General features: G+C 37.0%; 2 protein-coding genes across 2 annotated transcripts; one reads left to right on the forward strand and one right to left on the reverse strand.

The window, feature by feature from the left end:
• Positions 1-621: 621 nt before the first annotated feature.
• Positions 622-40,230, reverse strand: LOC103015868 (serine/threonine-protein kinase MRCK alpha-like; the record flags this gene model as incomplete). The annotated part of the gene is made up of 7 exons (XM_057539592.1): positions 40,181-40,230; positions 18,296-18,379; positions 16,019-16,158; positions 7,054-7,135; positions 5,214-5,430; positions 4,022-4,084; positions 622-1,218 (listed from the first exon to the last, which is right to left on the reverse strand). Coding segments are annotated over exons 3-7 (1,081 nt in total), but the record flags the coding sequence as incomplete, so codon positions are not given.
• LOC130706895 (guanine nucleotide-binding protein G(s) subunit alpha-like) lies at positions 23,668-23,910 on the forward strand. Its single transcript, XM_057539593.1, has one exon. It carries the CDS (start codon positions 23,668-23,670, stop codon positions 23,893-23,895), a length of 228 nt encoding a protein of 75 aa, XP_057395576.1. The 3' UTR covers positions 23,896-23,910.
• Positions 40,231-65,085: the final 24,855 nt, after the last annotated feature.

The raw sequence follows: 65,085 nt of genomic DNA on the forward strand, positions 1-65,085 counted from the left end.
GCTTAATTATTGATCTCATATCATGATTATAATCTCAATAAAGATACAGACTATTTCACCATGTTTAATATTGTGCCCTTAACTTTTAGCATAGTAAGTTCATATTAAGTGCTCAATTACTATTCTCTAAGTGAATAAAAAATGCTATAGTAAATTTATAAAATGATGGCCTGCATCAATGAAATATCAAATAGGCTAAAAGTATTTAGGAACATTCTATGTAGACTTTACATAAGCTAAATCTAAAAGGCAAAAAGTAATCTACTTAGTAACTATTTCTTATGGTTAATTAATGCTTATGTGGTTTTCAGTGACCATGAAGATATCTACTTAGGAGCTTACAAAAAGCAACAACCTGGATTAAGAATATATTCAAGGTAAATTATCCTATGAATATAGTATAAATTAAAGGCTAAGTTATTTCACATGTATGACTTAGATATAACTTCTTTAGAGCTATTCTACTTAAAAAGACATAGACAACTTAGGAAAATTCTTCAGTGATGTAGTTTTCAAAAATAAAACCGTCATTAACAACATTTAGTCATACGATATAGAATTGTAATAACAAGGTTGGAAATGTACAGAGAGACAAGGAAATAAATTGTAAGATAGCCTTACAGCAATAACTTGGAGTTGCTGGCCACATCAGTTCAGCTGGCCTAGATCTGAGGCCCCTGCTGTCAGTGTAAATTCCAATGCTCTTAAAACATAACAGATACTCAATACTAGAGATCTCAATTGCACAGAGAGCATCCACTGGTTGATGTGCAATAAATGACAGTGTAGGGTCATGGGAGTGCAGCATCCTGTATGGAATTCTTTCTCTCCTCAAGGGGTATCTCAGGAATCCTGATTGGAATCCTACACAGAGCTGTTCGCTGAAGATGCCCATCCACTGGACATTGGTTGGGATTTGGAGCTCTTTAAATTTTCTGTGAGAAATTTTCTTGCTCTGAAACAGCTTGTAACAGAAGACTTGGCTTTTCCTAGCCACACAGAGGCATGTATGGGCCCCTTGGCACACTGTTCCAGAAGTCACGGTCTGGCACCCTTTGGTTTCTGCCAGCTTGTGAATATCAGTCTTTCGTCCATCCAAAGCTGACATGGGAAACAGCTGCACATGGTGACTTCGTCCTGAGATCACTGCAACCATCTGGCCATGGGGGATAAGCTCAATCTGGTGAATCTTCTTCATGTAGCCAATGCGAATAATTTCTACACAAATAAGCATATTTGTAAGTCATTTTAAAATTCATAATAACTTCTGTTTACTTATTTCAACTGTTCTCCAAATTTTACTCATAAGCAACTAAGAAATTTTTCCCAATAAAAATGATCTGATAAATCTTCTTAGTGTCATCAACTTGAGTAATTTCTCTACAAATAAAACAGCAAGTCACCTTCAAATAGCAATGTTTTCTTATTTTTTAATTTTCTTTATTGAGGTATATTTGACATATAACATTATACTAGCTTCAGGTGTACAACATAATGATTCAATATTTGTGTGTATTGAGAAATTGTCACCACAATAAATCTAGTTAACATCCAACACTGTAGATAATTACAATTTTTTCTTGTAATAAAAAATTTAAGATCTATTCTCTTAGCAACTTTCAAATACACAATATAGTATTATTAACTATGATCATGTTGCTGTACATGACATACCAAGGACTTATTTATTTTATGATTGGAAGTTTATACCTTTAAAACCCCTTCACCCATTTTGCCCATTACCCCCACCTCTGGCAACCACAGATTGTTTTCTGTATCTATGAACATGTTTGTTTAGATTCCACATATAAGTGAGATCATATGGTATTTGTCTTTCTCTGTCTGACTTCTTTCACTTAGAGTAACAACCTCGAAGTCCATTCATCTTGTCATAAATGGGAAGATTTCTTTCTTTTTTATGGCTGAATTATATATATATATATATATATATATATATATATAATATATATATATTTTATATATAATATATATAATATATATATGTATGTATGTATATATATATCACATCTTTACCCATTCATCCATTGGTAGACACTTAGGTTGTTTCCATATCTTGACTATTGCAAATAATGCTGCAAGGAACATGGAGGTGCGATATCTTTTCAAGTTAGTGTTTTTGTTTTATTCGAATAAATGTCCATAAGTGGAATTGCTGGATCACATGGTAGCTCTATTTTTAATTTCTGAGGAACTTCAATACTGTTTTCCATGTGGCCGCAACAATATACATTCCCATCAACAGTGAACAAGCGTTCTCTTTTCTCCACATCCTCACCAACACATTATTTCTTGGCTTTTTAATAATAGCTATCCTAACAGTTATGAGGTGATATTTTATTGTGGCTTTGATTTGCATTCCCCTAGTGATCTTGAGCACCTTTCATGTATCTGTTGGCTATCTGTATGTCTTCTTTGGGAAAATATCTATTCAGATCCTCTGTCCATCTTTTAATCAGATTGCTTAGGCTTTTTGCTATTGAGTTTTATGAGTTTTTATATATTTTGGATATTAACCCCTTATCAGCTATGATTTGCAAATATTTTTTCCCATTCGATAGGTTGCCTTTTCCTTTTGTTGATGGTTTCCTTTGCTGTGCAGAAGAATGTTTTCCTATTTTAAAATTCTTTCCGATTTTTACTCCAATGGATTTAAATCAGGTTCTAATAAAATCACAGACATAAACGCAAAGGGTAGGTTTGAGAAGGACCAAAAAGGGATAGGAAGAGGATAAGAGATCAAAAATTATATAGGTTAAAAAAAAAAGATAATTATTCCATAGATAACATAATTACCTTAAACATAAAATTAGCATAATAAAGCACTAAATTCAGTCCTGAGATTCCAGACAGCAAGGCGAACACCCTCAATGTCTGACAAGTGGAAATATACTGCTTCTTCTTTTTTTTTTTTTTTGGCCTTGCCATGCAGCTTGCAGGATCTAGATCTGAACAGGGATCAAATCCAGGGCCCCGGCAATGAAAGTGCCGAGTCCTAACCACTGGACCACCAGGGAATTCCCAATATACTGCTTCTTTAGGGAACAAAACTGTCCTTTTTTTTCTGGCACTAAATTGATTCCTTTATTACACAAACATTTGTTGATTGACTACTATGTGCCAGGCACTGTTTAAGTGCATAGGATACAGTGCTGAACAAAGAGAGACAAGTCCCTGCTCTTATGCTGGCACCTGGTGGACCTTTCATGGGTCTCCTCACCAGGACTGAGTCACCCACACAGCATGGGAAGCCTTCAATGGAGAATAGCTAATGCCCTTCAAATGCAGGTTCTCCTTTAACTAACTTATCATTAGAGTGCAAGACATTCAAGAGAACATCTATATTACAATGACTCCTCTTCATTTCATCTACTTCCCCATTTCTCCCTCAAACAACCATGAGAGCCAAACAAAAACAAACAAAACAAAAACAGAAACAGAGAACTCTGCGGTCTTATCTGAGAAGTATTCACTTTATGTTGTTACTCTTTGTGGTGTCAATGTACTAGTGGGGGAGGGGGATTCAAGCAGAAGTGTTTCCTTTCATGCACCAACTTGAAGACGGTAAACTAAGTTCTTACAGCGCACTTATTAGATAAAATCACTTGTGAAGATATTTGGACACACTACTATATATAAAATAGATAACCAAGAAGGACCTACTGTATAGCACAGGGAGCTCTACTCAATCTTCTGTAATAACCTATATGGGTAAAGAATCTGAAAAAGAATGAGTACATGTATATGTATAACTGAATCACTTTGCTGTACACCTGAAACTAACACAACATTGTAAATCAACTATACTCCAATAAAATTTTTTTTCAAAAGATATTTGGACTCTGGAAGATTATGGATCTCTGAAAGGAGAAAAGTCATCAGTTGACTTGAAAACACATCGAACCAGATGTGGAAAATTTCTTTTACAGAAAAGAAGAGAAGAACCTGATATTATTACTATTAGAGTTTAAAGTTATTCCAGAACAGTAAATACTCTCCTTACCATCTATGGTAACGTGGACAACAAATAACCCTTCTTCATTTCCCAGAGCGATTCTTTTGTGATCTATATTTGACACATAAATTAAAATATCAAGTATTTTTGGGGGCAAACATTAAGTGAAGCTAATAAGATAAACTGGACAAGTTTATCAATGTTGAAAAAGTGTAGAAATCAAATTAAGTATATATTTAGCAATACTACAGTGAAAAGAAACATAAAAATAAATAATTGGCACTATGATTTTTCTTTCACATTACAGAAATAAGCATAATAAAACATTACTTTTCTCAACAGAAAGATCATTTTACAAAGTAATCTTTATGAATGCTTAGAGAAAGTATAATATTCAAGTAATGATAAACTGTCAAATTTGCTATAAATAAGTGATGTTTCATGAATGAAAAAATTTTATAAAATAATTTGGTGACCTTGGCCTGAGCTAAAACAGCATGGGGAGGTATGTCACAACAGAGTGAGAACTAAAAAAGTGCAAAGATAGCACATTACGTGAAGGCTTTGAATACAAAGCACAGATATTACATATATAAGCTCATTTAATCCTCTCCATAACTGAAAAACTGGAATTATCTGCATTTAACACATGAAGTTTAGTAACTAGCTCCGTGACCCCCAGGAGGAAATAGCTAAGTGGCTCTATTGTCACCAGTATCTAATGCAGAAGAAATGCTGTTTAAGAGATGCAAGTATTCTTGTCTATTGATAAAACTTTCAGTATTGATCTTAGCATTTCATTCATTGATTCACTTGATTTTCACTTATTTATTGAGTATTGGGCGTTGGGATTTGAAAGACAGTCTCTGCCCTTAAGGCAGGTAGTTCACAGTTACACACAAGGTCACACCCCTTATGTGTTTGGGGCCAGATGTGTTTGGGAGCTCATAATTTTTCAGACTTGAAAAGGTAGATTGAAAAGACTTGAAAGGTAGATTAAAGAAACGCCCTTTTAGGCAGGACCTGGGAGCCATCATATAATCAAATATATTTTTGCAGAGAATCTGATGAGTAGCTGTGGGATAGAAGTGGGAAGACAACCCTCCACCCCCGGGTAAGCCTCATTCACTCAGGTTTTGCTGACAAATGAATTGTGGATAAAGTTAAGGTTTTCAGATTTCAACATTGGGACTGTGGTGAAAGGTAGGAACCTAGCGGGATAAATGTTGTAAATCCATACCTATGATTGCAGCTGTCTGGGTGGTTTTGATCAGGGGTAGATTGTTGTCATAAGCCTCTTTCAGAACATAGACTGAGCGGTCTCCGGAATGACTTTTTCTCAATATTTTGTGCAGTTCACTCAGCACGCTCACCCACTCACTCTTCTCATTCTCGCTATCTGCTAAGATTGGGATTGAATATCTATTACTAGGTGCTGAGAGCTGGGAAGCTGTGACCTAGAATGATTTAAGGAATATCTAGGTTATAAGAAAGCAAGCATTCTTTATGCCAGCCTGTCTAGCATTTTTCATAAAACTCACCATTGTTAAACGAAATGTTAAATAACATTACCCTCTTCCTGGTAGTAAAATAGATGACGTGAGTATCAGAAGCAGGCCCAAAGCAAAGTGTCAGAAGCACTTCTATTTTGATCCTCATAAAACCACCGGTGTTCTCTGACTACCTAAAGTCTTGTACTTCATCAAATGGAAATAGCTACCATTTATTGAATGCTGACTCTGTACCAGGAACTGCTCTAAGAAATTGACATGTGTTAATTGATTAAATCCTCACAGAAACCTCAGTGCCTAGTTACTGCTATTCTCTCCATTTTATCAGTGAGAGGACAGGAGCACAGCAGGGTAGAATGCAGGCAGTCTGATGCCAGAACCTCCACTCTGAGTCTCTCTATTGCTTTAATTCTAACACACAGCTTTGCATCTTTAGCTTATCTCTGAAACGGCAATGTGTTTTGCAATGGCAATCATCATAATCAATTGTGATATTACAGAATGTTCAGGAGTTTTTTGTTGTTAAGTTAGAAATATTCAAAAACACATGTTTTCCTTGTTGCTACATGCCTATAACTTACATTATACTAGTAAATGGCAAATCAGATTTAAATTTTAAGGTATATAATTAAGCTAGCAGAACTCTAATATATAAAACTTTCTTTTGTGAGCATGAAGTTAGCAGCAATGACATCATAAATTCCCACTGTAAGTCAGTTCCAAATGGCCAGGTCTTTGTAGTCTCTTGGTGGTTGGGTACAGTCTAAATAGATGTCTATCTTTGCACTAAGGAACTAAGAATACTCCTGTCTGGCCTTTGTTAAACCAAGATTCCTAGGTTGACTGTAACCACATGGGTTTCGAGGGGATAACAGTCCTTTGCTTTCTCTGTCACTTTATTTAATCCATTCCAGAATCACTTTTATTTTTTACATGAATTTTAAAGAGCAGAGTGTCTATTTTTTAGAGTTTGCAAAACAACATCTTTCCCCAATTTTTCCATTTTGTACTCTTGGCTTGAATCTGAATTATGACTTCAAAATATTGTCTCAGAGGAGACTTATTTTACCAAGTACCTCTAGTTTTAGAAGTTGCACATTCATGCTATTGTAGGTCCATGAATCGGCGACCTTCCTCTATGTCTGACCCAGAAGTATATGGTCTCTCTTCCTCTGTTACTGTTTTTTCCTTCTTCTTTCACACCCCCCACCCCAGTACCATTCTGCTTTGTAAGCTTCCCCTGTTTTCAGCTATGAATTAGATCTGTCCTGTTACCTTAGTGTGGAATGAATGGACACCCTCAGGAACATTTGTATCTTAAGTCTCAGATTTAACTGTAGAATGAAAGATGTGACACCTGCCAAAAGCTATTTATAGTATTTTTGAATAAGAATAAAGGGCTAGATTTCTTGTGGCAAGTGGGAGAGGGAGGGAAACTATCCCACAGCACTTCTAAAACCTCAACCTCCAGGTACCTTCAGTAACCCAAGGAGCCCTGACCTCTAGGAACAGGCAGAAAAGGGATGAAACAAAACATACAAGGGATCCAATGACAGTATGCAAGCTTACCTTAAACATACGAGGCATTTCCTTTCTCCTTGCAGGAATAAAATCAGAGGGCCAGACTGAACTAACAGAAAACGCTCCATCCCTGAAGGAAAAGCAAGACACTGGGAGTGAGTAGAATCACCGGAAAGCGAGTAAAACAATACATAAACATAATCCTCAATTTTAATTTCCCTGATTTTTAACATTCTTTTTTGTAGTAACTGACAGTGGTCAAAACATTGTATCAGCAGTACCCGGCCTGTCGCATATTATCAGAAAACGCAAGTTAACTCTGGGCTGTCCCTGACTCACCATTCACAGGGAACTAGGAAGGAGCACCTGTCTGACTCCAAAGCCACGGTCCCTAGAAGATGGGCCATGTGCCCTCAGATCAGCTCATTTGTATATTTTTTAAATGTTACCGAGATAGACTTGACATATAATAAACTGCACGTTTTTAAAGTGAACAATTAGGTAAGTTTTGATCTATGTATACACCTGTGAAACCATCACCACACTGTAGGTAATGAACATGTCCATCACCCCCAAAAGTTTCCTGGTACAGCTTTGTAACCCCTACCCCCCATCCTTAGCACTCTTCCCTCCTCCCCCACTGATCTGCTTCCTGTCACTCTAGATTAATTTGCATTTTCTAACATTTTATAGAAATGAAATATACAATATGTGGTCTTTTTGTCTGGCTTTTTCTCAGCATAACAATTTTGTGATGCATTCATGTTGCCACATGGATGAACACTTCATTTCTATGTATTGTTGAGTAATATTTCATTGTATGGATATGCCACAACATATGCGTTCACCCATTAATGGGCATTCGGGTTGTTTCAAGTTTGGGGCTATTTTAAATGAAGCTGTTATGAATGTTCATGTATGTCTTTATGGACATATGCTTTCTCTGGTAGAAATACCTAGGAGGAGAATGACTAGATCATATATTAGGTGTGTGTTTAGCTTTTTATGAAACTGCCAAACTCTTTTTAACAGTGGTTATATGATTTACAAAGCAATATATGAGAGATCTAGGTCCCCCACATCCTCCCAATACTTGAAATAATCTTTTTAATTTTAGTCTTTCTTATGATGTGAAGTGGTACCTCATGGTTATTTTATTTGAATTTACCTAATAATTAATGGTGTTGAGCATGTAAGTATCTGTTATGTGCTTATTTGACATATGTATCTTCTCTATTGAAGTATCTTTTCAAATCCCTTGCACATTTTTTTTAAATTGGGCTATTTTCTTATTATTGGGGTGGCCAAAAATTGCCTTTGGTTTTTAAATAAAAATAAAAGACACATTTTTCATTTTCACCAAGAACTTTATTGTACAATGCATTCGCCCTTTTTTTCCACTACCTTCTGCCATTTTTCAGGCAACTCCATAATTCCATCTTCCCAAAACTTTTTATCTTTTTGAGCAAAGAACTGTTCCAGGTGCCTTTTACAGTCTTCCAGGGAATTGAACTTTTTTCCATTAAGAGAATTTTGTAAAGACCGAAATAAATGGAAATCCGAAGGTGCAATGTGTGATGAATACGGAGGATGAATCAGAACTTCCCAGCCAAGCTGTAACAGTTTTTGCCTGGTCATCAAAGAAGCAGGCAGCCTTGCGTTATCCTGATGGAAGATTATGCATTTTCTGTTGACTAATTCTGGACGCTTTTCGTTGAGTGCTGCTTTCAGTTGGTCTAATTGGGAGCAGCACTTGGAATTAATCCTTTGGTTTTCCGAAGGAGCTCATAATAGAGGACGCCCTTCCAATCCCACCATATACACTTTGGTGTGGTTTGGTGGTGGTTCATTTCTCTTGCCCCACGATCTCTTCCATTCCACATTGTTGTACAGTATCCACTTGTCATTGCCCATCACAATTTGTTGCAAAAATGGAACTTTTTCATTACGTTTAAGTAGAGAATCACACACGGAAATATGGTCAAGAAGGTTTTTTTCACTTAACTTATGTGGCACCCAAACATCAAAGTCATTAACATAACCAGGCTGGTGCAAATGATTTTCAACACTTGATTTGGATATTTTGAGTATGTCGGTTATCTCCCACATAATCATAACGTTGATTGTTCTCAACTAATGTCTCGATTTAATCGCTATCAACTTCAACTGGTCTACCCGACCGTGGAACATCAGCCAGCAAGAAATCTCCAGCACGAAACTTCGCAAACCACTTTTGACGTGTTTGATCAGTCACAGAACCATCTCCATACACTGCACAAATCTTTTTTTGCATTTCAGTTGTGTTTTTACCTTTCTTGAAATAATAAAGCATAATGGGCCGAAAATGTTGCTTTTTTCCTTCCATCTTCAATATTAAAATGGCTACACAAAATTCCACCAATTTTGATAAGTTTTTTTTTAATGCACGCTGATATGACAGCTGTCACATACAATCTAACAAAACTGTTTCGAATGAAGTCAAAGACAACTTAGTGCTACTAGAGCCATCTTAGAGAAAAAAACAAATGAACCTTTTGGCCAACCCAATATTAAGTTTTAAGAATTTTTATATATTCTAGATATAAGTCCTTTACCAGATATTTGATTTGCCTCCAGTCTGCAGCTTTTATTACTTCTCTTGACAATGTATTTCAAGGAGCAGAAGTTTTAAATTTTGATGAAGTCCAATTTATCAATTTTTAAATTTTACCTGTTGTGCTTTATGTTGTATCTAAGAACTATTTGCCTTATCCAAGATCAGAAATATTTTCTCCCATGTTTACTTCTAGGTGCTTTATAGTTTTAGGTTTTACATTTAGTTCTATGGTCTATTTTGAGTTAAATTTTGTATATTGTAAAAAGTATAAATCAAAGTTGATTTTTTTACACATAGATATCTAAAATTCCAATTTCATTTGTTGCTAGATTTTGCAACTTGTTGAAAATATTGTATATATTAAAGTAACAGAAAATGCAGAAATATAGTTACAAATGTTTTATATATGAAAGTATATTTTATGTGCATGTTAAAAATATATATGTAAATATATTTTATATGTATATTAGAAATATATATATTTGTACATATATTTCTAGGTTTGTTTTTTTTTTTTTCAAAGTTGTTTTGGCTCTTCTAACTCTTTTGCATTTTCCTATGACTTTTAGAATCGGCTTGTCAATTTCTACAAAAAGAATTAAGAAGCCTACTGGGATTTTGATTAAGATTGTGTTAAAACTATAGATCAATTTTGAGAACAATCACATTTTTAAAATATTGAGTTCTGCAATGCATGAACACAGTCTCTCTCTCTCTATTTATTTAGATCTTTGTTAATTTCTTTCATCAATATTTTATAGTTTTCAGTGTACAAGTCTTGCACATCTTTTGTCAGATTTATTTCTAAGTATTTTTTTAATATTTATTTATTTTATTTGTTTTCCTTATTAATTTATTTTTTAATTATTTTTGGCTACGTCAGGTCTTAGTTGCAGCACATGGGATCGTCCTTGAGGCATGAGGGGTCTTTTTGTTACAGCACATGGTCTCTTCGTTGTGGTGCTTGGGCTTCTCTAGTTGTGGTGTGTGGGCTTCTCCCTAGTTGTGGCACAAGGGCTCCAGAGCACATGGGCTCTGTAGTTTGCAGCACGCAGGCTCTCTCATTGAGGTGCACAAGCTCAATAGTTGGGGCTCGCAGGCTTAGTTGCCCCAGGGCATGTGGGATCTTAGTTCCCCAACCAGAGATGGAACCCATGTCCCCTGCATTGGAAAGCGGGTTCTTTACCACTGGACCACCAGGGAAATCCCTATGTTTTGATGCTATGGCAAATGGCATTACTTATTTAATTTTGATTTCTGATTATTTGTTGCGAGTATAAAGAAATGCAATTTATTTTATATATTGATCAAGCATCCTGCAAACTTGCTGAATTCATTGATTAGTTCTAATAGCTTCTTTGTAGATTACATTGAATTTTCTCCATAGATATTCATTTTGTCTATGAATAATTTTGCTTCCTTCTTTCCAACACGGATGTATTTTATTTCTATTTCTTCCCTGGCCTGGATTTCCAATACAATGTTAAATAAGTGTGGTGAGATCAAACATCTTTGTCTTGTTCCTGATCTTAGGGAGAAAGCATTGAGTCTTTTGCCACTAATTATGATGTCAGCTGTGGGATTTTCATAGATGCCCTTTATCAGGAGGAAGATGCTCCCTTCTAAGTGTTCATCAAGAATATATGATTTTGTCAAAAGTGTTTACTGTATCTACTGACATGATCTTTTTCATTTTTTGATACGGTAAAATACATTGATTTTTTAATATAAACCAGCTTTCCTGAGATACACTACACTTGCTCAAGATGCAATATAATTTTTACATAATATTGGATTCGATTTGCTAACATTTTGTAGTTTTCCTCACATGTATGTGCTGATCAGTAATCTGCTGAATCCTCAAGCTAGATCCTCTGTAGATCCATGCAGAGCTAGTGCATGCTCTCAATCTCTCCCTCCCTCCCTCTCTCCCTCTCTCTCTCTCTCTCTCTCTCTCACTCTCTCCTCTCTAGCTCTGTACTTTGTCCTGTGAACTCTGGCTACTGGGTCTCTCTGGACTCTCAGCTTCATCTCTTCAGTTCAGGGAGTTCACCTGGGTCTGCCTGGGATTCCAATTTCTGTGTTATATACTGGAAGCTCTCACAAGGCAGTAACCTGGGGCAAGTATAGAGCTCACCTCATTTACTTCCCTTCATTGTCTGATATCCAGAACCTTAAATCAGTTCTTTTGTTATTTCACGGGGAAGGTTAAATATAAATATGGCCCCTGTTACTCCGTCTTGGTTGAAAGTAGAAGTCTGTTTGATTCAGCTCACTTGATAATTTTTGGCTTCTCCAACACTTAAAACAAACTCATTTCTTTCCCCCAATGCTACCATTCTCCATTATATCCCTACAGCTGTCAATGTGACCCTCAGTTTTTCAGTCTTGATGACTTAAAACCTCAGTACCATCTGGTATTGCAACTCTTTTCTTCATCTTCCTTTTTCTGCCACTCACCATGTCCCATGAGGTCACTTTAGTAATATTTCCTGCACCTGTCTCTTCTTTTGTAATTCCTGCAGCCACCGCTTTAATGCAGACACTCATTTGATCTGAAGGATGGACAATTGTAAGCTGGACTCCTTGGCTCCAGCACCACTTTAATTTTCCCTGTCCCCAAAATGAAACACACACACACACACACACACAAACACACACACTCCCAAACCAACTTATTAAAAATCTACATCAAGAGTAACTTTCTAAAGTCACCTTCAAGATTATCTAGTTTCCTGTATCAGTTATTTAAGGTAATACCAAATTTCTGACAAAGATGACATGAGCTGATGTGAAGAATACAAAACAAAGTTTGTGAGTAAGGAATCAAAATAAGACAGGATGAATGTAGAGACCCACAGAATCTGTGATAAGGAGAAAGTTCAGGCTGAGCAAGCACACAGCCATCACAGGGCAGGTTACACCTGGAAAAGAAGTGTAAGGGAATACTATGAATAAATGTCTCACTACCTGGAGCCACAGGAAGTGAAGGGACCACCCAGGGAGTGTGCAGAGAAGGAAGAAAAGAAGGCCAAGGACAGATGCTCAGAGACACTAAGAGAAAAGTGTAGAGGAGCCGAAAAGATGCAGAAGAATCAGGGGGAGCAGAGAGCATATTGCCTTTCCCCGAAGGATACACTTTCTATAAGTTCACCGATTCAATATTCTTTATTAAACACTTAAAGAGTGTCTGGAGTGACATTTGCAACAATGGCAGAGTAAGGATCTCTGAAGATTCTCTCCTTCATAAAAGAAATGAGAAAACTAGCAAAATTCATCAGAAACAACTTTTTTAGAACTCTATAAATTAACCAAGGTTTGTGGCAATCTGAGGAGGATTTATTTAAAATAAAAAAGTAAAAAAAAAGCCGAATCTTGGTAAGAAGTATGAGCTTTGTGGTAGCTTAACTCGCCCTAGTCCCATGCTCCATTTCCAGCTCCTCAGTAGCCTTGAAAAATGGCAGCCTGCATTCACAGTGCATCCTAGAAGCCACTGGACACCTGAGGGACCTGGAAAGAGGAGGAAGAAGGAGAAAGGAGCTGGAGTATTAGGCTTGATTCAGAGGTCTCCCAGGGAAAAGTCTATTCCCCAAGGGGAACTTATAAAAAACTATTTCATGCAAGCATTTTAACTGCATAGCTGCCTATGCAGTGCTTAACAGCTGGACAAAATAATAGATTAACCAAAACTCTTAAAAGGAAAAGTTAGAAAATGAGATATCCATAGGGGTTTTGAAAAGGTCTGACATATTGCTAAGAATCTAGAGCATCATGCACATGCATAGAACTGTGAACATGCCTAGGGTTATGCATATGCTCAGGAAAGACCAGAGAAGGACATAAGTTCTCACCTCTGGCTGACATTGGATGCATAGATAAATGTTTTTCATCAAATTTCAGAGGTTTTCTGCCATTATCTCTTCCAATATTCTTGAGGCTTTGCACAAGTATAACGTGTTGTCAACTGCCTGGCTGAGTGTTGAAGAAGTGACCCCACTTGCACACAGAGCTCTTCAGCAAAGTGTGGGAGATTCACTGGTTCCAGATGTTTAAAGAAATCTCTGCAAAATCATTAGCTAACTACTAAGCTAACAAAGTAGAGACATCAAATAACTACACATGACTAAGAATAAAGACTTTATAGATTAGTTTGAAAAATTCACTGAACAAACAAACAACAACTACAACAAACAACAATAACAAATCCTGGAGAAGAAGTAGAATTTGATAACTAGAGCTGACAATAGTATTATTTGAAATGTCCAGTTTAAAAAAATATATACTGTATGACTTGCAAGGAAGCATAAAAGTATGACCAATACACAGGAAAAAAGCAATCAATAGAAGCTATCTCTGAGGAAACCCAGATATTGGATTTACCAGACCAAGATTTAAATCAGCTATTTTAAATATGTTTGAAGACCTAAAGGAAATCATGCCTAAAGAACTAAATGAAAGTATGAGAATGATGTCTCACCAAGTAGGAAATATAAATAAGGAAATAGAAAATACAAAAAAGAACCAAACAGAAATTCAAAGGTTGATGAGGACAATAACTGAAACGAAGAATTCACCAGAAGGGGTCAACAACAGAACTGAGCTGGCAGAAAGCAGAATCACTGAACTTGAAGACAGGTCAATTAACATTATCCAGTCTGAAGAAAAGAAAGAAAAAAGAATGAAGAAAAATTAATAAAACCTCAGAGTTCCTTGGGACACCATGAAGAATACTAAACTATATATAATGGGAGTCCCAGAAGGAGAGGAGAAAGAAAAGGGGTCAGAAAGGATAATTGAATGAAAATCTCAAATCAATATATAACCTAACTTTCCATCTTGAGAAACTAGGAAAAGAAGAGCAAACTAAACTCAGAACAAGCAGAAGGAAGGAAATAATAAAGTTTAGAGTGGAAATTAATAAAACAGAGAATAGAAAAATAAGAGAAAATCAAGAAAACCAAAAGTTGGCTTTTTGAAAAGATCAACAAAACTTGATAAACTTTTAGCTAAACTGACCAAGAAAAAAATGAAAGAAACCTCAAATTACTAAAGTCAGAAGTAAAGTGGGAACATTACTTCTGACCTTTCAGAAAATAAAAGGGAATACTATGAACAAGTGTATGCTCCCAAAATTAGATAATCTAAAGAAAATGGAAACATTCCTAGAAAAACACAAGGTACTAAAGCTGACTCAAGAAGATGTAGAAAATCTCAATAGACTTATAACAAGTAAAGAGATTGAACTAGCAATCAAAAAATATCCCATAAAGGAACCCCCAGGACCAGATGACCACACTAGTGAATTCTACCAAACATATTTAATACCAATCCTTCACAAACTCTTTCAAAAATAAAAGAGAAGAGAGTACTTTCCAACATAATCTGAGGTCAGTATTATCCTAATACCAAAACCAGGCAAAAATATCACAAGGCAACAAAACTATAGACCAATATCCTGTGTTAATATAGATGCAAATATCTTCAAAAATTCTATTGAACCCAATCCAACATATTATAAAAAAGATTAGATACCATGACCAAGTGGGATTTATCCCAGGAATGTATGATTGGTTCTATATACAAGTAACAATTAATGTAATACATCATGAGAATTAAGGGGAAAACAATCATGTGATCTTCTCAATAGACACAAAAAAAGCATTTGTCAAAATCCAACACCCCTTACAGATAAAAACACTCAACAAACCAGGAAGAGAAGGCTGTTTTCTCAACCTGATAAAGGGCATCAGCCATGAAAAATAATGAAGTATTGATACATGCTACATGGGTGAGTCTTGAAACATTATGCTTAGTGAAAGAAGCCAGTTACAAAACTCCACATGTTGTATGATTCCATTTATATAAAATTCAGAATAGGCAAATCCATAGAGATAGAAACAGATTAATGGTTGCTGGGGCTGGGGGCAGGGGTGAATGTAGAGTGACTGCTAACTAATAAAGGTTTCTTTTTGGTGTGATGAAAATGTTCTAAAATTAGATTGTAGTGATGGTTTTACAACCTTGTGAATATACTAAAAACCACTGGGTTGCCCATTTTTAAATGGTGAATTTTATAATATACGAATTATATCTCAATATAAAGAGCATCTGGTTTTAAGGTTGTATTTCCTTTTCTGCTACACACACACATACACACACACACACATAAGAATATAAACTTCTGACTAAAAAAAATAAATAAATAAACTATTACAAATATTACACAATTATAATCCAGACCCAAGAGGTAATGATGCAAACTTTAGGCAGAAATCTTCTATTTTAAAGTTCACATGGCAATGGAGAAAATTAGAAACTTAACATAAGTTAAATGACAACACTATTTTTAAAAATTTCAGAAACCATTTTTATTCCCAGATTTTTTTGATAAAAAATACTCTCCCTTTCGAAGCTTACCTCATGTCAATCACTTGACTAACTACAACATTGGGTGTTGAGTCTTCTTCTTCATCCATATCATACAGGAAGAGTTTGAAGTCACACACTACAGCCAATGCCCTCTGCCATCCTTTTTTCATCCCTGCTTTCTTTGGAATCTTTAGTTTTTATTTTTCAAAAAACAAATAAAAGCAATCCAAGCTGAAACATCAAATACTACCCAATTATTACATATAAAATTAAAATAATAAAAATGAAAAAAAATGTGTTATAAATCTACCACTTGGTAAAGATTGGAACAGAACTATATAACATAATTCCTTTGAGGACTAAACAATTCTTAGGTTGTGAAAATAAGATCAATACCATTTCCATTAACACTAGTCACAGCGTTGCCTCTACCTAAGATTAAATTCAATTTTGGTAGCCTCAAATTCAACTCAGATTTTAAATATTTCTGAAGAAGATTCTTTCACTTTTAGTTTCATAATTTATTATTACTGACTGGAAGTCAAATTTACACCATTAGAAGGGATTTTAGCATTCGTTCATTGCAAAGTAAGGTCTAAACAGAAAACTTTGGGAAATTTGAAAATATCCTATCGGGGACACTTAAACTTTATTCTGAAATCATATTCTTCAGATGATTTTCAATTGCATATAATTAATATCATATAACATATCATAAATATTTCTGAAAAATATTGTGCACACATGGTGAAAAGTGATTAATAAACTCTTTAAGACTTCATCTGAAACCAAAATATTGACACTTACCCAGACATGGCCTTCATAGGCTGTTCCCATGCCTTTCTGTGAGTCTAGACAGAAGGCACCTTTCTTCTGATGAAAAGGCACGGGACAAGTTTTTGGAGCTTTTTCTACACAGGTTGTGTGACATGAGAACCCACATGCTTTTTGAGGGAAATAAAGAGATATGATTGTAGGGGATATGATGGTTTGACTCCCTCAACCCCCATTGCAATTCTCTCTACTACTGTAGAGATGAAATGCTAAAAACTACATTTCCCAGACTCCCTTGGAACTAAGTTTTGGACCTGATGTAAGCTCCACTAATAAGATAACTCTCTGTAAGACTTTGAGTTGAGTCAAGATGGGAGAGATGCCTGATGTAGCACATCCATTTTACTGGCTTGGATCTTGACAGAGGGAGTGTGAGGTCACAGCTGCAGTGGTGGTTTCTGAATTTGATGGAAGCTCTCTTAACTCTGCAGCAACAGGGTCTTTCCTGACTCTGGCAGAAGTTGCAGGTTCTGAGGGCTGCAGCAGTGGTGGCAGCTTCCAGATTCACCATCTTCTTGCGACAAAGGTGGGGCTGTCCCAGGCTCAGCAGAGACTGAGTAATGCTGGCAGCAGGAGATGCTCCTGGGAGCTCAGCTCAGAGCCTGCCTCTGCTGCCCTAGGAGAATTGTATGGGCACATAATTCCCCATTTAAAATCCTATTTTCTTTAATATGCTAGGACACATTTATGGTTAAGGCATCTCTGACTGTCACAATGCTGAGGGCAGGAAAGTTGTCCTGCTCAGCACTGTGTGTCCCTGAGTGGACACTCGACAGGACTGGCTGGGGAAACCAATGAGTACGGAGTCTGTTCCCTAGGATGACGTATGAGGTGCCTGTGTAGCACTGTGATCCACTGTTTGATATTTCCAAAAAATATATTTCTTTCTTTCAACGATATCTGCTGTAATAAATTCATTGAGTAAAATAAAAGGATTACAGCTCAAGGATAGTATTCCATTTTCCTGTCACATAAGCTGGTAGATGTCATCCTCATACTCTACTGAGTGTGTACAGGGGCTACCTGCTTTTTCTCAGATCTTCAATTTATTCCCCTCTTTTCAGCACCACATGTCACCTCTGCCTCCTAAAGGACTTGGTGTCCCTAATCCCTGAATCCTTCTAGGTTTCCAAAGTATTAATTATCTTGTGACTTTTTGGCAAGTCATTTCTAAGCACCTGACATTCATATTTCTCAGCTCTCCTAACCCCTCACTCAGGTTCTTCCATCTTTCAAAATTATGTTGACTTATTTGTCTACTCTCTCTCTTTAGTCTGTTTAACAAGTTTCATTAGAAAGCAAAAGTGTAGGCATTTTTGAATCTACTATGTTTAACCAGAAGTCTCCAAGAAAAAAGGAAGAAAAGAAAGAAGGGAGGAAAGGAGAAAGGGAGGGAGGGAAGGGGAGAGGGAGGGAGGGAGGGGTTAGAGACCAAAACGAACTTATTCTCATTTTTCAAGGACCTGCTAAGTTTATAACTAAATCAAGTACCTGAGTTGGAAAGAGGATTCTATTATGATATTCCTTTCTCTTTATCGTTGGGGTGTGAACTGGAAGGTGAGCAGAATCTGTGATCTGAATCAAAGAGACAAAAATAAATATAGGCAAGTTACCTGTCACCAAAATTATAAGAATTAAATTATTTCTCAAGTAAGACAAAAGAATAATACTTGTTAGACAAAAACACAATAAAACTAAAATTCTCACAAAGCTGAAAATATATTTTAAGTAATTTAAATCTATGCTTTCAATTTCTACAAACAAAATACATGTATATTTCATATACTTTATATCAATTTGGCTATTTTTAAATGTGTGTCATAGCATGTGCATGTAGACTACATTAAAAGGAGAATATTAATCATACACGTATTTAAAGATACTTTCATTAAGTAGATATACGATCAGAATCTTCAAAAGATTTCTTCAACTACTTGTCTTATAAATGTAGAAGGGATTTATGGCTGTAAATATGTAGAAATACATTAAAATCAATTATAGAGGGTTCAGCAAGATTTTGTGAATACTACTAATCTAAAAATGGGTGCAGGTAACTTAGATTACATTTCTTAAATTAGACTTCAAAAGCATATGAAATTGGGCTGTTTATATGATATAAAATTTTTCTTTCCGAGGAAATAGTAGAAAATACGTTTTGAAATGGAAAGAATTGGATGCTTACAGATGTTACTGGGGAATAAGGTTTGATTGTAAGTGAAGATGCTGCACAGCTGAGCAGAGCATATAAGTATATAGACTTGAATAATGACAAATACAATGGAGAAAAAATACAAGAAATTGATAGTAAATGCAGGAGATTCAGAACATTTGCCAAATTTTCAAAGTTATGAAGAAAAAAATGCCTCTTTGTGACACTTGATGAACCTACACAGACACATCGTAATCACACGAAGTCCATAGTTTACATTAGGGTTTACTCTTGGCCCTGTACATTCTATGGGTTTGGACAGATGTATAAGGACATATGTTTATCAGTATGGCACCATACAGAATCGTTTCACTCTCATAAAAATCTTCTCTACTCTGCCTGCTCATCACCTCACCCCCAACCCCTGGAAACTACATGATCTTTTTACAGCATGTAGTTTTGCCTTTTCTAAAATGTCATATAGTTGGAATCATACAGTATGTAGCCCTTTCAGATTGGCTACTATCACTTGGTAAGATGCACTTTAGATTCCTATGTCTTTTCATGGCTCCATAACTCATTTATTTTTATCACTAAATAATATTCTATTGTCTTGACGTATCACAGTTTATTTATCCAGTCACCTACTGAGGGACATCTTGGTTGCTTCCAAGTTTGGGCAATTATAAATAAAGTGGCTATATACATCCACGTACAAGATTTTGTGTAGAGGTAAGTTTTCATTTCATTCGGGTAAATACCAAGGTGCTAAGCTGCAGGATTGTTTGTTTTCTTATTGTAGAGTTTTAAGAGTTCTTTGTATGTTTTGGATAACAAATCTTTATCAGATTTGTCTTTTGCAAATATTTTCTCCCTGTCTGTGGCTAGTCTTCTTAGTCCCTTGACATTGTCTTTTGCAGAGCAGAGGTTTTTAATTTTAATAAAGTCCAGCTTATCAATAATTTAGTGGATCATGCTTTTGGTTTTATATTTAAGAACTCATTACCAATCTCAAGGTCAATGAGATTTTCTCCTATGTTGTAGTTTTGCATTTTATATTTAGGTTTATGATCAATTTCAAATTAATTTTTATAAAGAATGTAAGGTCTGTGTCTAGGTTTATATTTTTCCATGTGGATGTCTAGTTGTTCCAGCACCATTTGTTGAAGAGACTCTCTTTGGTCCACTGTATGCTTCTGGGCTCTTTATTATATTCCATTGATCTACTTGTCCATTCTTTTGCCTTAAAAAGGATTGAAATTCTGACACATGCTATAACATAGATGAAATGTGAAGATATTAAGTGAAATTAGCCAGACAAAAAGGGGCAAATATTGTATGATTCTACTTATATAAAATATATAGAATAGGCAAATTCATAGAGACACAAAGTACTTCAGAGTTTACCAGGGACTGAAGGGAAGGGAAATGACAAGTTATTGTCTAATGAGGATAAAACTTACTTCTGTTCGGGGAGATGGAAAAGTTTGAGAAATAAATACTGTAATGGTGATGTTTGCAGAACATTGTGAACGTAATTTATGCCACTGAACTCTACACTTAAAATGAATAAATAGAAAATTTTATGTTATGTATATTTTACAACAAAACAAATAAGTAACTAACTAAAAATAGCTCGTACATGACAGAAGTGACATTACAAATTGTTAGGGAAATGATAGACTAGTCAGTGAATGGTACTTGGACAACTAACTTTCATGGTATCAGGGTGGCAAAAGTTAGATTCCTACTTCATAGCAAACAAAGATATAATTTCCTGGTGATTTAAGGACCTGAATGCAAAAAAGCAAAACTTTAAATCTTTTCAAACCTTTGGGGACAGAAGGATACTATAGAAATGGATTTCTGGGCTTCCCTGGTGGCGCAGTGGTTGAGAATCTGCCTGCTAATGCAGGGGACACGGGTTCGAGCCCTGGTCTGGGAAGATCCCACATGCCACGGAGCAGCTGGGCCCGTGAGCCACAATTGCTGAGCCTGCGCGTCTGGAGCCTGTGCCCCGCAACGGGAGGGGCCGCGATGGAGAAAGGCCCGCGCACCGCGATGAAGAGCGGTCCCCGCACCGCGATGAAGAGTGGCCCCCGCTTGCCGCAACTGGAGAAAGCCCTCGCACGAACCGAAGACCCAATACAGACAAAAATAAATAAATTAATTAATTAAAAAGAAAATCCTTAAAAAAAAAAAAAAAAAAAAAACTTAAAAAAAAAAAAAAAAAAAGAAATGGATTTCTTAGAAAAAAAGCTCAAGCAATAAAAGGAAAGACTGATAAATTTTAGTAATTAGAATTAAAAATCTCTGCATGACAAAATGAAAGCAATAATAAGACACCACTTCATCAGAACTACAAAATTTCAAATGTCTAGTAGCAGCAACGGTTGACATGGGTATAACAAAATGAGAACTCTTACATGCTGCTAAGTGAGAGTGGAAACTGGTTTTTAAAAACTCTATTGCCCAGCAAAGTGAGAAGAGCATGCACATGGAGGGTAATTTAAGGTGGGGACGCAGAGCCCATGTAGTGTGAGAAGTGATGGGTTAGCTGCAGAGATGGCAGATTGGTCACAGAGAATAGAGCCACTCAAATAATAAGCATATTGAGAATAATAAAAGGCAAGTTTCTCACTATCATCACAGAAAGGAGCTACAAATATGGAAAGAGAGAAAACGAGAATGAACCCTATAATGTTGGATTGAAATTAGAGGTATGAATATGTGTATGAACTCATAGTTTTTATAGGTAAGTAAGTAGACAGCTAGGTAGGTAGAGATGATAGATGGACAAATAGATGATAAATAGATACATATAGAGAGACTGATATATAATATATTTTTCTCCATCTCTATCCAATAAAACGTTCTGGAATACTGATACCCCAATAGCAATAAGCACACCTAACACCCAGATATTGACTTCTAAATACCATTTTCCACTAAAAGCAATCAGAGTGCCTTGGAGAAATGGCTAAATCTAGGGCTGGGAAAATACAGATGAGCTGTACAGCCATTTGAATGCCAGAATAAATTAAGACTATAATGGATTATAAGCCATGGATAAAATTAAAAATACTATGTGTCCATACAGATATAAATAAATTGCAAGTTTGGTGAGAAATGGGGTACTTACCATTTCAGAGTACCTCTCTACAAAGTACTCATTAATTACAAAGGAGAAAAAGTAATTTCAACATGGAGAGGCCTGGAAAAATCTCACCTTAGTGCAGAGGTCAAAGTAAACATCATCAATAATGGAATAAGTCAAAATCATATACCACCTGACAGGATACAATGAGAAGACCCCAGTATCACTTCTGTGATATTCTTAACAAAGATGCATAATCTGAATCAAGTCGTGAGGAAACACTTGTATAAAAAGAGAGACATTCTCTTCTACACCAGCCTGTGACTTTCAAGAGTATCAAGGTAATGAAGTAAAAGAAAGACTAAGAAATTCTTCTATATGGAAAGAGACTAATGAGAGATGACAACCAAAAGCAAAGTACAATTTTGAACTGCATCCTTTTGCTATAATGGACACATGGGGACAGTTGGTGATACCTGAAGTGGTCTGAGGATTAGATGATAGTAATGCATCAATGTTAGTGAGATGGTTGTATTATATATTATAGGAAGTAGGAGAATATTCTTATTGGTCAGAGTACAAGATAAAGAACTCAAGGTGATGGAAAATCAAATGACAACTTTCAAATAGTCTAGGAAAAATAAATTTATACTCTACTTGAAATATTTCTGTAAAATTTGTGATTGTTTCAAAAACATTAAGCCATCAGTTGGCAAAATTTTACATTGAAAATATGCATTTCACCACCCAACAACTAACAAATTCTCCCATATGTATATAGGCAAGTGGGTCCCAACGGGCTCATTATAATAGAGAAATTGTAATAAGGAAAAAAAGTCATCAACTGATCAAAAGGAGCATGGTTATGTGAATCCAAGTATATTTATACACTGGAATACTACACAGAAGTTAAAATTAATGAGCTGTTTTGACATGAATAAATAGTGTGAAAATAATAAGTTGTAAAACAATAGGGATAATATTTGTGTGTTTTAAGCAGACCAAGAAATCCTGTGAACTTGAAGGATACATGCTTATGATATAAAATATAAGAAGGTGAAGGGAAGAATGCACACCATTTCAGAATATTCAATCACCTCCCAGGAAAAAGAAGAATGAAGCTAGATGGGCTCAACTGTTCAGTATCAAATTAATTTTCTTTTTATCTGAATCAAAAATGGCAAACTGTTTTGCTAAATTTGTGGGTAGTAGGTTTATGGGCTTGCGATAGATTATTCCTTGTACCTTCTTCCATGATGGAAATATTTTATTGTTAAAAATTTAAAACAATAGAGCAGCTCCCGCAGCTCCTGCTCTGGTCCGCCTCGGTCCGCGGCGGCCATCAGACCCCTCGGCTTCGGCTCGAGGGGCCGGGAGCCGCGCGCTCGGCTCGGTCAGACCGACACCACCCTCCCCGCGCGGCCCGCAGTCCGCCCCGCGCGCTCCTCCCCGAGGAGCCGAGCCCGCGCCCGGCCCGCTCGCCCGGCGCTGCCCCGGCCCTCTCCGCCCGCGTGAGGCCGCCCGCGCCCGGCCCCGCCGCCGCCGCCGCCGCCGCCGCCGCCGCCGCCGCCGCCGCCGCAGCCCGGCCGCGCCCCGCGCCCCGCCGCCGCCGCCGCCATGGGCTGCCTCGGAAACAGTAAGACCGAGGACCAGCGCAACGAGGAGAAGGCGCAGCGCGAGGCCAACAAAAAGATCGAGAAGCAGCTGCAGAAGGACAAGCAGGTCTACCGGGCCACGCACCGCCTGCTGCTGCTGGGTGCTGGAGAATCTGGTAAAAGCACCATCGTGAAGCAAATGAGGATCCTGCATGTTAATGGGTTTAATGGAGAACAATATTACCCCTAGATGATGGCTTCAATTTCTCATCTTCCCGGCTATGTCCCATCACACTTTGCATGCTGGAATTGCCCGTCTTAGGAACTTCTAATAAGAATACTATTCTGTTGGGGAGGGGGGAGGGGGCCCTACCACCTAACCTCTAAAGATAACAAAAAACACCAAAAAAATAAAAAATAAAAATAAAAAAACAAAAAAAGGAATCCCTAATTGACAAAACTTGTAGTGTATCAACCATCCAAGGCATCTACATAAAAAGTGATTGACAGTTTACTGTACCAAAAGTTGGCATTTGAGAGCTATGACACATCCTTACTGAGCCACCTACTGTGTACTAGATGCTATGCTAGACCCCTGAACCCTTCTAATACCTACTAACAGCCTGCTCTTCTATCTGTGACTCTGTTCTACAAGTAGAAATAAGTATTAACATGTGATACATAAAAATTATCTGCATGTCTCAGCAAAAAAAAAAAAAAAAAATTTAAAACAATAAAATAAAAGTGTTATCAAAATTTTAGAGGCTCTGAGCAGAATTTGAAAACAAGGTCTGGCCTGGCTATAAACCACACTGAAATTTTCCAAAGCAGACCACATGTCTCCAGAAGAACTCTCCATCTCGCCTCCAGAATTCCAAAGTGGGCAGCAAAGAACCCTGCCCAGATTATTCAGGGTGAATGAGATGCAGAGAAAGAAGGGAATAGCATTTTTGAAGAGGGAGAATATGAGCTGGGAGACACCAAACCCTTTCACTTGAGGAAACATTTTCTTTTGCAGAGAGTCAAGCTCTCTGATTAACATGAAGGGCAAATAGTTGTTTTATGTCCCATTATATAGGAGATATGAAATTATCTTTAATTTTAAGTGCAGTCACAAATGTATTTCTTTGTTTTGTTTTTGTTTGTTTGTGGTTTCTTGCATGACGGAAGGTCTCTGAGGGTTATTTGTATTTTTTGTTTGTTTTTTTTTTGATTTTATATTATAGTTGATTTACAATGTTGTGTTAGTTCCAGGTGTACAGCAAAGTGATTCATTTATACATATAAACATATCCATTCTTTTTCAGATTCTTTTCCATATAGGTTATTACAGAATACTCAGTAGAGGTCCTTGTGCTATAAAGGAGGTCCTTGTTGATTATCTATTTTATATATACTAGTGTGTATTTGTTAATCCCAAACTTCTAGTTTATCCCTCCACCCCATGTTTCCCCTTTGGCAACCATAAGTTTGTTTTCGAAGTCTGTGAGTCTGTTTAGCAAATGTATTTTTATGCCTTACATAATACCAGACTTGATGTTATGATATGATTGTGTAAAATATTCCTGTTACAGCATGACTCTGTAATGTTAATTAAAACACTGCAAATAACAAGAAAATTTTCCCTGCCAGACCATGTCCCCTCATGCTTTGTACCACAAGTTTTACTGACCATTTCATCATTCACCTAACTGTGCTCTCTGCTCTTTTAAATCCTTGCTTCATAGTAGACCCCATCATTAAGTTCTCTGTTCAAGTGCAGGTAGAATTTTTTCTTTTTTCACTGATTTTCAGGAGCAGTTTTCTCATTTGAATTTCAAATCTTCCTGTGTTATCAGTTAAACTTAATATTCTCTATAGACTCTTCCTAAGCAATGCATCTGATTAGGAGAGAAACAGCAATGTTTCTGAATGGGATTCAGTCTCCCTTTGTTTGTTACAAGTGAAAAGTTCTGAAGCAAAGCTACCCCAGAGAGGCACCTTCACTGGGTCTGCTTCGTCTCCACTGTATGAGGATGGAGATGTGGATCTGGAACTGATGTAAAACTTGATATTTAGATTCTGTTCAAATATGTTCTCAATTGGATCAGCCTAGAAAAACAAGTTAGGGAAAACAAAATTTTAAGAGATCACTGTGAAGAATTCAGGACTCTTAATGGAAGTCATGAACATTACAATGCTTCCTAATAATGGGTGACAAAATTATTATTTTAGTATATTTGTTAGAAATATGTCAACCCACAAAACCATAGCCATAATGCTTCAATAGTGGACACAGCTGTTCCCACCTGCACCTTCTCTTTAGCAGGTGTTGTTTCACATCCATCATTCCATCCCATGTGGAGGTACCATGACATTAAAAAAAAAAAATTGAGCAGGTAGATTTCATCCACAGTGGGTAATAGAGAAATGAACTAGAAACTAAAGATAAGAATTCTATCCCTGAGGGTACCTAGTAAAAAGATTCAGAATATATCACCCCAAAATATGCCACTTTGACATATTAATTATTTGAATTAAAATACTTGAGAAACAGCCATGCAAGGACACTGTGACCCTCCTTTGTCCTCCTGAAGGCAAGATATAGACCTCCCCTGTGAAAGGCACCCTCCCTGTACCAGGAGGAGGGAAGACATTCTTATCACCAGACACAGCGAATTTAAGGCCATGAAGGCTGCATAAACAAACCTTGTTAAACAACCCATATCTTCCTTGTTACTTCACCATTCATTACCCATAACCCAAACCACTTTGTCTATCAATTCTTCACAAATTTACTGTTTCTTTGACTAAAAAAGTGTAAAAGCTTCTTACTCTGGTCACTTCAGGTCTTCTTTCTCTTGGGAAGGCTCCCATGTACATGTAAAAATTCAATACAATGTGTATGCTTTTCTCCTGTTAATCTGTCTTACGTCAATTTAAGTCTTAGGCCCAGCCAAAGACCCAAAGAAGGTAGACAAGAATTTTTCCTCCCCCACACCAGATTAGGCATTAAATGAAAGCAAAAGAAACTAATCATTGTGATTAATAATTGTGACTAATGGTGCAAATGCAAACCCCTGCTTATTTCACAGTGTAGAAATCCTGGCACTCAGGCGTCGCCATCTTTTATGTTTAGAAATTTTTAAACTTTACTTTGGAAGATCATATTGTTACCAAGCCGGCTTGCCACATGACAGGCCAATAAATTGGGAGACAAGGTGCTGAGGCAAGGAATAAGGACTTTATTCGGAAAGCCATCAGACTGAGAAAATGGCAGACTAGTGTACCCAAAAAACCCACCTTATGGGGTCTGGTTGCCAGTTTCTTTTATAGAACAGAGAGGGGGAGGAGGGGAGGAAGTAAAGTGAAAAGGCCATTTATCTTGCAGAATATCTCCTGCTCACTTGGCCTGCACTGGGGAGGGGATGTGTTAATTTCTTCTTTTCTGTAGCAACTCACAGGTGGGCAGGGTCAGAATGTCTCCCTGTGAGGTGAACAAAGGCCTTTTAGTTTAACAGTCAGGAAGAGGGGCAGGGTTCCCTGTGGCAGGCCAGTGATTGTAACAATAACAAAAACAATGAAAAGCAAACGTTAAAGTAAAAGAAACAGAATCATGGAGTCAGAGTTTGCTCTTCCCTGTTACACTATAGTGCATAATTTAGTGAGGAGGCTATAGGGCAGCCCTCCTGGAGTTGCATACACTCCATATGGTACTTCATATGGTTCTAGAGAATAAAAATAGTGTTTTGCTATTTTCTTTACACATAATATGTAATATACATGAGATGGTTGTGGTGGTGATAGCAGTTGTAACTGGGATTTAGGGGTGGGGGGAGCTGGTAGAGATTATAGAAAGGCTAACACAGCCCTGAGCACACCTTAGTCGTAGACTCTTAGAAAGTCCTATGGGTTTGTATGAGCACGTTTTTTGGCTAACAGAATAAACTCTCTTTAGAGAATAAGGCCAAATAATAAGGAACAGAAATAATAGATGATGTGCAAAGCAAAAAGCTTTGGTTAGTAAATTACTTCTTAAGCTTGCTTTCATTTCAAGGTGGCATCAGACATGTGGCTTAAATCCCCAAATGCCCAGTTTATTTTCTCAGTATCTTCCATTGTTAATTCATGTGACCACTGTTATGAAATACAGTGTACTACTATTCATATAACATTTGATTAATTTTTTTTTTTTTTTTTTGGTGTGGTGAATTTAAAAGTCTGCTTTTGGATTGATTCCTGGTACAATTTTCTATGTGGCTAATACTTTAGAGATCAACAAGTCTCCCAACAAAATACTTGAGCCTAACACTGAAGGCTGGAACTTTAAAACCAGCGAGATTTGCCTGTTGCTAATAGACGTGTTTCCTGGTAGGGCCATGAGCCTCACTGGGACAGAGTCCTCATCCACCGTGCGTGTGCAACTCTCAGCACAATGCCTGGCACAACTGAAACTCAAGTCTTCCCACCTCCATTAGCTGCCTTCTCCATATGCCACCCTCCCACCCTCAGATCACAGCCACATCCTTCACAATCACTACCCTCTACTTCACCAGCTGGTCTGTTTATATCCTCTCTCTCTCTCCTTTTTTTTTTTGCAAACTAGTTTTTCAGTGTGAGGTGTAGCAACTAAATGGAAAAAGGGCATAACTCAAATATATAATGCTAATTAAGTATTATGATGCAAACAACCAGGGACATACCGCCTATGGCAAAAGAAGCCCCTCTTGTGTCCCAGTCAACTGCCTTCCTTCCCCAAAGGAAACTACCTCTGATCATCTCTTTGCATTTGTTTAGAATTTTAGCACATTACATTTGCATCCCTAAACACTACTGTAGTGTAAGTGCCTGAGATTAAACTTTGGATTGTAGTGTAAGTGCATGATATTAAACTTTGGATTGCTGAGGCATCCATTACAAAAGACATCCATCGTGAATAAACATCTTGCCTGCCTATGACACAGCTACCAGCATAACAACCATATAAGGAGTTGTCACCCCAGCCATGAAGTTTCCTTTCAGAAAGCCCTCAGCAACCTAGATAACTGACCACTTGAGCCACCCGTTTATCCCTTCCCATGCCCTGAATCCTGCTCTTAAGCTTTAAATTAGACAATAGTGAAACCCTGAAACCCGAGACACCCTACCCTCCATCTTAACAAAAGCAGAGCCCTGGGTCCACTTTCTCTCCTGTTCTCTCTACCTGCCACCTCGTTGTGTGGCCACTGGGTATGCCATGTACCCTCCAGGACCTGTGAGTGATCAATCCTGTTCCTCAAAGTTCCCTGATAGTTTTTACTGAAGCACATCCTGCTATCATAATAAGAACCACAAGGCTTGGTCCAGCCACAACAATGGGCCCTGTGGTGGTGGAGAGGAATGTCTGTGGGACTCACTGCAAGTACTATGGCCCAGGTGAGTGCCCCGGGCATTCCTAGCCAAGAGCATCACTACCAATAGGCTGAAACTAACACAAAAACCATAGTTTAATTTTGCTCATAGTGTGTGTTCTTTTTTGTGCCTGGCTTTTTTCACTCAACATTATGCTGAGAGATTCATTCATGATGTTGTGTGCAGCTATAATTTATTCATTTTTATTACTATAGTGCATTCCATTATATTCACATAACATAATTTCTTTATTCATTCTACACTTTGATGAACACTTGTGTTTTAGCTGTTACAAACATTCTTCTACGTATCTCCTTGAATAAAATGTGCAAGCATTCCTGTAGGATGTATTTCTAGAAATGAAATTATAGTATATGCATGTTCATATTGCTTCAAATACGCACCAGCACTTGCTTTTATAGTCATTTTATTTTAATTATTTTAACTAGTGGCATCTCATTAGGTTTAGAACTTTTAATACGTTTATTGTCTATTTGGATTTCCTCTTTTATGAGTAGCCTGTTAAATTTCTTGCCACTTTCCCACTGGGTTGACTGTCTTTTTTGTATTGATTTACAGGGCTCCGCACATATTCTTGATATGAGCCTTTGTTAGTTGTATGTGTTACAAGTATCTATCTCCACTCTAAGGCTTGTGTTTTAATGGTCTTTTTCCCACTGTTCTACACTACTAGCATTATAATAAATTAAGTATTCCTAATACATTTTTTCTGGGAACTGTTGTGTTCCACTGGTCTATGTGTCTATGCTTTTGCAAATACCATACAGTTTTAATTACTGTAGTTTTATAATGTCTTGATACTTTTGAGTGCCAATTTGTTCTTCAAAAGCATTTTTACTTTCTTGGCTTTTTGTGTTTCCATATAAATTGCGAATTCCATAAAAAAATAGGATTTTAATCAAGATTATATTGAATCTTGATATATTATATTGAATCTTCAATCTTGGTGGAATCTTGATTGAACTGATATATTATCAGTTAAGGGAGAATTAATATCTTTATAATATTCAGTCTTTCAATCTAGGGTTATAGTGTTACTCTCTATTTAATTTAGGCCTTTTCAAGTGTCCCTCTTTAAATTTTATAATATTTCTTCCTAGAGGCCTTTTAGCTATTGTTAGATTTGTTTCTAAATACTTGATTTCTTATGCTATTGTAAATGGTGTTTAAAAAGGTAATTATTTAATATTTCTTCTTCGTCCATAGAAAGACATTTGAGTATATTGATGTGATATATATCTATTTCTGTATATTACATTGTAGTCAATATATTCTGTACATACAATATACTCTGTATATTGATTTTTGTACATTGACATGGTAGTTAACCACCTTGTGAAACTCTTTTATTAATTCTAAAAATTTATTGAAAGACCCTGCATTTCATAATGATTAGAAATAGTCATAGCAGGCATCTTTGTCGTGTCCCTAAATATAAAAATGGAAAAGTTTCAGTATTTTACCACTAATTACACTGTTTGCTATGAATTCTGTTGCTGGTGCTGATACCTTCCATCAGATTAAGGAAGTTCTTTTCTATTTCTAGTTGGGAAGAGGGGTTTTGCTTTTGTTTTTGTATCATAAAAGAATGTTGAATTTTATCAGATGTTCTTATGCTTTTATTGATATATGGTTTTTATTTTTAATCTGTTACTATGTTATGCTCATTCATTTTCTAAAGTCAAACTTTGTGTATCAGGGATAATACCAAATTAGTCATGCTGTGTTATTCTTTTTATATATAACTGGATTCCATTTAGCAATGTTTTTTAAAGAATTCATTATGTTCAGCATTTCATGGGAATTCCCACTGTAGAGCTAAGAGTGTACAAAAGATCAGATTTGGTATGTGTTTTATGAAGATGTTCTACCACTGGGCAATAACGATGAAATATACTGAAAACAATGTATATAATCTTTGAAGTGTTCCAAGGAATGTCATTGCTAGCAGCACAGATAAAGCCATACATGTTCTTGTTAAAATTCAAACTACAGTTCAAAGAATGCTTCTGTATTTTCAGCCCAAAGCCTGGATTGTGTACCTTTGTCTTTAACAGCCATAGGAACATTGTTATCCTAGCCTTACCCTCAATAATCTTTTAAATCAGTGGCTAAAAATTAAAGCTCTGTTTTCAGTTAAGACAAAACCTTTATTTTTCACAACAGGTATAAAACCAACAATATACTCATTAATGTCAAAAGAAGAATTCTGTATGTTCACAAGTAAGATTAGACTACAATCTTCCCTTCTAATATTGTCCTCATCGGGTTTTGGTATCAGGTTACAGGAGCCACATAAAATAATTTGGAGAGTGTCTTAGTCAACTACAGCTGCCAAAACAAAATACCATGGACTAGGTGACTAAACAACAGGGATTTATTTCTCTTCGTTCTAGAGGCTGGAAGTTTCAGATCAGGGTGCCACCGTGGTTGGTTTCTGGTGAGAATTTTCTTTCTAGTTTGCAGACAGCCGACTCCTCACTATGCCCTCACGTGGAAGAGGCCACCAATACTATCAGACTAGGGTCTCACCCTTATGATCTCATTTAACCTTAATTACCTCCTAAAAACTCTATCTCCAAATACAGTCACACTGGGGATCAGGGTTTCAATATGAGAATTTAGCAGGAGACAAAATTCATTTCATAGTTTGCTGCCCCACAAAATTCATGTCCTTCTCATATGAAAAATACATTCATTCCAGCACAACAGTCACGAAGTCTTAACTCATTTCAGCATCATCCCTAGTGCCTGAAGTCCAAAGTCTCATCTAAATATCTAAATCAAGTATGTTTGAAATTTGAGGTACAGTTCATCCTGAGGCAAACTTCCTCTCCAAGCTGTGAATCTATAAAACCAAACATATTATGTGCTTCCAAAATACAATGTTGGGACAGGCATAGGATAGACTTTCCTACTCCATGAGGGAGAAATAGGAGAGAAGGAAGGGGTGGCAGGTCCCAAGCAAGTTCAAAACATAGCAAGGCAGACTCCATTAGATCTTAAGGCTCCAGAAGAATCCTCTTTGCCTCAATGTCCTACCTTCCTGGCCCACCGAGGTGGCAGCATCACCCTCACCCCCCACTCCTCTGTGGGGTGACCCTGCCCCTTCAGCTAGATGGGACCTGCCCACATGGCTTTCTACAGAAGCTCTGCCTCTGAAACAGAGGAGCAAATAGTTTTGTCCCCTGGGGCTATGATGTGAGTGGCAGCCCTCATGATCTCTGAATTGCCTTTCGGGTCATTCTTGCCTTTCCTTTAAGAATAGTGCAAGTTCACAGCCACATAGCTCTAGGTCCTCTTCTGTAGAACCCAAGAAGTCTGACAGCTTTCCTTCATTCTCCCTGGCTTTCTCTGTCCCCTTTACTTCAAACTGGCAGTGTCTCTGCTGGTTTAATGCCATCTCTATTCCTGGCCTCTGCTGAGATGACTCATTAAATCCCTGTGTCATACCCGTGATCTTGTTATCAAGTGGCTGTTCAGCCACACCCTCAGTGTTCTCTTCAGAACAAGCTTTCTTTTTTTGCAATATGATTGGGTTGAGAGTTTTCTAAATTTCTAATTTCTGGTTCCTTTTTGCTTAATAATTCCTTCTTCAATTCATATCTCTCCTCTTGCATTTTACTGTAAGCAGTAAGGCGAACCCAAGCCACACCTTCAATACTTTGCTTAGAAATCTCATTTGCTAAATATCCAATCTCATTGCTTGCAAGTTCTACCTTCCACAAAACACTAGAACACCCTTCAGCCAAGTTCTTTGCCACTTTATAACAAGGATCACCTTTCCTCCAATTTCCAATAAGCTCTTCCTCATTTCCATTTGAATGGCCCTGAACATCTACACTCCACCAATATTCTGTTCATGAATATTTATATATTTTTCTAAGTAGATGGAGGCTTTCTCTCCACCTCTCCCTTTTTCTTTTTGAGCTGTCAGCAGAATCACCTTTAATGTCCATATTTCTACCAACAATCCCTTCATAGCAATCTGGGCTTTTCCTAACATGCACCTCAAAACTCTCCCATCCCCTCTCCTTTACAGTTCCAAAGCCGTCCACATTTGTAGGTATTTGTTACAGCAGCACTTCTCTTCTAAGCACCAAAATCTGCCTTAGTGTTCTCGAGAGGAACAGAAACACCAGGAATGTATATCAGTATCTGTATCTATATATCTATATCTCCTATTGGTTATGTTTCATAATCATGTGAGCCAATTCTTTTTAATATCTGTATCTTTTTATGTATCCTTATGTATGTGTGTATATATATATATATATGTTTTTGTCTTATATAAATATATATTTATATGTATATTTTATATATATTTATTTATTGTAAGGAATTGGTTCACATGATTATGCAGACTTAGAAATCTCAAGACCTGAAGTCAACAAGCTGGAGCCCCAAAAGAGTCAATGATGTAGTTCGAGTCAAATCTGAAGGCCTGGGAACCAGGAGAGCTGATGGTGTAAGTTCCAGTCCAAAAGCCAGCAGGCTTTTAGACCCAAGAAGAGCCAAAGTTCCAGTTCAAATCCAGAGGCAGGAAAAGACTGATGTCCCAGCTCAGTAGTCAACCAGAAGAAGTGATTCTCTGGAGGGTTAGTCTTTGTGACCTATTCATGTCTTCAACTGATTAGATGAGGCCCACTCACATTGGGGAGAGCAATCTTCTTTACTTAGTCCCTCAATTTATATGTTCATCTTATCCAAAAATACAGTCACAAACACACTCGAATAATGTTTGGCCAAATGTCTGAGCACCCTGTGGCCTACTCAAATAGATTTCAATAGTTATCTTTAACTATCTGCCCCAGATATAATGCCTGTTTTATCATTTTTCATATTGGTTTTATGTGTCTTTGTTTGTTTCTTAATGAACCATGTCACACTTTTGTCAATTTTGTTAGTTTTATCAAGGTTGAAACTATTGGCTTTACTGTTCCATTCTATTTTATGTTACTTTTTTACTTCATTATTTTTTTTACTTTTGCCTGCCACCTTCTTTGGGTATAAATTGCTTTTCTTTTTGTAACTTCTTAAAATGGATGCTTAGCCCATTAACTTTTCAGGCTTTCTTCTTGTCTAGCTTATGTACATAAGGGTATAAATTTTTTCTAAATACTGCTTTAGCTGCATTCCACAAGTGTTGATATGTAGTATTTTATTACTGACTTCAAACTATTTTCTAATATCCATTAGAATTTCTCCTTTGATTCATAGTTTACTTAAAAAGGTATTTCTTGATTTACATTAGGAATTTAACATATATTTTAAAATATTGATTTATAACTTAGCTTTCTCATGGTCAGAGAGCATACTTTCCATGAGTCCAATCCATTTACATTTGTTGTTGAGTCTTAGTTTGTGGTCCATCTGCTTATTTTTGTTAATGTTTTTGTGATTTTAAAGAGAAAATGCATTCAGCATGTGTTATGTGAACTGTTCTATATTTGTCCACTTTCCATATTTGTCCACTTTTGTTAATCATTTTATTCAAATATTGTCTGTCAATTACTGAGAAATGTGTGTTCAGATCTTCCACTATAGTTGTCAGTTTGTCTATTTCTTCTTGTAGTTCTGTCAAATTCCATATTATTTATATTTAGACTACATTATATGGTCAATATATATTTAAGATTAGTGTGACTTCCAGGTAAAATAACCTTTATTATATAATTGACTTGCTTTACCTACAATAATTTTTTTTGCTTTAGATTTTATTTTATCTGATATTTATGTAACTTGTTTTAGCTAATGTTTAGATATTAATGCTTTCTGTATACTTATGTTTTACATGTTTCCCTTATGGACAGTATATGTTAGATTTTATTTTTATCTAGTCTGACAATCTTTATTTTTTCACTGGAGTAATTTTCTTCCCTTTTAATCATTTTAGTTACTGACTTACTGAGATTTATTTCTATCATCTTAGTTTGTGCTATTTGTCCCATCTATTCCTTGTTTCTTTTCCTCTCCTTTCTTGTCTTGTTAGATTAGCCAAATATGGTTATAATTACTTTTTCACCTTTGAACTTGTTAATACTGTTCCTATCCTATTTGTAGTTTCCCTAGAAATTAAAGCATGTACAATTAACTCCACAAATCTGAATTTAATCAAATCCTTACCCTCCTCCTGAGCAATACATGGATCTTGGAACACTTTCAATTCATTTACCCCTCTTTTGAATTAAATGTTATTATCTCCATTTGAAAGTCCATCTTGGTTTGTTTTTTAATTCTGTAGAGATTATCACTGTTTTATTCAGTCAATGCTAATTTACATTTGCTTATATATTTACCACTTTCTTTGTTCTTTTTTCCTTTCCTATCTTAGACCTACCATTTGGGATCAGTTTCCTACTGCCTAAACTACACTCTTTAGAATTTCCTTTAATGAGATTTTGTTGCTGACAGATCCTCTTCTCTTAATTTTCATTTATCTGTAAATAAAAAATTCATCCTCATTTTTGATAGATAGGTTTACAGTTATTTTCTTATAGTACATTGAATATATCTTTCCTCCTCTAGCTTCTGTTGAAATTTTTAAGAATTCAGCTATCATTCCCTCTGTTATTATTTTTAGGGTAATCAATCTTTTTTCTCTGGATGACTTAAAGATTTTGTTCTTCATCATTTTCTGCAGCTCTACAATGTATCTAGACATGAATATATTCTCCTTTATCATGCTTGGAATTTCTAAGCTTCTTGCGTCTGTGGATCTAGTCTTGAGTCTGAAAAAGTCTCCGCTATGACATTTTTAACTATTGCTCTGCTCTCTCTACTCACCTTTCAGGACTTGAGCCAACTGCTGGGAATTTCTCACTTAATTCCTACAATTTTTATCCTCTCTGCTGTATTTTCTCTTTTCTCTCTCCATTTTGTTCTGGTTTGTCTTTTAATTCACAAATTCTCCCTTCCACTGTCTTCATTTTGCTTCCAGTTATGTCCACTGATTCTTTTTTTAAATATGCCATGCCATATTTTATTATTGCTTCCCTGAATTTATTTCCAAGTTTATCATTGACCATATTTTACAAATTCTAAGATGCACATTTTTTTTTACATTTTAACATCTTTGAAATAGAGATATTTCTGAAAATCACTATTATTTTACAATTATCATCAGCCAAAAAAGCAACCAAATCATTTTGTGCACAAAACTGAACCTACAAATTGGTATAAAAGGAACAAAAGCATTTGTAAGATTGGTAACTATGAACCAGGTACAAGAGCTTCTTAAAATTTTTCTCCCATAAATATAAGAGATGCAGAACAGGAGCTGAAACTACAGCCACCATTTGATTAAGCTTCAATAAACTACGGCATTCTCCAATATCTATGTGCTTTTGCACAGGGCAAGTAGGTGATTAAAAGAGATTGAAAAAGACAACCAGCCCTGCATTTTTCAAATCTTTGCACTACCCTCTTCAACTGCCCCCAGGACATTGGTATTGCTTTTGCTTTACTATTTGCATTAGTTTTCTATTGCTGAGTAACCATTTACCACAAACGTGGCACCTTGAAACAATACCCATTTATTATCTCACAGTCATGCATGTCAAGAATCTGGGCTTGACCCAGCTCCCAGAGAAATGGAAATAAGAACACAAATAAACAAATGGGACCTAATGAAACTTAAAAGCTTTTGCACAGCAAAGGAAACCATAAACAAGACCAAAAGACAACCCTCAGAATGGGAGAAAATATTTGCAAATGAAGCAACTGACAAAGGATTAATCTCCAAGATTTACAAGCAGCTCATGCAGCTCAATAACAAAAAAACGAACAACCCAATCCAAAAATGGGCAGAAGATCTAAATAGACATTTCTCCAAAGAAGATATACAGATGGCCTACAGACACATGAAAGAATGCTCAACATCATTAATCATTAGAGAAATGCAAATCAAAACTACAATGAGATATCATCTCACACCAGTCAGAATGGCCATCATCAAAAAATCTAGAAACAATAAATGCTGGAGAGAGTGTGGAGGAAAGGGAACACTCTTGCACTGTTGGTGGGAATGTAAATTGATACAGCCACTATGGAGAACAGTATGGAGGTTCCTTAAAAAACTACAAATAGAACTACCATACGACCCAGCAATCCCACTACTGGGCATATACCCTGAGAAAACCATAGGTCAAAAATAGTCATGTACCAAAATGTTCACTGCAGCTCTATTTACAATAGCCAGGACATGGAAGCAACCTAAATGTCCATCGACAGATGAATGGATAAAGAAGATGTGGCACATATATACAATGGAATATTACTCAGCCATAAAAAGAAATGAAATGGAGGTATTTGTAATGAGGTGGATGGAGTTAGAGTCTATCATACAGAGTGAAGTAAGTCAGAAAGAGAAAAACAAATACAGTATGCTAACACATATATATGGAATCTAAGGGAAAAAAAAAAAAAGGCCATGAAGAACCTAGTGGCAAGACGGGAATAAAGACACAGACCTACTAGAAAATGGACTTGAGGATATGGGGAGGGGGTGGGGTGAGATGTGACAGGGTAAGAGAGTGTCATGGACATATATACACTACCAAATGTAAAATAGATAGCTAGTGGGAAGCAGCCGCATAGCACAGGGAGATCAGCTTGGTGCTTTGTGACCACCTAGAGGGGTGGGATGGGGAGGGTGGGAGGGAGGGAGATGCAAGAGGGAAGAGAAATGGGAACATATTGTATATGTATAACTGATTCACTTTGTTATAAAGCGGATGCTAACGCACTATTGTAAGGCAATTATACTTCAATAAAGATGTTTAAAAAAAAAAAAAAAAAGAATCTGGGCTTGGCATGGCTGGGTAATCTGCTCAGAGTCTCACAAGGCTGAAATCAAAGTATCAGAAAGGCTGGTATCCCATTTGAGGTTTGGGGTCCTCTTTCCAGTTCATGTGGCTGTTAGCAGAACTCATTTCCTTGCAGCTATAAAACTCACGGGGGCTGCATTTTCAAGGTCAGCATAATAGCATCTCTCTGACACTCAACCTTCTTGTAAAGAGTTCACCTTATTATGTCTGGTCCACCTAGCATAGTCTCCCTTTTCATTAACTCAAAGTCAACTGATGAGTAACCTAATGATAAGAATGATATTCTATCATTTTCACTGATCCTCCCCACACTCAAGGGGAGGGGATTTTACAGGGTATGTACAGCAGGTGGCAGAAACTAATTCTAAAGGTCAATTCAAATTCTGCCTATCAGACTACCCCAAAGAGAAGGCCTCAGGGCTTCCATCTGGCTCTTCTTACCATAATAGGCCTCCCTCACTCCCCAGACTGCAGAGATCATGCATGGATCATACCAGTTTTTTAGTATATTTATTCAAATTATATATTCAGTAACCACAGGTTAGATTCACGGTCCCTTGGAGTCCACTGAGACACAGTCCCAGCCCAAAATGTCATTTACCTCCTGTATGATATAGCTCCAGGCTGACTTGTGGACATTGGTGGTGCTTTGTGTCCCAGAAATTAGCATTGACAAAGAGCCAGTGTTTACCATCTCTGAAAAGTCTGGTGTTTCCTTTTGCCTAGTGCACAACGATTCTGTAATTGCCTGCAGAGCCCTTCCTTCCAGCAGCAGTGGGTCCTGGTCCGCAGTCTCCTTCTACACTCTGTGAACCAGCCCCATCTTCTAAGCTTCTAGGTTCTTAAACCCCAACCCCTTCCTTTTGTTTTTCAAGCTCCAGAGATGGTAGCTTCTCCTGCCTCTGTGTCACCTCACCGTTTGCTTTTTGCATTTTTAGTCCTCCAATGTCTGTTTAACCAATTCTCTGTTTTAAAATAAAGGAATGAACCCAGAGGACATTATGCTAAGTGAAATAAGCCAGTCACAGAAGGACAAATACTGCATGATTCCACTTATAAGAAGAATCTAAAATAGTCAGACTCATAGAAGCAGAGAGTGGAATGGTGAATGTCAGTGACTGCGGGGAGAGGAAAATGGGGAAATGTCTGTCAGTGAGTGCAAAGTTTCAGTTACGCAAGATGAATAAATTCTAGAGATCTGCTGTACAACGTTGTGCCGATAGTTAACCATACGGTTAAATGCACTTAAGAACTTGTTAAAAGGGTTTATGTTAAGCGTTCTTACAGGAATTCCCTGGCAGTCAAGTGGTTAGGACTCTGAGCTTCCACTGCTGGGGCCCAGGGTTCAATCCCTGGTTGGGGAACTAAGACCCTGCATGCCACACAGCAAAGAAGCATAAAAAACAAACAAACAAAAACAGTGTTCTTACAACAACAAAGAAGAAGCACAAGGAAATTTTTGGAGGTAATTGATATATCTATTACTTTGTGGTGATGGTTTCATGGGTGTATGTGTATGTACAAAGTCATCAAACTATATACGTTAAATATGTACATCAGTTGTATATCAACTGCACCTAAATAAAGCTTTTCAAAAGAAATAGATAAAATAAAATGTCTCCATTAAAATAACTGTTACAGTTCCTATTTTTCTGACTGGAGCCAGACGTATATCCAAGGGTTCCTCAATAATAGAATGGGTAAATAAACTACAATATATTCATATAATGGACCATCATATATATTGAAATACAGTTGAACATATTATTGCTGCACATGGATGAAACTCACCCATGCTGCGACACAAAAGGACATATACAGTATGATTCCACTTACATACATTCTAAAATTAAATCCTCTTGTGTAGGGATGCATACATCGTGTGTAAAAACATAACAAAAACAAGGACGTCCTTACCATGAGCAGCAGAGTAGCAGTTGCCCACAGCAGAGAGGGAGGGCTTGCTACCAACTAGAAGGGCACACTTCTGGGGCATCAGTCGTGTTTCCTGTCTTCACCTGAGTGCGGACTATAGAGGTGTTTTTTACACTTTTCTGTACGTGTGTCATAGTTCACAGTGTAAAATATTTTGTTTGTTATTTTAATTCTAATACAGATGACCTTGTAACTTACATAAACTTGCAGCCTTACTTTCCATGAAAACTGTTTCTTTCCTATGTGCTTATATCAAGACTTCAGGCCTCTCTCAGGGAATAATATTAAAAACAGTTTTATTGCAAGAAGAAAGTGCCACTCTGAGCACATCAGTGACTGCTGAAGTGGCTGTAGAACATACTCAAGAAGTTTAGTACTTACTTCACACTGAGCCACGGCATAGGTAGTTGTATTAAAACGTGCCAAGGAAGATGAACTTGAGTCTGGTAGCACTAAACCTGGAACACAACAGCAAACATTTAGTAAACTCAGAAAATTGAAACTAACGTTCATGCCTTTTTGGACCTTAATCTCTTTAAAATTGTTCTCAAACCATATTTTCAGAGGTAATCTGATCTATCATCTATATATACTTAAGTCAAAGGATGTTTATATTTATTTGTATATGTTAAGTACATTTAATATGTCTAAGCATTCTGCATCTCAAACGAAACAATAATTTTTAGCAAATTTATGGTAAACTTATAATGGAAGTATATAAATAAATTATATAAGTTTTCATGAATTAACTCCTGTGTGTCAAATCACAGCTTTCTTTTCCCTAATAGTATTAGGTTTATATAGAACTTGAAACAATTTTAGAAGCCCCAAGGGGATTTCAGCAATATGGTGATGCCAATGATGGCTGCTTTTCCTATGCTAGTTTCTCCCCACTTCAGGAATCAATTTCAAATGATTCCTCTTAGGTACCTAGTACAATTACCCCTCAGTATCCAGAGGAGATTCATTACAGTACCCACTGCAGATACCAAAATCCTCTGATGCTCAAGTTCTTTATATAAAATGATGTAGTATTTACATATAACCTACCCACATCCTCCTGTATACTTTAAATCATCTCTAGAATACTCATAGTACCTAATACAATGTAAATGTTATGTAAATAGTTGCTGGCAGGTGGCAAATTCAACGTAAATTCTATGTAAATAGTTGCTGGTGCATGGCAAATTCAAGTTTTCCTTTTTGGAACTTTCTGGAATTTTTTAATTTAATGTTTTTGATCTGAGTTGGTTGAATCCACAGATGCGAAACCCACAGATATGGAGGGTCAAATGTATGCATTTCTTTGCCTAAGTTTCTATAAGAAGAACACAGGCAGACATAAAACAAATATTAATTATACTTAAAACTTTTATCATATTGTCAAGGCTTTGTTTATTTAGACAGAATAAAGTATCCAACTACAAGGTTTTTTTCCTTAAAGGAACTTTAAAGAAATTCCATGCATTATCATTTAGCAATTTTACTAACTTTAAATATATTCAAAATGAAGTCTTATTGTAAGATTATAATTTTACTTAAATATGAGAGAAGAAAAAGCACGAATTCAGACTTTCTCTAACAAGCATACCTTTAGCAACTGACATTGCCAGGAGTATGAATTTTCCAGCTATAAATCACTAAACCCAATTGCTTAATACTCAAACAAGGAAAGGTGTTCAGAAATGCCACATAATACCGCACAAAGATAGTATTGCTCTGCAGCATTTAGAGAAAAACTAATGGTAAAAATAAAATTCCAGGATAAAAATGTTAACTTGATAAAGTATTGTGATTATATAGATATATAGAGATATATATAGATAGATAGATATGTAGTCTTTCTCTTTTAGGTTCCTTCTAAAAATTGTCAAACCTATCATTACTCCCACCTATCAATGTTTTGTTATCCAAAGTACCCCATCCGCTGGTGCTGTGTAGTGAGCGATACTCTGGCCTTGACTTCTTTGCTGCAGCCTGAGCCCCGGAAGCACCACCACCTGAGCACGCTACATCACTTACCCTACATTCAGTGCTTCCTACGCCTCTCTTGAATTAGAACCTGTCTTGGTTCTCATCTTTGCAAGGGTACTCAAGTTCTCTTTAATTGTTTCTTCTATTGCCCATAAAAAAGTCCACTCACAACTATTTATTGGACAAATATTTACTTCCAGAGTTTGCCTATCCTGAATTCCTTATGAGCCTACTCTCTCCCTTCCAGAATATTCATCAGCTGGCACAGGCCCAGAGTCATGGGACTCTAATCCAGGCCAATGTGAGCCAAAAAACTGGGGCATGAAAGGAAAGGGGAACTCAGACAGGTAGAAGCTCCACTAACTCATTTGCATAAGAAATGGCTTCTGTTAAGACAATAAAATATCCCTTCAGTTAAAAGTAACATCCACAGTTTTTTTAAAAAATTAAATTCTCATATTATTAATACCCTCATAATGAGAAAAACTTAAGAAACCCATGTACTGAAAAGGGTGACACATTCTTAGCTTCCAGAGTCATGGGCAAATGTCAGGAAATCTTAGTGGAGAACAAAAAGGTTAAGAGATAGTTGAAAATGGCTTAAAGCGGGATCGCGGAGGATGAAGAGTGGAGGAGGATGAGGGGCATCGTGATGCAAGTCTGAGGGAATGTCCCATGACGTCTCCGCAGCTGCGCTTTGCCGTATCCCACTCTGCCTCTTACAGCTCTGAACACACGGACCCGTGTTGCCTCGACTCTGTCCAATTTGAACAACAGCCGACTTCCCCATCGCCAGAGTGGTTTGCCTCATGCTGCAACACATGGGAGCATTCCAAAACTGGGAAGTGATTGGTATGAATTGAAAACTTTTACCAATGACAAACATGTTTTATGAAATATTTCGTCATGCTGAAAAAAAGGTAGTTCCAGTTAAGCATAATATTTTGCTTTCTTTGTGATAGAAAAATCTCTAAATTGTATAAAATAAAACCCAACAAAATGGCTCTTCGAATATTTTACCAAATGAGAGTAGAAACACACACACACACACACACACACACACAGTAACCTTGGGCTCTAAGCTGGCTTCCAAGAGCTAATCTCCCACCTTCATAGTAACCTGGCTCCCTTGTAGCCAGCTGGGCCCATGGACGTGTAGCGCAATAGGTCCTGATTTAGGCAACACTGAGCCCCATACCCTTTTAGGTCTGAGTTCCTCACCCTTATTCAGGTGTTCAATTTCTAACCACAGGTCAGATTGGTACTTCTCTCTGGCTTTCATTTTACTAAAAGAGGCAGAAAGAAGGGAAGACATCATTAAGTGCTAAGTGCAAGAGACTGACCTATAATTGGATCCCACATAACTGGAATGTGGGGCTAATACAGTTAGTCTTCAGTCAAGCTGAACGTCTTACAACATTCCAAATAACATTCCTTGTTTCATAAGGAACCCAAATAATGGAGCAAATAAATGTGTATATTTATTAACTTTCAATCTGATTTACATGCCTACTTTTGAGCAGATATGAGAACTGAGATGCCCTAAGCATAAGATGAAATAACATGTTTATTGTGGACGATTACACAGATGTTATTTGATAGCTCTTTACACTGTATCATTCACACAATGAGAAATGTCTTTTCCTTTTCATGTTTAATAAAGTATACTGGTCTTATAACTGGATCATTTGCAGCATATAAAGCTTTTGGCTTTAAATAATTCAACTTCTTGCACTGAAGTTGATCCACATGTTAACGATTACAGTTAAGTGAATAAGGCTTTAGGCATGAAAGTGGCCCTCAGAGGCTTATGTTTCTTCTCATCTCACTAAAATGACTCTTTTGGAGCATGTTTATATAAGAAATGGATGTCATATATAGTTTTTCACACTGGTTTGAATTTTCTTTCTTTTCTTCCTTTTACTCTGATGTATTCATTAGCTATGTTTATTGTCTATTTGTATGATTATCATCTACAGTGTTGGAGTTTAATTTGCTCTATTTTTGTGGTAAGAATGAAACAAACTGCTTCACTAACCAGCAAACAGAATGGAGAGAGGAGCCCTTTAAAAAATATACATGTTGCAATATACAAGTTACAAGCTATAATTAAAAATATGAGAAAACCAACCTCAGTAGACCCTTTAGAAGTTAAAGGTCTATGGGAAATAGGCCACATTTTGAGTTTACCTCATTCTATTTTCATTCAAAAATTTTTTTCCTACATATACAAGGTGTTTCTTACTAGAGGATTTTGGGTGCCTGTGAATCAAGGAAATTTTGCAAATAAGGAGAAAACAACAGAAACTTCATTCACAGATGATTCAGTTTTCAGTATTATTGATACCATTTTGTAGAGATGCCAGAATCAATTAAAGCCTGTTGAAAGTACATATGTTAAAAGTAACTAATTGCTTTCAAATTTTCATTACTTTTCATTTCATAGAAAAAAACTATTCTTTAAAAAAAAAACACTAAACTTTATGTCATAGGAAGAAACTAAACACATAACTATGCTTTAAGTACTTTGCAACCAGATTATAAATAAGTCGTTTTAAAAATGGTGTCAGTCGGTCTCACCAGTTTAGAGTGCTTGGAGCAGCCTCTGGGAGGATCTTTCTGGAAATTCGCTCTCTGTCGAAAGCCAGCTCCAACTTAAGCATAGCTGACATATCCAGTTTATCAAATCGCTCCATTGCCCCTGGCATTTTCTACAAAATCAGATAAGAAGGTTTTGATTTCCATCTTATATTTACAAAATTTTAAATCACTTCTAGAAAAACTTAGGAGGTGCTGGGGACCATTAGTTTTCTTGAATAGTGAATAGAAAAACTGATTGTTAAATTGTATTATTTTCATTAAATTTGGGGATATTATTAAAGATTCATATGAACAGTCTCATTTTTCTGCTTATAACTATGATAGCTGCCTCCCCTCCCAAAAAAGCAGGGCTCATCTCTTATGAAAAGGCATTTTTCAGGTTGAGATCTAGACAAATTGACATTATTCAGCAACTTTATTATCATCATTTTTAGCTTTCCTTTTTTCCATTCTATGAGTCTTCCTGGGCTGTGACTGACACTCACTCTTGCTCCTTTAACCAAGCTGGAATTTCGTAAAGACTCCACTTCTTTGGTTTTTTCTAAGATCAAGTCCTGGGCATCCTTTTCATCCTTGATGCTGCAATATAGAAAGAAAAAACAGATATAAAATGCAAACATGGAAAAAAATTAATCAACCTAAATGAGGATATGAGAAAGATACATGACAGCAAATCTTAGCATAAGACTATTTAAGGAGTCATAACAAGTAATTTACGACCAACAGAAAAGAGTAAAAATCTAGAGATGCTACCAAAATATATAGCCCTGGATTTTCACAATGCTCTTAGAAAATGTGAAGTGGCTGGCTGGATTTAAGGAACATTGGACAGGAGTAGACGAATTCCTAGGTTCAGACCATGTAGTTGGGGAAATCATTAATTCAAGGCAAAGACAGTTTTATGGACTTAATTAAGAAATGTCACTATTCCGAACTGTTTATTCTTAATTAGAGATTAATGTAAATATTAATGTAAGCATTGAAAATCTACACTACACCCATCTGTAAAATAGCTTACTGGTAAGCATTACGTACAGTCTACACCACTTATTACTATAACGGCCTTAAGCCTCCATTCCCAGAAGGATTGCTCAGTTAATGAGATGGTTAGTCCCATCACTCCCTAGCAAGTTCTGTGCTGGCAAATAAAAACTCAGGTATAAAAGAGAACGAAAGAAAATTTTAGACATACAAAGAGGTAGAAAGTTTATAACACACAGACTTTTCTGAAAGAATTCTTCCAGGATGTTCTCTAGTGCAAAACAAAAGCTGAATTCAAGAGAGAGGGAAACAGGATACAAGAACAGTGGCAACAACTATAATTGTAACTTATGATTAAGTCTAATATACTGTCAATAAATTATAATCTGGATCTAAAATCCCATATGATATCAGCGTTAGATCTGGAGTGGAACTCTCAGAGTTCTGGGCCAAATGCAGGGAGAACACAAGAGCCCTACTCTCACTGTCTCCACTGGCCATTCAATCTTCGTGAAGCAGCAGTCGTCATAGAATAATGACTCTGCTGGATCAAAATCAACGCCTACCAGTAAATAAGCAAATTCTTTGAGCACCTTAGAAAAGATGTGCCCTATAGAAACAAATTACACAATTTTGAATATTTTTATTGTTAATGAAAACTTAGAGCATCTTGTATCCTTACAGTAAGACGTAATATCACAGATTCTCATATAACTGAACTTGAAAAATACATTTCTTCGAATCTGATCTCCAGAAACTTTGTTAGGCTCAATTATGATGTTTTTGTATTAAGTGTGATTATAGTGGAAATTTTTGAAATAAAGCTGCATCTCACATATACTTACATGTGATACATGATATGAAGGGCTTTCAGGAGAAAAAAATATTTCTTGTGTGGCTTTCCTGCATGTTAATAATCAAAGAAGCAAACTGAGCACAATGCTTGAACAAATTCTTATGGAATTTAAAAGGAAATAACTGCCTACGAACAAATCAAAACTTAAAAAGTTTAGGCAAAACACAAGACAAACACAAACCAAAATATGTGCAGGGAAGAAACAACAGTGAAACTAGTATAGGCATTGGGTCACATATTCCTGGGAACCAATTTGGTTCTAGCTTCTAGGATTTATGTGAACCTAAGTATATTAAAAGCATCTCTGGGGACTTCCCTGGTGGCACAGTGATTAAGAATCTGCCTGTCAATGCAGAGCGCACGGGTTTGATCCCTGGTCTGGGAGGATCCCACATGCTGCGGGGCAGCTAAGCCGGTGCGCCACAACTACTGAGCCCACGTGCTGCAACTACTGAAGCCTGAGCACCTGGAGCCCGTGCTCCACAACGAAAGAAGCCACCACAGTGAGAAGCCTGCGCTCTGCAAAGAGGAGTGGCCCCCACTCACAACAATTAGAGAAAGCCCATGTGCAGCAACGAAGACCCAACGCAGCCAAAAAATAAATAAAAATAAGAAATAAAATTTTAAAACAGCATCTCTGAATTAAGACACAAAATGGAGTATTAATATGTATTTAACTGGCAGAGTAGTTAGAAGCATCTGAAATATATACATTCAAAAAATTGTGTGTGTGGGCTTCCCTGGTAGCGCAGTGGTTGAGAATCCGCCTGCCAATGCAGGGGACACGGGTTCGTGCCCCGGTCCAGGAGGATCCCACATGCCACGGAGCAACTAGGCCCGTGAGCCACAACTACTGAGCCTGCGCGTCTGGAGCCTGTGCTCCGCGTCTGGAGCCTGTGCAACGGGAGAGGCCGCGACAGTGAGAGGCCCGTGCACCGCGATGAAGAGTGGCCCCCGCTCGCCACAACTGGAGAAAGCCCTCGCACAGAAACGAAGACCCAACACAGCCAAAAAAAAAAAAAAAAAAAGAACACTTCTTACATACTCACAGTACAAAAATAAAAACCTGGAAATCCAACATCAACACAACACTATTAACTAAAATATAGCCTATATTTAAATTTTGTTAATTTTCTTTATATATGTGTGTGTGTATATATATATATTTGCACATTGTGGACACACAGCTTTTTTGTTGTTATTGTTAAATACACACCAAAAAAGAGCTTACAGAAATTGTCTTAATTTTTAATCTCAGTCAAAACTTTAGACTTGATAATTCAGGAAAGTGAGCTGAAGAATGTTTAAGAGTAATAAACACATTTAATTTCCTAATTCATTAATTTCATGATGTATTTAAATATAGTGCTACCTGTATTTCAAAGCACCATTTCCTGTTATAATTTGTAAGAAAAGAAAATAGAAATTTAGCTAAAAAAAAAAGTATTCTTTTGAAAGCAGAAGCCCTGAAACCCAGCTCTAAGTATAAACACTATTTAGCATATATTTTTAAAAAGTGTAATTGAGTTATTACTGGTAAATTAATAGGAAAAGAACTGCAGACATGGGCCTTAAGTACCTTCCTGAGGCATTCTGTAGGGGCTTAAAATCATTCACCCTACAGAACAAGGGCGTTCTGTCCTTGCTCATAGTGACACAAACAGTCCCAGGGTTTCCCCTCCTGGAGATCTTGGTGGAGCAGGGAGGCCTGAAAGTCTAGCTCCAAGTCCTGCAACTGTCCAAAGGAGCTGCCAGTGTGAGGCCAACTGCTGCTCCCTGAGGCTGGAAGGGTCCTGCCCCAGGATTCCAAGGAAGGCACTGGCCTCAGTGGCAGTTAAATGAGAAGACCTAACTGTACAGGCTTGATGGGCATCCATGTATAATGGCCCATCCTGTGGGAAAGGAGGAAATCCTTCCCTGGATCATAGGGTGGGAGAAATCCAAAAGGGCATTCTGGTGATGACATTGTGATACTGAATCATTCAACATAGCCTTTGAACTCTGAACTTTCATATACATACATATATATACAAAATATATATGATTTTATATATATATATAGGACAAGCAGAAATCACTCTAAGTCATTTCATAATTTTTTTATTCTGTTTTGTTTTGTTGAGATATTTCCTTTTGGTAACCATTAATTTTGATAAAATTTCAAACTTGCAGAAAAGCTTAAGAATAGACAAAGGCCTCCTGTAAATTCTTTATCAAATTTACCATTTTAAACATTTTGCCCCATTTACTTTACCTCTCTCTTATTCTCTCACTCCATTTGTTTCTTTGTTTTGTTTTGTTTTTTTTCTGAATCATTTGAAAGTAAGTCATAGACATTAAGCTTTATTACCCCTGAAATACTTAAGAATTAGGACACTCCTTACATAATCACAGTACAAAATTAAAAACCTGGAAATTCAACATCAACACAACACTATTAACTAAAATATAGCCTCTATTCAAATTTTAATTGTCCTAATAATGTCCTTTGTAATTATTTTTCTCCAGGTTCAGGATGGAATCCAGGACTGCTAGCTGCATTTAGGTGACATCTTTAATCTGGAGACGTTCCTCAGTTTGTCTTTGTCTTTTATGACTTGGAGGCTTTGACAAATACAGATCAATTATTTTCAGTTTGGTTTCCACATGATTAGATCCATGTTAGCAGCTTGGAGAGGAATTCCATAAAACTGACGTTCTGCCCAACTGCACCCTCTAAGGTGGCACAAACTCCAACACCATGCATCCCAGGGACACTTGATGTCCATTTGTTGGTGATATTAACTTTGGGTAACCAGATTGTTTCTTTACTGTAAATTTTCTGTTCTCCATTTCTAACTAATAAGCTGTTCTGTAGGAAAATATTTCAAAACTAAGCAGTTATCCTGTTCCTCATCAAACTTTCATCCACTGATCATTCTTACCTGAATGTTATTAATATGCTCTGAAGACAGGTTTCCAATGCCATCATTCCCTCTACATTTGTTAATTGGCATTCACTATAAGAAACAGCTTTTCCTTTTCTCTCACTTATTATGTATTCATTAATTTATTTATACCTGAATATACTAATGGGCTCCGATTTCATCTTATTCCTTATTTATTTTGATGCTCAATTGTCTCCTGTATTAGTCAGCTCAGGGTACTATAACAAAATACCATAGGCTGGGTAGCTTAGACAACAGAAATGTCTTTCTCACAGTTCTGGAGGCTACAAGCCCAAGAACAAGGCATCATAAAAGTAGGTGTCACCCTGAGCCTTCTTCTTTTGGCTTGTAGGTGGCTGCTGTCTCACTGTGTGCTCATATGGCCTCTTCTTTGTGTGCGCTTGGAGAGAGAGAGAGCGGTTTTGATGCCTCTTATAAGTGCCTCACTCTCATGACCTCATCAAACCTAGTCACCTCCCAAAGCCCCCACCTCCAAATCCCATCACATTGGAGGTTAGGACTTCAACATATGAGTTTAGGAGGGGAAAATATATTGATCCCGTCTGGACAATTATCTCCTATTGGTCAGAGGGAAACACTTCAAGCCGACTCTTAAGTCCTTTTCACAAGCTCCAATATTATTGGAAGGCTTAATTGTTTTCTGGCATAAGATGTACCAAGGTCATCTTGTTCTTTCATTGTCCTAGATATGGAATCAAGAATTTTCCAAGGACCCCTGTTTCTTTTTATGGGGAGTGATACTTAGAAAACAGCACACTATATGTGATGTTTGCTACTGGCTTATTGCTCACTGCTACTGGCTTATCCCTGCTCTCGGTCCTCTCAGCAGAAAGAACTAGGTGAACATGCAGATATATGCACACACATATACATATACGCACACACACATGTACGTATACAAACATACATATACACGTACACGTACCACTCAAATACACATACCCATGTACACACACATGCTTGTATGCATACCACACATGCACAAACTTACATATACACACACAGACACAGAGACACAGACATATATACATGTATATAAGCTTTGTAAAAATAATAAAATGAAACACAAAATAGACATTTTAAATCTGATTCCTGAACCTGACACTATCACAGAAGCATATCTCTTAGGAAATGGAGTAGGAGCTAGACAACATGGTGAACAAACCTCATAGAATCAGGAGTCATTGACTCTTACCACACCTGTTCACCTGAGAAGCAGCTGTGAAGCATGCTAAGCAGAGTGGCAGCTGTATCTCTTAGCAATACCTTGAGTCTTAAATGTTCTGTGTTCAAAATCTCTACTCTTATAGTCACAAAGGTCATATTCACATTTACTTTAACGTTGGAATAAATATGGCTATATAACAACAACTCTTAGTCTGTAAAACATAGAGATGAATACCTGTTTTCCTTGGGGACTTTGCTAGTGCAAATCCTTCATTTGGTTGGGCTCATACTGAATGATGCACAAAGAGGCAAGTAGTGGATCAAGGGAAGGCAAGACTCCATGGGACACAATCTAGTCCCTAAATCTCAACTCTAGACCATGAGGAAATTCTCATTTAAATGAGAATTAAATGCAGTTCATTCAATGCTCTTAGCTATATTAAATTAATAGGTAATATTCTATATTATAAATCTCTTTTATAATGTAATCTTTGAGGGCAGGATTGATACACTCATAGCATTTTAGTGGACCTTCTGAAATTTGCTTCGAGAAGACTGGAAGGCAGTGTGAAAGAATGCTGTATCAAGGCTTGCTGAATGATGGATGTTATCAATGAGACCATCCAGTGTGGGTCAGCTCAGGGACACTCCAGATGATGGTTTCCAAGACAAGAGTAAATAAGGACCAGTTGGTCTGAAAAGTGTAATTGGAAACTGTTCTATATACGTCAAATTGTTTAAGAAAATTAATTAATTCAAGGAAGATAAATGATTATCTGCCACCATATGAAGTTTTGCTTGTTAGTGAGGGATTACACACATACACAACCACACACAATATTATTGAAAAAATTTTAATGATGGTTCTTTCCAGAATACTGTGTTCACTACTACATCTGGATAAGAGGACCTGTGTAGAAATCGTATACAAACTCCTCTAACCTCTTCCAACAAGCTCTAGTTTCTCCCCATTTTAAGCCAAAAAGAAAAATGATAAAACTTCAGCCCTCAGCTAAGTTTACCCCAGAATGACTATAAAATAAGACTAAAATAGCATAAAACAAAAATCCAGGTCTTTGAAGCCATTTGAGGACAGCCAAAGCCACCAAGATACCAGAGTAAAGGGAAATACATAGAGTGGGCCTTATATTCACCACAACCCTTTCCTTCAGAGCATTTGTTAGTTTGCCATTCTGCGCACAGACACAAAACAAAAAATAGCAGCCCAGAGCTTACAGCAATCTCACTGGGCTGCAGGAGCTGATGGCCAAAATTTGAGAAGAAAGGGAACCAAAGAGGACTTGACATTCTGCATGCAACTTCCTTCTGCACAGGGCATTTGATAAATTCTAGGCTGTACGTATGGATCAAAGAAGACAAGCAAAAAAGCAGTTTTAAGAGACTATAAAATGAAAGCAGAGTTTCAGCTGTTTAATAGTGCTGGAGAAATGGAAGTTGGAGTTCAGAGCCTATCAAAGAGCAGAAGTCCTGGTCAACATTCGAGGTTTTCATTTGAGACCTCAGAAAGTCTTCACCATGGGAGTCAGAACAAACTAGAAAATGCCAGCTTTAACAATGTCTGAAATACTATCTGAACTGGATTCAGGTGAACTACCCACTCTCTATCTGCCTACAAGCAGAAAATCCAATCTAAGGAAAGACAGCTTCATCCTGAGCCTCTATAATTGCTTATGAAATTTCTGTTATTTAATGAAAATGCAGTGCACTAAGAATTCCAGAAACATAATCAGGTAAACAAAAATACAAAAGTAAAAACAGACAATAGAGAAAACCCACAGGTAAACCATATCTTGTCATGTCTCCAATCCCGCAGAGGCCAACTGTGAGTCAGAGTTTATTCAGAAATGCACTCGTGAGCAATAATTATGGAAGGGAGGGTACAGGGGCAGTACTGGGAAGAGAGAGAAGTTGAGTCATCATGAAGACCCAATTATAGTTTAACTGACTCCATGGAGAACTCTAGACCAAGAATGGGCTTTCTGAGTTGTGTTAACTTGCGCAAAGATAGGCAGGCATTTATGTTCCTGATCAGTCAATGGATGTGGGCTCCCCTAGGATGGTAAGACCTTGGCAAAGTGGTTCTGCATCTACAGCTGAGGCAATCCCTGGAGTTACTGAGAGCTGAAAGCTGTCTGCTGACAGAACTCTGAGCAGTGGAGCCAACAAACGTTTCAGTGAAGAGGGAATGTGGGTACACATCACATGTTCAAGAGGATGTATAAAAGATGAAAGATAGATACAACTAAACTGGGATTTAAAAAAGATGTCGTGTTATTGGGACCTACGAAAAAACAGAAGCCAAGACAAGATTCAATGTGCAAGATATTTATTGGGAGAAACACTTGTAAGAGTGTATTAATCATGTTTGTTATTTTCTATATTTTATGATGCTTTGACATCTTGAGGCCTTATGGACCCAGAGAGAGATTGACCCTTGCAGGGTTAACTAACTCCTAGAGATAGCAAACAACTTGCCTGAAAGCATGCCTCTGATATGCAAACCAACTAATCCAGAGCCTATATTCCCAACTACTTCCTTTATCTAATTCTCACACACACCAAGCCAGTACTCCTCCTGCCCTACATCACCTCCGTGCCAGGTACCAGACAACTAGGGATGACTTTTATAGCCCAGAGTCCACCAAAATCATTCAAACTATCCAATCTTAGACCTGCTCAGATGCTTAGCCTGTCTTAACTTTCCTCCCCATGAAACCACACTAAATTCTCTGGCTCATGCTTTCGCCTCTCCTTCTCCCTCCTGACTGACCCTGGTGCTTCCCCATGTGGCCCTGCAGGGCACAGTATGCTCCCTCCCCTCGGGAATTTTAAGTAATAAACTCCTCCTTCAAGGCAGTCATCAGTCCATATCTGTCATCTTACCATACCTAATTAAACCAAATCCAAGCACCCACCATAACAGAGAGGAAATGGAGAGGGACCCTGGGAGAACCCAGATATGACCCCAGGAGAAGGAAAGAGAGAAAAAAGGAACATGTGTGGAAGGACCTTATACTGAAGTGCAGTTCTAAGGTATGCCTGGCAAGGATGTCAGGGACACCTTAAGGCAAACTCTCCTGGCAAATGAGTCCTCCATCTCTCAGGACCATCCTGACCTTGGTATTCCTACAAAGCTCACTGTCTGGGATCAGCCTGTGGGAATCACAGCCCCAGTACAAACACTGTGATGAATTTAGAATGCAGCTGCTGAGACCAATGGTCAATTAAATATAGTCCCTACTTTGGGAGGTAAGAGGTGCATTCTCATGGCCACAAAAAATGGTAATTCTAGAACACAAAACATGTAACTTGAAACAGAGATTCAACAGATGGGATATTAGTGAACAGGAAAATGGGTCAATAAAATTTTTTTCGATAGAAAAATTATGGGAAGGGAGAAGGAAAATACAGAAAGTTTGAAGACTGTACATGAAAAGCAGTGAAAATGTATAACAAAAATATTTATAGTAGAAGAATAATGAAGAGGGAGAATTGGACAAAAGTAGTATTAGAATAGGTACTGATCAAGAATTTTCCAAAATTAATATCAAGTGACAAATTCAGAAAGCGCTACAAACCTCAACTCTGGCAAACAAAAAATAAGCCAAATCTAAGTTTATCTTACTAAAATTGCCGATAATCAGTGACAAAGAGGGGGAAAAGAATCATTTTGCTTTCAAACAGAAAACAATAACATTTTTCAGAAAAATTATGGGAGTAGCTCTCTCATTATTTGGTCAATAAAAGAACAACATTTTTTAAGTGCTTAATGAAAATAACTGCCAACTTACAATTCTATACCCAGTAAAGAATATACTTCAAAAAAGCATGTGGTTATACTGGAGATATAATATGGAACATGATGAGTATCGTTTACATGGCTGTATGGTATATTTGAAAGTTTTTAAGAGAGTAAATCTAAAGAGCTCTCATCACATGGGAAAAAAAAACCATTTTTAGCTATATGAGATGATAGATGCTATCTGTAACAATTACAAATTCACATACTCTTTCACTCAGCTATTCCACATATAAGAATTTATACTACAAATAAACCCTCAAATGTTTGCAAGAATGTACGGATAACATTATTATCCGTGGCTTTTGTTTAAGGACAGTAAATGGTTAAATCAATGTTCATACTTTGACTCAATGGAATACTAAGTGGCCATATCAAGGAAATGATCGTGTATTGATAGATTGATCGCCACTATACTCTTAAGTGAAAAAAGCAAAACATATAACAGAATACACAGTATGCTATCTTTTGTGAAAAGGAGAGTATAGAAGTATATATGAGTATTTGTATCTTCCCTGAATGTATGCATAAATTTTCTTTGAACAAATATGTTACAAATTAATAATATTGCTTGCCAGCAGGGAATGGGATTGATTAAGTGGGAAACAGCAGAATAAGGGAGATTTTTCACTGTATGCTCTTTTGTAACTTGTAAATTTATTATCTATTCTGTCCATTATTTTTTTTTAAGTAAACACTGGAAGTTTCCAGTTCTGGTAAAGATGGAACAAGTACGCTCCATCTTATTGAAGGCAAATAAAATCCTAGGGCAGAATAAATGGAACAGCTATCTGAGGACTCTGAAATGTAAATGGTAAAAGGTAGATTGAAGAAACAAACCAGAATCCAAGTAAGAACAATCCAGCAGTGAGGTTCATAGATATTTCCCCCCCCCTTTGGTATCTCCTGACCTGAATTCAAAGTCAGCTTGAAACCTGAAATTGCACACAAGGTGTAGAGAGAATGAATTCCAAGAGAAGCCTTTTCTTTCTGATCTACCTTTAACAATAAAGAAGGGTGACTTGTGGGGGATACTCAAGATCAAGAGGTGAAGTCAAGGGCCAAGGAGAGTTATTTCTAGACCTTGAAACCTAATTGAGGAACCCCCAATATTCACCTGGCTAGATTTCAGAACGTGTATGGTAAAGAGACTACTTTTTTACCTTCCATTTTATCTCGTTTTGAATCACAATGTCTAAAGCTTCTATCCTATGCCTGCTATCATGCCCTTGTATAATTCCATTCTGCTGAAGGTGGGTGGGCCACGTGACCTGCTTGTAGCCTATAGAATATGTCAAAAGTGATAGCATGTTACACCTGTGACTATATTGCCTTATATAAAATTCTATCTTGCTAGCATAGATTCTCCTTCAGAGCATGATGAAGTAAGTATCCATGCTGGAGAAGCTCACATGACAAAAGCAGATGGCCTATAAGGTCTGAGAGAGCCTCCAGCTGATAGCCAGCAAAAGTCATATAGCTGCAAGAAAATACATTCTGCCAACAACATGAATGAGCCAGAAGTAAATGCTTCTCCAGTTAAGCCTCCAGATGAGAATACAACCTGACCAACACTTTGATTGCAGCCATATGAGACACTAAGCAGAAGACTCATCTAAATTTTATCTGGACTCTCCTGACTCACATAACCTCTGAGATAATAAATGTATGTGCTATTTTAGCCACTAAGTTTAAGGCCATTTGTTATGCAGCAATAGAAAACTGAATATAGTGGAATGAAATGCACTGAACCACAGAGAGAAAAATAGATTGGAAAACAAAAAAGGAACAGAGCCTCAGACTTATTAGACAACATCAAAGGGTTTAATATTTGTGTCACTGCAGTCTTAGAAGAGAAGAGAATGTGTGCAGAAAAAATATTTTAAGAAATCATGACTAAAAACTTCCCAACATTGGCAAAAGACATAAACTTCCACATTGAAGAAACTCAGTGAATCCAAATAAATCCTTACTCAGATACATCATGAGCAAACTGCTAAAAAAAAAAAAAAACAGAGAAAAATAATGCATAATACAGAGAGAAACAGTGATTTGAATGATGACATGTTTCTCATCAAAAACCATAGTGGCATAATTCAAAAAGAGTTATGTACCACAATGTTCATTGCAGCTCTTTACAATAGCCAGGACATGGAAGCAACCTAAGTGTCCATCGACAGATGAATAGATAAAGAAGATGTGGCACATATATACAATGGAATATTACTCAGCCATAAAAAGAAATGAAATTGAGTTATTTGTAGTGAGGTGGATGGACCTAGAGTCTGTCATACAGAGTGAAGTAAGTCAGAAAGAGAAAAACAAATACCATATGCTAACACATATATATGGAATCTAAAAAAAAAAAAAAAGGGTTCTGAGGAACCTAGGGGCAGGACAGGAATAAAGACGCAGATGTAGAGAATGGACTTGAGGACACAGGGAGGGGGAAGGGTAAGCTAGGATGAAGTGAGAGAGTGGCATGGACTTATAAATACTATCAAATGTAAAATACATAGCTAGTGGGAAGCAGCCGCATAGCACAGGGAGATCAGCTCAGTGCTTTGTGACCACCTAGAGGAGTAGGATAGGGAGAGTGGGAGGTAGACGCAGGTGGGAGGAGATATGAAGATATATGTATATGTATAGCTGATTCACTTTGTTATAAAGCAGAAACTAACACACCATTGTAAAGCAATTATATTCCAATAAAGATGTTAAAAAAACAAAAAAAAACATAATGGTCAGAAGACAGTGGAACACATGTTATGCTAGGAGAAAAAAATCCATGTGCATGTAAAATATTATTCAGGAATGAAGGCAATAAAAAGATATTCTCAGGGCTTCCCTGGTGGCGCAGTGGTTGAGAACCTGCCTGCCAATTCAGGGGACACGGGTTCGAGCCCTGGTCTGGGAAGATCCCACATGCCGCGGAGCAACTGGGCCCGTGAGCCACAACTACTGAGCCTGCGCGTCTGGAGCCTGTGCTCCGCAACAAGAGAGGCCGTGATAATGAGAGACCTGCGCACCGCGATGAAGAGTGGCCTCCACTTGCCACAACTAGAGAAAGCCCTCACACAGAAACGAAGACCCAACACAGCCATAAATAAATAAATAAATAAAAATGAAAAAAAAAAAAGATATTCTCAGATGAAGGAAAATTAAGAGAATTTGTCACCAGCAAACCCACTGTAAAAGAAATGCTGAAAGAAGTTCTTGTGAAATAACACCCGAAGAAAATATAGAATTTCAGGAATAAGAAAAGAGAAAAATAAATAGTATCTATTTAAATATTTTAAAATTTTCTCTGCTTAAGTTCTTTTCAATATGTGTGACAACTAAAATCAGAAATTATAACATTGTCTTATAGGATTTTGAATATATGTCTACAACATAAATGGGGGAAAGTTAATGGACTCTTGTTGTGGTAAAGTTTCTATATTCAACTTGAAGTGGTAAAATGTAAAATTCTTAGTATAATAAGAAATGTTAAATATGTATATTTTAATACCTAGAGCAATCAATAGAAAATTACAGAAATATTATTTTTAAAATTCAATAGATAATTTTAAATGGAAACCTAAAAACAATTCAAATACTTCAAAAGAAGTCAAGAAAGAATAACCAGGAACAGAAAACAGAGGGAATAAACAGAAAACAAGTAATAGGAGAGTAGACCTAAATGCACACATATCAATATTATGTTATTTGTTAATGGTATAAACACACAAATTAAAAGACAGAGATTGTTGGAATGGATTTAGAACTGACTGTATGCTGCTTGGAAGAAATGCAGTTTAAATAAATGATACACACAGGTTAAATGGGAAAGGTTGAAAAAAGGATAAACCATGCAAACACTGGTGAAAGCAGGAGTGGTTACACTAATATCAGACAAAGTAGATTTCTGAGCAAGGAAAAACAGCATGAATAAAGAAGAACATTAAATAATGACAAAAGTGTCAAATAACAAAGAATACATAACAGTCCTAATGTGTATGCATCAAACAACAGAGATTCAAACCGCATGAAGCAAAAACTGAAAGAATGGGCAGATCTACAGTTACCGTTGAAGACTTCAGTATTCCGTTCTCAGTAATCAATACAACAATCAGAGAGTAAATCAGCATGAATATAGAAGAACTGAACAATATCATCTAACAACTTGATCTAATATTTATAGAACACTTCATCCAACAGGAGCAGAATTTTCATCAAGAGAGATCATATCCTAGGTCATAAAACAAACCTCAACAGTCAGACAGACTGTTCTCTGACCATAATTAAACTATCTAGAAATCAATTATAAAAAGATAACTGAAAATTCTCCAAATATTTAGAAACAAAAAACACACTTTTAAATAATCTATGTGCAAAGAGGAAGTTTCAAGGGAAATTAGAAAATATTTTGAACTGAATGAAAATGAAAATATAGCTCATCAAAATTTGTGGAATGTAGCTAAAGCACTAGAGAGAAATTTATAGATTTAACTGTTTATTTAGAAAAGAAGAAAAAATTCAACTCAGTAATCTTAAATTTCCAACTTAAAAACTAGAAAAAGAAGAAGGAAAAAATGCAAAACTAGTGGAAAAAAAAGAATTAGTACAGATAAGAACAAAGGTCAGTGAAACTGAAGACAGAAAAACAGTAATGAAAATGAATAAAACCCAAAACTGATTCTTTTTTAAAAATTAATAACTTTGATAGACCTCTAGCCAGAATAACAACGAAAAAGAAAGAGAAGACACAAATTATCAATAACAGGAGTGAAAAAAAAAGATACCACCCCAGACCTCACAGATATTAAAAGGATAATAAGAGAGAAATATAACAATTCTAGGCACATAAATTAGACTTAGATAAAATAGACAAGTTCCTTGAAATCCATAAACTATACTAAAGCTCACCCAAGAAAGACTAGACAAGCCAAAGAGTACTATATCTAACAAGGAAATTAAACTCATAATTTAAAAATACCCCTTCACAAAAGACTATAGGCCCCAATAGCTTCACTGGAAAATATTATCAAATCTTTAATGAAGAAATAAATCTTCATAAATAAATTGTGCCAGAACAATTAGTTACTTGTATGCAAAAGAAAAAAACCCTCAAACTAAACTTCACACCTCATACAAATAGTAACTCAAAAGTGTACCACAGATCTAAGTGTAAAATGTAAAACTATAAAACTTTTAGAAGAAAACATAGGAGACAATCTTAATTACCTTGGTTGGGCAAAGTGTTCTTGGCATGTTTTAAAAGAAAAAAAATAATAAATTGAATTTCATCAAAATTAAAAACTCTTGCTCTGTAAAATATATTATTAAGAGAATGAAGAAACAAGGTATAGACTAGGAGAAAACATTTACAAAACACTTATCTGACAAAGAACTTATATCCAGAATATACATATATTTTTTAAAATTTCCAAATCTCAACAGTAATAAAACAAACCAACTTTTTTAAATGGCAAAACATTTGAACAGACATTTCACCAGAGAAGATGTATTGTTGGCTCATCAGAAGATTCTCAGTATAATTAGCCATTATCTATTTGGGAAATGCAAATTAAAATCATAATGAGTTATAGTTTCACACCTATTAGAATAGCTTAAATTTTTTAAAATGTCAATGCCATGTCTGGCAAGAACACAGGGTAACTTGAATTCTCATACATTGTTAGTAAGAATGCAAAATGATACAACCACTGTGGAAAAGAGCTTGGTAAGTTCAAGAAGTTAAATATACAAACACTATATGACCCCAAAATCCTAATCCTGTGTATTCACTCTTGATAAATAAAAACATGTTGACAGAAAATCTATACACAAATGTCTATAACAGCACTCTTTATAAATCATCAAAAGCTGCCAACTAGAGAAATGTCTTTTAATAGGTTATTCAGTAAATTCTGATACATCCATACAATGGAATATTACTGAACAATAAAAAAACCTAAACTATTACAATACACAACTTTGATAAAACTTAAGGACATTACACTGAGCGCAAAAATCCAACCTCAAAAAATTATATACTCTATGATTCCATTTATACAGTACTCTACACACATGCTCAAACTCATATACAACTGTACACAAAAGAAAGCCGACTTACTATATGTAAAATTTTTAAATAATATAAATTAAAATAAACAATGCAAATGAAGCTGTAGGCAAGAAGCACAGGATTCCTCAAAGACTTTCTAGTTGATAGTGTGTGTTTTGTCCTGGTGCTTCTCTAAATTCTTTAAAAAATTTTTTTCCTATCTGCAAACAGCAAATGCTGGAGAGGGTGTGGAGAAAAGGGAACCCTCTTGCACTGCTGGTGGGAATGTAAATTGATACAGCCACTATGGAGAACAGTATGGAGGTTCCTTCAAAAACTAAAAATAGAACTACCATACGATCCAGCAATCCCACTACTGGGCATATATCCTGAGAAAACCATAATTCAAAAAGAGTCATGTACTCCAATGTTCACTGCAGCACTATTTACAATAGCCAGGACATGGAAGCAACCTAAATGCCCATCGACAGACGAATGGATAAAGAAGAAGTGGTACATATATACAATGGAATATTACTCAGCCATAAAAAGGAAAGAAATTGGGTCATTTGTAGAGAGGTGGATGCACCTAGAGTCTGTCATACAGAGTGAAGTAAGTCAGAAAGAGAAAAACAAATATTGTATATTAACACATATACGTGGAATCTAGAAAAATGCTACAGATTAACCAGTTTGCAAGGCAGAAATAGAGACACAGATGTAGAGAACAAACGTATGGACACCGAGGTGGGAAAGCAGGGAAGGGGTGGTGGTGGTGGTGGGATGAATTGGGAGATTGGGATTGACATTTATACACTAATATGTATAAAATAGATAACTAATAAGAAGCTGCTGTATAAAAAATAAAATTAAATTAAAAAAAAAATTTCCCTACAGTTGTGGGTGAGCTAGGAATCATTCCCCATTTGGCTCATTTGTGGTTCAATGAACCAATCTCATAATTGGCCACTTGAGAATGGAAAATTCTCATTTGGGCTTTCCCTTTAGCCTTGTCCAAGTATCCTACATTTTGACTGCACTAAAAGATTACTAAATACAAGAAAGGAAAAGGAGAAAGGAGAAACATATTAACCTGTGCACTTACCATATTTTATACAACTATCATCAATCTACAGGAGGGCCAGTTCCACAGCTAAGGTGCTAAGGTCTCCCAGAGCCTTCTGCTATGGCCCAACTGCACCAGAAGGTTTGAGGTGAACTGACTATATGTAATAGAGGTTTAATTCTCGTGGTAAGGTAGCAAGTGAAAGATGAAGTACAGCAAGGGACAGGTACGGCCAGAAGAATTTTTCAGCAAACTTTCTTTAATTTTCTACTCAACATTAGTAATAATCAGATATTCTGGGGGTGATATTTCCTTCCTTGAATGGTTTATGGAAAAAGCCATCACCTACCCTTCCTGAGACAGGCAGAAAAAGAGACAGACTTGTGTACACACAACTCCATAAACATGACATGGAGGTCAGACCCCTGCCTCACTCACTCATGCCTGAGATGACTGACAGTAATGCTATCTGATTCTAACTCCTTCTTTCTCATTTGGGACTCAGGGAAGTGGGCCACCTTTAAGAGAAATATCACCAAGTAGGAAGCATATAAAAGTTCCCTTGGCAAAGAACAGACACACAGACTTCACCAGGTCTCTCATGCTTTTATTCCCTCTCTTGTAACTTAGGTAAATGGCCTTTTGGGAAGACAATGGTCCCGCCTCATGGTATTCTCAAGTGACAGCTTGGCATATCTATCTTTTCTGAAATGAAAAAGAATTGTTACAGCACAAATGGCCAAAAATCTTGTCCTGCAAAGTGGTATTTTCCAAGGGGCCACTGAACACCAGGCAGGCTTGAGTTTCCTTAATAACGTCCCAAACCATTGTCAGTGCAGCTACAGCCAAACTCAGCTACAGCCTTGGCCTCTGTCATAGTCCCCCAACATCCAGCAGGTACCCCAGACACTCACATCTGTCTAATTGTTACCACATTTGTGGCCTTTTCCCAGCCCACACATTTGCTTCTGTCTTTCCCCTGACTTCATATTTGCCCCTGTTCATACCCTTGTTTCCTCCAGCCTTTTCCTACCCAGTCCCCACCACTTCTCCCCATCCCCCCTGCTCACTTATTTCAGGATTTTCACTCAATCCCTTTTCTTCTCAACAGTTCTTTTCTGTTTTTCTAGTCCCTCCCGGTCACTTGGTCATTGATCAAAAGACATCTTTTGAGAGCGATAATAAAAAGTTTTGGCAAGGATGTGAAGAAATTGGAACCCTCATACAACGCTGGTGGGAATATGCAATGGTGCAATTGTCAGAGAATAAAGTCTGTCAGGAGGGAATTCACAGAACCTGTGGAGTAGGATGTGCCAGGAATCTGTCTCTCCATCTAGACAAAAATTGCACTGACAGAATCTGTCTGGTGTAACTATGTGGGAAATCTGGAGCCTATTGAAGGCTTGCAACTTCCAGGGAAGTCTTGGATGGTAAATTGCAGTCAATTTGGGGCAATTTCAGCTCTTACCACAGTAGCAGCTACCCATCCCCCAACTACAGCCATGTGGCAGGCAGCTGTGCACGTGTTCTATGCGCAACCTGAACAGAGCTTGTAGGAGATGGGATGAGGAAAAAGGAGTCTATCCTCCAAATATGGGGGGTCTGTGCTCTAATTGTTTTTGGGGGTTTTTTGGTAATGTATTTTTTTAACATCTTTATTGAAGTATAATTGCTTTACAATGGTGTGTTAGCTTCTGCTGTATAACAAAGTGAATCAGCCATACATATACATATATCCCCATATCTCCTCCCTCTTGCATCTCCCTCCCACCCTCCCTATCCCACCCCTCTAGGTGGACACAAAACACCGAGCTGATCTCCCTGTTCTATGAAGCTGTTTCCCACTAGCTATCTATTTTACGGTTGGTAGTGTATATATGTCCATGTCACTCTCTCACTTTGTCCCAGCTTACCCTTCCCCCTCCCCGTGTCCTCAGGTCCATTCTCTATGTCTGTGTCTTTATTCCTGTCCTGCCCCTAGGTTCTTCAGAACCAGTTTTTTTTTTTTTTAGATTCCATATATATGTGTTAGCATACAGTATTTGTATTTCTCTTTATGACTTACTTCACTCTGTATGACAGTCTCTAGGTCCATCCACCTCACTACAAATAACTCAATTTCATTTCTTTTTATGGCTGAGTAATATTCCACTGTATATATGTGCCACATCTTCTTTATCCACTCATCCGTTGATGGACACTTAGGTTGCTTCCATGTCCTGGCTATTGTAAGTAGTGTGCTCTAATTGTTGATTGCTGCTTCTGGTCACAGAGGCACAGATGAAGAGGCATGCAATCATTGTTGCTGCACCTTTGCCCACTGTTGCAAGCCCCTCCTATTTTGGCTAATGTGATTTCCAGGAAATGTCAAGGGCTGGTGCCATTTTATCCCACTACATGTTTTGCTTTTCCTCATTCAGAAGCCAGACATTAAAGACTAGGACATCCAAAAACAAGCGCACATACAGGAAAAATTTAGAAAGTTGCTGGGCATGCCTAAAGTATCAGAAAAGACAGAAGAAGACATTAAGTTTATATCACAGGCTGATGCTCAGCACAGAGAGGCTGCAATAGTCAACAAAAACAAAACCAATAGACAAAAACAATGACAAAAAATAACAAGCCCTGGGGAAGGCTAGAAACCCTGATTTCCAGAGTTACTGAATTATTAAATTCAAGTGTCCAGTGTTCAGAAAAACCACAAGGCATACAAAGAAACAAGAAAGTATGGCCCAAGGACTTCCCTGGTGGTCCATTGGGTAAGATTCCACGCTCCCAATGCAAAGGGCCTGGGTTCAACCCCTGGTCAGGGGACTAGATCCCACATGCATGCCACAAGTAAGAGAAGTCCACATGCCGCAACTAGGAAGTCTGCATGATGCAACCAGAAGATCATGCATGCCGGACTTCCCTGGTGGCACAGTGGTTAAGAATCCACCTGACAATGCAGAGCACACGGGTTCGAGCCCTGGCACGGTAAGATCCCACATGCCGTGGAGCAACTAAGCCCATGTGCCACAACTACTGAAGCCCGCGTGCCTAGAACCCGTGCTCCGCAACAAGAGAAGCCACCACAGTGAGGATCCCGCACACCACAACAAAGAGTAGCCCCCACTCGCCGCACCTAGAGAAAGCCCGCGCACAGCAATGAAGACCCAATGCAACCAAAAATAAATTAATTAGTTAATTAACTTAAAAAAATAAATGGATATTAAAAAAAAAAGATCCCGCATGCCACAACTAAAGATCCCACATGCCACAGCTAAGACCCAGCACAGCTGAAATAAATAAATAAAAATAAATAAATAAAATATTACACACAATAAAGAAAGTATGCCTCATCCAAAAGAAAATAATAATTCAACAAAATTTGTCCCTGAAAAAGACTTAACATAAGACACATTAGACAAAGTCCTCAGAATAACAGTCTTAAAGATGCTTGAAGAATTAAAGGAAGATGTGGAAAAAATCAAGAAAACGATGTATGAACAAAATGGATATATCGATAAAGAGATAGAAAACCTTAAAAGAAATCAAAATGAAATTCTGGAGCGGAAAATTACAAAAACTGAAATTTAAAAACTTACTAGAAGGATTCAAAGACAGTTTTGAGCAGGCAGAAGAAAGAATCCATAAACTTAAATACAGGACAATGGAAATTATCAAGGTTGAGGAACAAAAAGAAAAAAAAGAATGAAGAAAAGTGAACATAGCCTAAGAGAAATAGGGACACCATCAAAAGAACTAACATATGCATCATGGGAGTCCTAGAAGAAGTAGAAGAAAGATAAATGGGCAGAGAGGATACTCAAAGAAATGATGAC

Source organism: Balaenoptera acutorostrata, unplaced genomic scaffold (genome assembly GCF_949987535.1).
Source record: "Balaenoptera acutorostrata unplaced genomic scaffold, mBalAcu1.1 scaffold_1173, whole genome shotgun sequence".
In the NCBI taxonomy this organism is placed as follows: domain Eukaryota; kingdom Metazoa; phylum Chordata; class Mammalia; order Artiodactyla; family Balaenopteridae; genus Balaenoptera; species Balaenoptera acutorostrata.

Bases quoted from the DNA above. Each gene is read 5' to 3' on its own strand.
- LOC130706895 (XM_057539593.1), top strand. From the start codon at position 23,668: ATGGGCTGCCTCGGAAACAGTAAGACCGAGGACCAGCGCAACGAGGAG.